This window comes from Schistocerca gregaria, chromosome 3 (genome assembly GCF_023897955.1).
Source record: "Schistocerca gregaria isolate iqSchGreg1 chromosome 3, iqSchGreg1.2, whole genome shotgun sequence".
NCBI lineage: Eukaryota > Metazoa > Arthropoda > Insecta > Orthoptera > Acrididae > Schistocerca > Schistocerca gregaria.
This window is the reverse complement of record NC_064922.1, coordinates 716886906-716958994: the sequence shown is the minus strand read 5'-3', so window position 1 is coordinate 716958994 and position 72089 is coordinate 716886906. Positions and strand designations below refer to the sequence as shown.

Genomic DNA, 72089 nt, shown 5'->3' with positions numbered 1-72089 from the left:
CTGGGTTTCCATTGTCACGTATTGGTTGGGTATCTTGTCTGGCTAACCTTGCTGCTTCATTGCACGGTCCAAACTGTCTTGAAACATACATTTGTGGTCCGCATGTGTTTGTGGTGCCGTTTGCTCATCAAGAATTTCGAAACGTGTTTGTTGCAGTGCAGGCTGTCTGATTTCACGTATGTTATTTTCCGCCTGTCACTGGGATCGAAAATGCATCATATATTCGTTAATTGCTTGTTTTTCCGGTGCTGTAACAGATACGGATGTGGTTGCAGACTCTGTGCTTGTTCTATCCTGTTCACTACGCTCTTCAATGGTTTGCAACAACTCTGTTCGCAATTTCTGAAATTGTCGCTTCGTTTGGGCTTCTATTTTGACTATGCGGTTATCTTATCTTTTCAGCGCTGCTTTTGTGATACGTTTGTGTAACACACTGTTTTCAACAATCTCACGGGCTGTACCTGCTGCTTGTCTAGTAATTTCGTTTATCTGTTTCGCTACTTTCTTGACTTCTCCGTGGGTGTTGTTACGTAATGTTTTGATCTCGTCCTGAATGTCATTACACAATGTTTGTACGTCCGTTTGTACCTTGTCAATGTCTGTTCTCAATTGATTGTAACCTGTTATTATGTTTCTTATCACATCTCGAGATTCTTTTACCTCGTCTTCAATATGACTTAGGTGTAACTGAATTTTTTTGTTTTGTTCTTTAATCTCACGCATTTGTCTCGTGGTTTCTGCATTCTGAATTTGGTTCACTATTTCTTTATTTTGCATTTGTCATGGTTTCCGTAATTTGTTGTAATAATTCTGCCACATTGGTGGGTCCTATTGCGTTTTGTTCCGACCTCCTACGGTCTGTTGTTTTCGGCCAAGTGTTGGTTCGCAACCGATTGCATTGAACTGTGGGGTGACACGTTTCTGCTCGCGTTCCTTGTACTCTTTGGCGAGGGAGCTCTGATTACTTGTACTATGGGTCCTACGTATTCAAGACGCAAGTTAGAATCCTCATCGCCTGTCTCTCTACTTTCCTGCTCCTCCGTACTATGCTGACCTAGGTTTTCTGTGCCTTGGCGTACATTATCCTCGTTATGGTGCGTTATATGTCCTGTTTGTCGCGATACTTCATCGTCTGTTGTACTGTCCTCTATTCTCTGTCCATTTGCATGCTGGGTCTCTAGCGCAATTCGGTGAAGGTCTCGATCTGCCATTGTTAATCTTTCCGAATCCCTTATTTTCTGTTTTAAAAGCAATTCACGTGCCCTACTTCGCGTCAACATGCGGTCATACGATCTCACGCGTTTCATAAACTTTTTGTTCACACGACTTGACAAACCATTCACTTACATGTTGGGTCAGAACCAACCTGTCAACGATGTATCCGATACTTGCGCGCTTGCTTTGCAGAGAAGACTTAATTCTAACAATTTTCAAAATTCAAAACATAATTATGCTATTGTTTCTTCTAGACTTTCTATTGAATACTTTCTTACTATCTATCGCTGCAGCTACTCTTTTCCACTATGTATAACTTCAAAAAACAATTTTACTACGAAAATTTTTCAGCAGGTATTTTTCTGACCTAGTTAGGCATGTGGTCGACCTTCAATCATGGTATTTTACCATCCTGGCAGGGTCGCCATTTTCTAAACATTCTTGATGGTGTCTGTTAGTTCTATATCGTGTCTCCCTACCACTTTCGCGCAACGACGCTCTGAGCTTGTTCTTTTTTTAGGGAATTGACTAGTTTGAACCTGGGACCTGTTGCTGGTAAGGAGAAGGCAGACCACACATGACATGTAGAATTCAGAAGAGTTCAGTGAGACTAGCGACGATATAACCAAATACTTAATGATTTCAGCATCAGCTCCACTGCACCCCATGTAAAAGACTCTTAATACTAACTAAATTTAGTGGAAGGGGTTCAATTCTTCCCTATTTTTAGTTATCTGGTAAAGGAACGTCGAAAAAGCAGTTAAGTTTACCACTGGAAATTTTATTCTACTCACAAAACATCGTTCATAAATTACGCTATTGATAAAAGGAAATGTTTTAATACAGGTTAGTAAAAACCAACTGCGTTCAACAAAAATGTGAACGGATATTCCCTGAGTGGGTTTCCAAGTTCTACAATGGATCGAAGGATGACCTATGCCATATCACATCTATAATCTAGGTTTAAATTAAGTTTCACAAGAGAGAAAACTATCAAAATGGTCTACAGTGACCCTCAATTATCTTTAATTACTTATCTAACATGTCGTAAATTACAGTGGCTGATGTGGCTTCTCAATAATTATATAACAGAGAAATCATCGCATTTCAGATTTTTACTTCAAGTGGCAAATATGAACACCATGAGCTTTAATTTACGATTGACACTAGTATTATGAAAAAAGGGGGTGTAACAGATGAGACTTCTGCATTTCTGAGTGAAGCCTTGCGCGCTCAAAAATGCGGCATCGCGTGTGTTCATTACCTTGTCGGTGTTTAGGCGGCGTCAGGGCGGCGGGCAGCACAGCTCCGCTCACCTCGCCATCTCGGAACTAACCCTCCTTCTCCTAACTTCTCCTTACTACCATTTACCGAAGTTGGTTTTAAAAAAAACTATGTGGATGTGTTTTCATCTGACCAATCAGGGTCTCAATGTTAACCGTAAGCTCCGCCTACAAAAATTCTGTCTATCCAATGAGAAACGTTATACTTTTCGTGGTGGGGCAATGTTTTTATAGTTTGCAACATAACAGAGACGCAAAAAGTCTCACGCTAAAACTAGCGGGTGGTGTGGCCCTTTTTGTGTTATCATAAGATCTATACTGTTTTTATGGAGGGCTGTAGCTTTTAACATGGGCTGGGGGGTGGTCCTTGATGTAACAGAGAAGCGAAAAAGTCTCACGGTAAAACGTGCGGGTGGTGTGGTCTTAGCGGTAGGCTGGCGACGTGGGTGTCCAGTCCGTCCCTTATCGTAGGGCATTCTAGCTTAACACGGTTCTGCTCTCGGCTTCTGTTCTCCTTTCTCCCCTCGGAACTGCATCTGTCTTACGGTGGGAAGGTATGACATGCATTTAGGCATTCTTGTGTTAGTCTGTGGTATTGCATTTGCTCACTCGTTATTCGTATTACTTGTTTAATTTAATGTCACGATTTTTTGGAGCTATGTGACATACTTCTGGATATGTTTCTCATGTCTAGGTTTTCATGGAAGGTGTTGGATTTGCCTGACACCTTACAATCTAATCTACCGATTTCCGTCCCATTCCGATTATTCCTTCGTGGTTCATCATTTTTGTTTAAGAGAGTGTAACACTACGAAACCTGTAACTAAATTGCACAGGAAAGACCTACGTTACGTCCATTAGATATTTCACATGTACCAAAATGAGTAGGGAAAGGGGAATCTATAGGGAGTAACAACTTTTAATGTTAATGGAACAGTAACAAAACACTATAGAGTAAATTATCTTGACAATTTTTAAAAATCACTGTACATTATAAAAATATGTATATGTATGAATACTTCTATGTATTTACTAAATCTCCGAAACTACTGACGCGATTTCAACCAAACTTGGCGCACATACGACGTGCTGTTTGGAAAGAAGTACTATGGAGGTAAGAACGACCTAAGTCCCAAAGGTATGGTGGTGGTGGTGGTGGTGGTGGTGGTGGTGGTGGTGGTGATGAAATGGAAGCGTCATGAAGTGCAGGCATATTCTCAGCGCGTCCAACAAAATGACGAAAGGGAAAGGGTCTATCATTTATTATACTTTATTACCAATGCAGCAGAGCAGCCAAATCAGATATGACGAGTTAATTTATTACGTCTTTACTTCTACCTTCACATGGAACACATTTCGCAGGCATTGTGCAACTTAAACACTAAATTAATAAAACACCTCTGTATTTTATACCGCGTCATATACCATAAAACCTGTGATACCGGGGTAGCGTCTTCGAATAGTTATCAAATATCGTCGGTTCCAGGTTGTACGTCACCACTGCTTAAATTTTGAATAAAATTCATCATCGAAGGTGGGTGAAGAATAAGCATAAGCAGTCACCTTTATTCTGCCAATGGCCTTCTCAGAGAGGGCGGAGAGGCGGGTAGAGGTTCAGGGTACTCTTTTGTCAGTGAGGTGGGAAACAGCCCCTGAAAGTTCGAATAATTAGCAATGATCAACGTTATGAGGATTCAGAAGGCAATGGAAACCACTGTACTGAAGACACATAACATATTTCAGCAGGACATGTCGATTTAATAGAAAAAGTGTGTAATGATTTCCACAATGGCAAAAGATTCTGGTGTAGTCTCCCATACAGATCTCCAGGAGGGGACTGTCAAGGGGGAGGCGACAATGAGAAAAAGACTGAATAACAAACAAAAGGATGACGCTCTACTGGTCGGGGCGTGGAATGTAAGAAGTTTGAACGTGGTAGGGGAGCTAGAAAATCTGGAAAGGAAAATGCTAAGGCTCAATCTAGATACAGGGTCAGTGAAGAACAAAAGGATTTCTGCTCACACAAGCACAGGATAATTTCAGTACCATCATAATATTGTATAACTGAAGTGGGGTTCATTACGATTAGAAACATAGGAAGTAGAGTGAGTTAGTGTGAACAGTTCAGTGATAGCGTTGTTCTCCTCAGAATCGACAGGTAACCAATACCGACAACAGTACTTTAAATATAAATGCCGATGTCGTGTGCTGAAGGCGAGAAGAGAGAACATAAACGAGGGTATTGAGCAGGTAGCTCAGTACATTAAGAGAGATGAAGACCCAATACTCATGGGTAACTGAAATGCGGTTGTAGGGGAAAGACTAGAAGAAAGGGTTACGGGAGAATATGTTGGTCTTTGTAGTAGGCATGAGAGAAGAGTGGACTGTAGAAAATTTCAGATGGCAATAGCAAATACTCTGTTCAAGAACTACAAGAGGGAGAGGTATACTTGAAAAACGCCGTGACACACAGTAATATCTGAGTTAGATTACATTACGGTCAGGCAGAGATTCCGAAAAATGGTATTGGATTGTAAGACGTACCCAGGAGCAGGTATTGACTCATAACAATTTAGCAATCATGAAGAGCAGGTTCAAGTTCAACAGACCAGTCTGAAAGAATCAGTGAGGAATGAATATATTCACCTTGAACTCCTTGATACTATAGTTACTACAATAATTATTAGTTTAGTAAGCACTTCATTAGAAGGAAGATGGATATCGTTAAAAATGGCAATCATAGAAGTTGTAGAGGAAACAGTATGTGCAAGGAAGGTAACTGTGGAGAAATCATGGATAATGGAAGATATAGCTTGGCTGATCAGTGAAAGAAGGAAACACAAAAGTGTTATTGGAAATTTAGGAGTACGAATCGCAGGTAAATTAGGAATGAAATAAATACAAAGATCAGGAACCTAAGGCGAAATTGGTACACACAAAATATGAAGAAAAAGAAATCAGTGGCGGAAAAGCTGACTCAGCATGTAGAAAAGCAGGAACAACTTCAGGTGAAATTCAAAGCAAGGAGGTAACATCAAGGGTACAATGGCGAGTCCACTGTTAAATGCAGAGGGGAGGGCGGATACGTTGAAATATTACTTGACGGGTTCTATGGGGGTGAAGACTTATCCGATAACGTGATAAAGAAGAAACAGGAGCCGATAGGGAAGAGATAGGTGGTTCAGTATTAGAGTTTAGAAGAGCTCTGAAAGACTGAAGGGATAGATGACATTTCATCGGAAACCCTAAAATCATTGTGGGACGGGGCTACGAAACAATTATTAACGTTGCTGTGTAAAATGTATGAGACGCGATGTACCACCAGACTTTCGCAAAAACGTGACCCGCACAATTTCCAAGATTTCCGTTAAGTGCGAGAATTAGTGCACAGCCAACTTATCAGCCTAGTTACTGACAAGAATGGCACATATAAGAAAGAAAAAGAGAATTAAAGATGATGATCAGTTAGGGGTTTAGCAACGATAAACGCTCCAGAGAGGCAGTTGTGTCACTGTGCCTGACAATGGAAGCAAAACTCAAGAAAAATCGAGACACGTTAATAGGATTTCTCGATCTGGAAAAAGCGTTCGGTAATGTCATATGGTACAAATCACTGAAAATACGTGTAAGCTCTAGGGAATGTTGGGTAACATACAAGATGTACCGGAGCAGAAAGGGAATAACATGAATGGAAGTCGGAGAATAAAGAGCACCGATAGAAAAGAGTGAGAGACAGGGATGTAGACGTTCTTCCCTAATAATTACGAAGCAATGGCGGAAATAAAAGAGAAATTCAAGAGTATGATAAAAATTTAAAGGGAAAGGACGTCGATTTTAAGATTCGCTGATGGCATTACTATCCACAGTGAGAGTGTTAAAGTTTGACGGGATCTCTTGACCACAATGAGCAGTCCAATGAGTACAGAATATGGACTGAGAATAAACCGAAGAAAAAGGGATATAATAAGAAGCAGCGGAAATGAGAACAGTGCGCAACTTAACATCAGAGTTGGTGATCATAAAGTAGATGAAATTAACGAATTCTTCTACTTAGGCAGCAAAATAACCAATTACAGACGGAATAAAGATGACATTGAAAGTAAAGTAGCGCTGGCAAAAAAGTCATTCCTGGCCAAGACAAGCTGACTAGTATCTATCATAGGCCTTAATTTGAGGAAGAAATTTCTGAAAACGTAAGTTTGGAGCATAGCATTGTATGGCACTGGAACGTGAACTTTGCGAACATCGTAACAGAAGAAAATAGAACAGAGTAGCAGCATTTGAATTATGGTACTACATAAAAATATTTAAAATGAGATGGACTGATAATGCAAGTAGTGAGGACGTTTTCCATAGAACCGACGAGGAAAGGAATACACGGAAAACACTGGCAAGAAGAAGGTAAAAGACATCTGTTAAGACATCAAGGAATAACTTCCGCAGTTGAGAGAGCCACGGAAGAAGACAGAACTTCGGACACTTGCAGAAAATAGTTGAGGACCAAAGTTTCAAGTGTTTATCTCCAGATTTCGCATTTTACAAGGACAGTTGCTAAACGATAATAAATAAAGAAAAGCGACACGATTTCTTCTCTGAAATAAAGGTTTCAGCAATTAATTTAATTTTAATGTGATTAACGAAGAATTGGAGATTTCCGACATTAAATTGAAAAGTAAACACTATACATGGAAGGAACTACGTAACCACTATATTTAGGCAGATGGTTTTAAAATTGATCAAAGAGCATATACCTTTACTTCAATCACATGTGTCGTAGCATCATAATGAAGATAATAATAGCAATAATGACAGTAATCATCGAATTATCTGGTAACCTCACATGCTGCGGTGGTATTTCTCGAAATAAAACATTAGTTGTCATAGGAATAATTTCATATTGGAATCAAATCGGAGCTGTGAAGTCTACAATAATTAGAGTAATACGCTCATTAGAAACTAGCAGCTAATTAACCTGTTAATCGAGAGAGCCGCATTTTTTCACAGCTTCTAGGCGCATCGTCGGACATAACACAATCAGGACGTTGACAACAGCGAGTTGCAGGCGTCTGCTGGGTTAATCGTAGTTTGATAATTGCGGGGTATAGGTTCAATTCTCACTCATGGCGTCTGTACCACAAAGCAATTACAGGACCCGTTAGACAGCTACGTTATGTTGTCTGCGTGCAAATCAGGCGGATAACACTTCAGGTCGTTCGGATACATTTGCGCATGATAGTACATCATTTACTTTTATAAAAATGTGTCCTTAAGATACCTACTATCACTAAGGGGTGGACTCGCATTCGGGAGGACGACGGTTCAATCCCGCGCCCGGCCATCCTGATTTTGGTTGTCCGTGATTTCCCTAAATCACTGCAGGCAAATGCCGGGATGGCTCCTCTAAAAGGTCACGGCCGACTTCTTTCCCCATCCTTCCGTACACCGATGAGACCGATGACCACGCTGTCTGGTCTCCTTCCCCAACCAACCAACTAACCAACCAACTAGGGGGTGGAGGTGTGGATCAGAAAGGGTGCCTTAAAAATGTTCTGAAACTGTCAGGTAGTAACTATTTCCAGTGTTTAGTTGACTTGGAATGCTATTAAGGGCATGAAGCTGAATTTGTCTCTTAATTCTGCTGTTCACTGTGTGTTGCGAGAGAGGATCCTGCAGCAAAGCAAGAACTTGGTCAACATGTTTCGTGAGCTACGATCAAGCCACACAGCTGCACACTAAATAGAAATTTAATGTGTATGTGGGGTCATATGGTGTTAAACTGTAGGGAATCAGAACATATGTTTGCAATCTGTATAACATACTCATATGTTCAACGTCTCCTCCTATGGCCCGAGAGTTTCTAACAACCTCGATATACCGTGATGTTCTAAAAATGTCAAACAGATGTCGCTTCATCTGATCAGAATAGCAATAATAACATAACAAAGTAAGACAAAGCAAAGATGGTGTTATTTACAGGAAATTCTCAATATGTGCACTATCATTCCTCAACAATAGCTGTAGACGAGGAATAATGTTGTGAACAGCAGTGTAAAGCATGTCCGGAGTTAAAGTGAGGCATTGGCGTCGGATGTTGTCTTTCAGCAGCCCTAGAGACGTCGGACGATCAGGTTTAACTTTCGACTTCATTTAACCCCAAAGCCAATAATCGCACTGACTAAGGTATGGGGACCTGGGAGGCCAAGCATGACGAAAGTGGCGGCTGTGTGACGATCATCACCAAACGACGCGCGCAAGAGATGTTTCACGCGTCTAGCAATATGGGGTGGAGCGCCATCCTGCATAAACATCGTACGTTCCAGCAGGTGTTAGCAGCTGGGAACGATGCGATTCTGTAACATGTCGACGTGTCTCTCACTCGTCACGGTAGCAGTTACAAATCCAGAATCACGCATTTCCTCGAAGAAAAAAGGCCTGATAACTCCAACCCATACCGTGACTTTCTCGTCGTGCAATGGAGTTTCCACGACAGTTCTAGGATTTTCGGTAGCCCAAATTCTGCAGTTGTGGGCGTTGACAGACCCTCTGAGCGTGAAATACGCTTCGTCGGTCCACAACACGTTACTCAACCAATCGTCATCTTCCGCCATTACTCAACCAATCGTCATATTCCGCCATTTTTTTGAAACCCCCACACCGCAAATGCCCTCCTCTTCACTAAGTCGCCAAGCAAACAGTAGTGTATGGAATGCCGGTGCGACGTGCGACTGCAATAGCGCTGAATTCCCCGTGCATAGACGAACCCGCTACAGACTCCATTTCTTCCTTAACTGTCTCAGCAGCATTACGCCTTGTGCTCGGTCGGCCACTACGGGGTCTATCGTCTAAACAACCCGTGGCTTCCAACTTCGAAATCATTCTCGCCACAGCTGCATTTGTCAACGGACCTTTAACCATTCGAATCCCCTTCCTATGGCGATAGGATCGTAACGCACATTCACCATTCTGATAACACAGCTTCACTAAAAGCGCCTTTCCAGGTAACGTCAACATGCTGCGACCGCTGGCGCGTCTGATTCTGTGTCTCATTACAGCTCCTTTTATACACGATTGTCATGCGCAGTCACGTTTTGCTGTGCAGCTCCATCTGTCGGACATTTTGTGAACTTTGTTGGATTTTTTTGTTTTGTTCTAATAAAACCCCATGTCATTCCAAGCATGTGTGTCAATTTTTACTTCTCTATTTACATTATTCTGTTAGAAAAAACTACAGATCTGACTGGGTGTGGAAGTGATGGACAGGAGACATACAGATGGAAAGCGCTGGACAGACGGAATGGGGATGAATAGAAACGAGATGAGCTGATCAATAAGTGGAATAAACAAATACCTGGGCATCCCCAATCTTCACACCTAATAGTGCAATAAATTATGGTAATTTGTATTAGAAGAAGCAATAAAGAACAATAATAGCGTGACATTGAAATTCTGTTAGAGTCAGCAAGTGTCCTGGAAGAGCAGTTGAACAGAATGGATAGTGTCTTTTAAGGAAGATGTGAGAGGAACATCAATAAAAGCAAAACAAGTATAATGGAATGTTGCTGAATTATATCTGGTGATACTAAGGGAATTACAGTAGGAAACGAGATACTGAAAGTAGTGTGTGAGCTCAGCTGTTTGGGAAGCAAAGTAACTAATGCTGGCCGAGGTAGAGAGGGTATAAAACGTAGACTGGTAATGGCAAGAACAGCGTTTATGAAGTTGAGAAGTTTGTTAACATCTAATATAGTTTTAAGTCTTGTGAAATTTTTTCAGGAGGTGTTTGTCTTGAATGAAAGCAAATATGAAAGTGACACGTGGATGACAAGTAGTTTAGAGAAAAGGAGATTAGAGGCTTCTAAAAACGTAGTGCCATAGATGAAGACTGGTTGGTTAGTTCCAGTATGGAAAGAGGAGTTTCTGGACAGATTTAGAAAGGCAAATTTTGTGCCACGACTTGATTAAAAGGAAAGATCAGTTGATAGGAATCATTCTGAGACATCCAGGGTTTAACAATTAAGTGCCAGAAGGATGATAGTGTATTGTGTGTGTGTGTGTGGGGGGGGGGGAATTGTAGAGAGGGACAAAGAGATGAATACAGTAAGCAGATTCAGAAGGATGTAGGTAGCAGTTGTTATTCGGAAATTAATAGATCTGCACCTGATGCAGCAGCATGAAAAGCTGCATCGAAACTCTCTTCGGACTTAAGATTACAACCTCAATAACAACAACAACAACAACATTCCACTTGTTAAATCAATATTCACACGCTTCTCGCACATTGTATCAGAATACCCGCGAAAACAAAACAACTGTCACAAAAGCACTATCTGTAGATCACATTAAGAGTAAACCTATGTAAAATTATTGCCATATAAGTTTGCATGCCAGATGAAAGAATTAAATACAGTGTATCTTGTCATATAATTTCAATGCTATCCTTGACGCTCAACTAACTACTTACTGCCGTTAAAAGTACTACTTATTATCACATGCCACCAGTATGTACGGTCATGATGTCGTGATTTTGTAGTAAAAATCGACGGACAGTTATTGACAGGAATAGTGTCAGAAAAAAGAGAAAAAACATAAAACAACCGTTGTAATGTTTCTACGTTGTCTATGATATTCAACGAATGCGGTCTGAGCCCTATTTTCATTCGATGTGACGTGCTTCATATTTATATACTATAAGGGTTCTGGGTACAAACACTGTGATCGTTGGTTGTAGGTTATAGTAGCGTTGCCAGTATCACTCTGAGAAAAGTAACGGAGTGAATCTGGTGGTCGTCGTACTATTAAACAGTCTGCGAATACCTTGCAGAGCCTACAGATAAAAGATACAAAGGTGGTTGAGGTTTTGCAATACGATGTGGTAAGGAATAATTTGATATGTGTGAAGGTTTTCGTTGTAGTGCAGATTCTACTATTTATCATATTCATGATTCCCATGTGTAATTATCTGGGACAATTTCTCTTCTGTAGGTTGTTTGTGCTTGGAAGTTACTTTTGTGGACTTAGAGATCTTTGTGTTGGCAGGAGAGCTTCTGTAAAGTTTGGAACGTAGGAGACGAGATACTGGCAGAAGTAAAGCTGTGAGGACCGGGCGTGAGTCGTGCTTCTGTAGCTCAGATGGTAGAGCACTTGCCCGCGAAAGGCAAAGGTCCCGAGTTCGAGTCTCGGTAGGCACACAGTTTTAATCTGCCAGGAAGTTTCATCCTACTCAACAACTTTACCTTCGAGGACAAGGTATTGGGCAGCCAATGCGTTACCACAAACAACGTTCGAGAATATCGGAAAAAAGAACATCGATAAGTATTTCTTGACAGTTAGAAAAGTCAAAGTGTCTCGAAATTTTGGTACAAAATTCAACCTCAAACTCATTTGGGCAGATTTCATTTCTCATTACCACCCAATGGGCCACTTGCTAACCATCCAGAATTTGTTTGTGGATACCTAGAAAGCGGATCAGTTACAACGATGCGATCCAGAGCGAGACAATATCGAAGTTAAGGAGAATTTAATCATGCATGATTGCCCACATACTGGTAGACTACAGAAGACTGACAAACACGGAATTATTATGTTGAAAAGCTTTCATCAGTTAGAATATTCCAGACACACGCGTTATTCTGAAGACATAGTGCGGAAGAACTAATCTTTGTGAAACCCCTATAGCCTATGCGAGCTCTTACATACGTGTTTGTCAAAACTGCTAACACATTTAAGTCTCCTTATGCAGGCAGGAAGAGGGAAAGATCATTTGGAAGCATTTCAGGATTTACTGCAGCAACTTGATACAGATAACGGCCGCCTAAGAGGAGACAGTTAACTAAGTTACAAACAAAATTACAGTATTAAGTAATTTTGACAACTGTGTGTTTGATCGCTGTCTTCATACCTAAAATCATCCCAACACACTCGATTGGTTGTCAAAAAATAGTTTTCGTAACAGGGTCATCCTCCACAAAAATGACATAGTACAGAACTTGTGGCACAATAGAAATCATGGTAATGAAAATCATTTCGATCAAAACAACCAAGATAGAGAGATGAGGTTGGCTTTATAATGGTAGAGTGCCGAAAGAACGAAAGAGACAAGTTGAAGTGACTGAAGTTCAGTCGCTTAGCCCACGCGACAATGCATATCACGAACGTCCAACAAAACGATTTGCTTTACCAGCATAAAACTATGTACTGTCAGAACACAGTTAAAAACTTTCATCTCTTGCGACATTACAAAGAATACATCACAAGAAAGTTGACATAGTATTGAGGAATACAAGGGAAAATGATGCAAGACAAAAGAAATTAAAACCTACAAGATTTAATTTAAGCAAATTATACGTTAGATATGTAACTGAAATCTCATCGTTTGTCACATAGGTAAAAACCTGAGTGAAAAAATGTTTTCTTGTTTATAACAGACCTTACCACACACAGACATACAATGCGGGCTTCACCATGTCAGTCATGTGAAGCTATTTATTGAGTACAACTTAAGTACGTTTGCTGTGAGTAGTTCAAAATTTCTTTTTTTTTTGTATTTGCACTTTGTCACATTGATGGAAACATCCTATTGTCTGTTTTTTATTGTCGAAAGTTATTTACTGTATGTCATTTTGCTGCTGTATCTCCAGTCACATGTATTTTAGTATACACGCATGATACTTCATAGATAGTAATTCACTCTGTGTTGTCTTTTCTTATGTTTAAAGGATTTGAAAATGCTATGAATGTTAAAGATGTATTTTAAATTATGTTTCAAAGAAGAAATTATTGTTGTGCCCCTAATGTAAACTGATTAAAATTTTTTTCAGTATGCATGAAGAGTAAAACGGAAAAGACAAATGTACTGAAGTCTCTAACACTCTTTTCTCGTATCATGAGCATTACATTAGAATTAGCACATTTACATTTAATTTTTTCAACTGTAGTACAGTTAAACACACAATCTTGTAAGGTGACCTAATGCAGATACAATTGCTTGTAATAACATTCTTTTCTGATTATGTAATTTTTCGTCATAGTACCAACAATATTTAATGAAATAGAAGTTTGGGAACATGATGGTTATAGGTAAGCTATATCACATGGTAACAGGGAGCTGTAAGTCAGGAGAAAGGTCAGATGCGGAGAATTTAACTTACATTCAATTTAGTAAGTAAGAGGAATTTAATATTTCATGTGATATGTATTTGGGTTTCCTAATTATTTCTGATGTTGTTGGCTTTGGAAGGAGCAAGTGAAATACGATACAGGATAATGAATAACGTGTGGTGCTGTGGAACATTAAGTCAATAAATATTCCAATAAAGTAAAGGTATATTATTTTTAAAGAAGACCATGAAAAATACAGAGAATAATTAGTAATTTGTGATACTGTGTGATGTTGATAGTTCAAACGTGCGACTGAAGTACAGATGTTCGTTTGTAGTGGTCGAAGGTTTGTGAAATCGATTGTTTATGAAGCTATGGTAGTAACAGAAATTAGGAGAAAGGTTATAAAGATTGGAAAAGAAGTCAGCACTGATGAATGGTCAATGTGCTGAAGAGAGATGTTGGTAACTTCACGTATATCTTTTTATTATTTCTAACTTTATGTAAATCATCTTTAGTTTGTATTCATGTTTTATTTAAACAACAATTCTGAAGGTGAGGCACAAAAACGGGTTATTTGCTACATTATTTGAATGTTAAGGTAAGTTTAGTTTAGTTTCGAGTACCATGTTTGTACTCGTATTTTTCTTAGTTAGCGTAAGATAATATTTTAAGCCCTTTTTATTGTCACTGATTGGTGACTAATGAGATTATTTTTCTTGCAGAAAATTTTCCGAGAGCATTTAATAGCCTTTTCTTTAGTTAACCCAGGCATGGTTGTTCCTTGTCTTCATATGCTTTTAGTGCATTTGTTTTTTGTCCTCACGTATTTTTGTAGTCAATTTGTTCCCTGTCCTTATATATGTTTGTGGAGGGGTAGTAATGGTCTGCATTCTTTGTATAGTGGGGTAAAGTGTGAAATGTCTTACAAATGTGCTCACAAACAAAACTACTTCATTCTTTCTTGCCATTTATCATTAACACGGTTCACTGAAAATAAATCTCCTTGCTACTCTGTAGCACAACACCTGACGAACTCGATTACACACTGTTTGCACAAGAATGCAAGTTGACATCTGCTTGAAATAAGAGTGATTTACCTCTTGCTCAGCATGGTACTTTTGTGTCAGCAGTACTGACGTTCTCAAAAAGCAGATGCAAATCAGCAGAGCCAGCAGCTAAAAGAAAATAAATAACTCGCTCTAATTTCTTTCATTTTGCTCGTCAGAAAGAATCTGGATATGTGTGGCGTAAGATGCAGTGTAAACACCATACAATATTCAAAACTTTACTGTAAATCGTGGAGGTGCATGGTAGTTTAAGGAAAATGGTTCTGAGAAATCAAACTGATTATTCGCAAAAGCACTACCCAATAAAAGAGGACGAAAAATTACAAAACTCTCCCATTACAAAAGAAACTACCAACATTTTAATCAATTGAGCTATTTGTGACAATGATAAAGGTCAAATTAACACTGATATGAAAGTGATTGGTTACCTGAGGGACAAAGATATCCTTCAGACTGACTAGCAAGTCAACCACAGATGAAACGAAACACAGAGTCAAAGACTTTATCACCACTCATGCAGTAAATAAATCTAAACGTCGTGTGACTAGGGCCTCCCGTCGGGCACACCGTTCGCTGGCTGCAAGTCTTTCGATTTGAAGCCACCTCGGCGACTTGCCCGTCGACGATGATGAAATGATGATTAGGACAACACAACACCAAGTCCCTGAGCGGAGAAAATATCCGAACCAGCCAGGAATCGAACCCGGGCCTTTGGGATTGACATTCTGTCGCACTGACCACGCAACTACCGGGGGCGGACACTCAAGCAGTGAGCTCAATCTTATTAGTCCCAACAGCGTAAAGATGAATAACATACAATAGCAGAAAACATACGGGAACACTAAAACATTACACAGTCAGCAATAGCCCTCGATTACTAAACCCTCGTACAATATGCGATTTCAGATAACTATTTGCGGTTCCCATGGCCTGGTATCGCCATTACGGGATGTAAGACATGGCACTTTGTACATTGTATTTGACATGCAACTGGATACCTTACAAATTTAAATAACTAGTGCATAAACTACCTATTACGAATTCCTTTGAATACGATATGTTGTAATAAAATTTTCGACGGTTCAGTATTCATGTAACATTTTCTTCCCTTTATTGTTCTATGGTTAAGGATAAATAAAAGTACAGTTAAAAGTGCACAAACCAAAGTTGCGGTATATTATTGAAGCTATGTGAACTAATGATGGTGGGAAGAAGAGAAAGGGAAAACGGAGGGGACAAGTCTTCATAAGAACGAGACCCAGTAATGAACAGAACTGACAAATCTGAACTACGTAGTCTAGACGCTCTGTATCTCTATTATGCATCAATGAAAATGTGCCACAGAAGGGACAGGAAACGGCGCTTAAGCCTTGGGGAGAAATATCTTCATTCACCAATCATTTAAATTTTCATCCCGAATCGGTTTCTGGACGTCCGTATCCGGACTTGGCGATGTTGACCTCTATCCTAGCCTGCCACTGATAATGTGTAGAGATTCTCTTCTGTTGAATGGTCTGTGTTAATGAGAGGTCGGAACAGTTCATGAATTATTTGTCGTTGCAATTCAAGGGGATAAAAGGACAAACCTCTATTCAGAACCGTCTGTCAGCCCAGTCACAATTTCAGAGCTAATTCTCGTTCTCCTTGTGCAGTGTGAAATGACAGAAGACCATGGTTATCGTGCTGAAAGTTGAATAGCACGCCCTCATTTCTTATCCCCATTCACGCGGAGGATACAAAGGATTTACTTGAATTGCGACGCTCTTTAAATGTCACAACAATTGCATATTCCGCCGGAATGTTTCTAATGTTATAGTCTAAGAAAGGTAGGGCAGCAGCATTTAATTTTTTGGGTGAAGTTATGAAAAACTTTCAAACAAGCACATTCCTTGAGCAACGGAATTTCCTCTCTGCGCTAAACTGCTGTGGGAAAATGTATTCAAGACAGAGCCCACGAGAATTAATTCTGTTTAACTGCCATTCAACAACAAACAACAGCTTAGATCATTTGGCACGAATCAACGTGCTACTTAAACATAGTATGATAGTGTAGAGGCACACAGGACGTAGACATTAGCTTTTAGTAGGCGTATCTCAACAGCTGTCTTCAGTTGTAGCTGAAATAATATTTCCTGGCTTACGCCACATGCTGACTACAAAGAGCTGTAGAAGAGCCGAGTATCTGTAGTTTCACCTTGAAGTTCACCGAGACTTCGCAAAAGGAATTTTCTGAAATTTCTGCGTAGCAGTTACATTTTGAGAAGTTCATTTCAGGTTGTAATTCAAGCAGTTTCCTCATTCGTTTCATGTTAATTGGTTTTAGCAGTAGTATTTCCACACGCTAATAAAACTTTCCTCATACCGAACGTTTGCTTGAACCCAACGGTGTTTTACCAAACTTAGCGTGATCAATTTTGAGGTAGGTCGTCATTTTGTACTCCACCAGTTATACAAAGATTTACAATTTAACGATGACTACAACCCAACGTGCATATCTGAAGTTTTCACATCAACAAATGTTTATAGGCGTGGAAGAAGTAAGTGACAAACAAAAGTGAGCCGTGGTAAAAATTGCTGTTTTGAAGAACGCGCAGCAGCGCTGGTGTGAAGCAGTCGCCCGTTTCTGGCGGTGGCGCCGCTGTGGCAATCGCAGCTTTGGTGTCTCCCTCTGGTGAGAAAGGGGGAAAGGTTGCTGTTCACGTGCATTTAAGGTGCGCTATGAGCTCGCCAGTCAGAGAGTCTGGGTCAGTCTCTCGTCCGCACTGGTGAGGCAGTTAGTGTCTGTCGTTCGGAGCTGCCTCTGTCATGTTTGCCAGATTCGGCGTGTTAACGAATTTATTGCTTGGAGTGGAACGGCCTAATTCCTGAAATATGTTTTGATCATTCCAATCATCTTGAGAGGCGGTATCTGTGTACTGTAGAGTATCTTAACTTGTTTGGCCAACCCTGTAGAATTTTATATAAGATTGCATTTCATTTCATGGGCTTTTATTTAAATGATCATTTTAGTATATAAAATTGCCACCCTTTCACCGTAAGACTTATTAGAAGTTAAAATTAAGTTGCACCTTCAGTGGCAAAGTTAATGTTTTAATTTTAGTGTTTTGTACCATTTCCATCCTTCCTACGGGGGTGCATTGTTTGTGTGAATTGTTAAAACTCTTAGTTTAAAGTAATCTGGTGTGTTGCAGATTTGCACCAGTGTAGTCTTTCAGAGGTGGTTGTGAGAGGTCGTAACTAGGGCCGTGTCAAAAGGAAGCGGCAAGGTTCTCAGTCCGAAAGCTCATACAGTCAAAAATTTGTTTCTTTCTGTAACTTGATATTTAGAGGGTGCTTTTTGATTCTAATTTTAAATCTTTTTCTTTTAAAAAATGCTTTGGCCACCATTAAAGTGAGTAAATTACCATTTGTTAAAAAGGAATTTGCTTATGATTGCATCACTTACTCCCTGGCAAATACTTCCACGCTCACATAGTGTGACTAAATGTGTTAATCTTCTTGATGAATCGCTAGTAAATAAAATAAAGTCTCAAAAATATTCTTTGAAAACAAATCACGGTTCAAAAATCCCTAGGACTGACTGGGAATCAATCCTGACGTTTTGATCCGTAGCCTGAGCTCCACAACTGAGCCATCAAGATGTGAAGTCCGAAAGCACACTAATTCCTCAAATGCGCAGGTCGCATTAAGGGAGGCGTTAGTTCACTTGGTCAGTGGCAGTTCCACAGCATGCATTCTTTGAGGTATGTGATTTCGAGTACTTTGTAGTTAACGACATTTGTGGACTACTTAACATTCAGTGACCCGAAATTAAAAGGAAACCGAAGGAAATTCTTTCAAAACAACGTATTTCAGTGGTTGTAGGTAGTCACTGTTGTAGGATATAAGTATGAAATGAATCTTAACACATTGATTAATATTTGAATGTATTTATTAATAGAGAATGTTGAACATGCGGCTTTCTTTTATATTACGAAACGACAGTGCTGGTGAGCTCTAAAAGGAAATTGCTTGACAGTCAGACTCTGTGGATGTTGCAGTCCCATTTCTGCCTCCTCGTAGGCGGTTCAACCATTCTACTATAATGTCGCTCCGCTCTACTGCTGCATTCACTGGTGTTTCCCACGGCAACATACTGAACGACAGAGTCGCGGCTGCCACAAGGGCAGCAGTAGAAGTAGCGACCCCATTGACGGCAGTCAGGTGCAGAGGGGTGAGGCCCCCGCCATCTGCTACGTCCACGTCAGACCGCTGAAGAGAGAGAATATAATCCGTCACTTCGTCGTGCTTCTCTGCAATGGCCACGTGCAGAGGGGTGGACCCTTCAGCGTTGCTAGCGTTCACGTCCGCGCCAGCACCGATCAGAATCTCTACTGTTTTTCTGTCGCCGGCTCGAGCTGCCATGTGGAGTGCCGTGTCCAAATCTACACTGGCGCTATCAACGTCTGCTCCCCGCTGCAACAGAAATATCACCGCCCCCACTTGTCGGTAGCTGGCTGCCAGGTGCAAAGGAGTGCAGCCGAGGTCATCGCGGCATTCGGCGTGTATTCCGGCGTCCAGAAGCAGTTCCGCACACCTCACGTGGCCGCCGGACGCCGCTTCGTGCAGGGCCGTTCGATGCACGGCGTTGCGAGCGTCCACGTCGACGCCCGCTTGCAACAGCACGCGAACTGCTCTCGTGTTACCTTTCGCTGCTGCAGTGTGGAGGAGAGAGACACCGTCTGGCGTAGAGACGAAGGGGTTCGCCCCGAGATCCATAAGCGCGTCAAAACCTTCGTGGAATCCGGAGGCCAGCGCCGTGTGCAGTGGTGTGTGGCCCTTCCAATCAGCGATATTAATGTCCGCACCCAGGTCTTTCAGCAGTGGCAAGGCGGCGGTGTTCCGGCTGCGAACTGCCCAGTGGAACACGGAATGCCCCTTGCTGTTTTGGGCCGTCAGGGACGCTCCTGCTTCAACGAGTTTCTTGATTGACTCTACACAACCGGCGAACGCAGCGATGTGGAGGGCTGTGTTTCCATTGTCGTCAACTGCGTTTACGTCAAAGTCAAATTCCAAGAGCAATGAGACTGCCTCCAAGATGTCAGCAGCTGCTGCGAGGCGAATAGCTTGGAACTCACTATTAGGCAGACGGCTTATTTCCGACAAATACGGCAAAACCGCAGTCTTTAGCATTAGATGTCCATCGAGAATTTCGCTGGAGGCGGTTTCCTCGATTTTACCACTAGCAGCTACAAATTTTACTCTGAACGTTGAATACTCGTCAGTACCATATTGCTCGTATGCATCAGGAATCATTAGTACCTCAGGGGCTGAGAGAGTATCCGAATCAGCATCATCCCACTCTTCATACCTGAAATAAAATAAAAAAAACTTATATTATTCTGAACTTGCAGTGACCATTCTCAGACTGCAGGTGGCATCACAAGCAGTGGACGTTAGACTCTAAAAACTTAACAGTCGTCGTATAATGCGGAAACTGAACGATTTATCTGACGTCCAAGACGGCATGATCTTTGGCCTCCAGGGCAAGCGTGGAAACATTTCCAAAACGCCTAAGTTCTTAAGCAGCTACCGGTTTGCCGTAGTTGAAGTATACCGTGCCTAGCAAATGTTATTATCCAAAAATGGCGCCTAGGCAACGGCGGTCTATCATGAGCTATAGATGATAGCTATAAATGACGGCAGCGGAGGTGTGTGCGGACGAAGTAACGTGCAACAGTTGAACAACCGACTACCCAGATGAAGGAAATGTCCACCAACAGTTACCTCAACGACCCTTCCAGTGAACGTTGCTGCGTATCGGTCACAGTAACAGGCGCCTGGTTCGTGCACCCATACTGACTGCTGATCATGGGAGACAAGAGCTTGTATTTGTATGTCAGTAGCCCAACTGCGCTCCCACTGAGTGGCGACAGATGGTCGTTTCAGATGAATCACGTTTTATCCTCCACCAGACAGATGGCCGTAGGAGTGTAAGCCCTGCAACAATCCTAGGAAGGGTTCCGGCCGGAGGAGGGAGCGTTATAGTTTGGGGAATGTTGTCACACCATTTCTGGATGATCTCGTCGTTATGGAAGCCACAATGGATAAACAGATATGCAGCTGTCATTGGGGACCACATCCACGTCCACATGCCAGTTCGATTTTCCTCGGCAAGAAGGCGTCTACCAGCAGCACATTGCAACCAGATACACAGCTCACACTGTACCGGCGTTGTCCCTAGAACATTAGGATGGGTTTACCGTACTTCCCTGATCACCAGACTCATCGGATTACAGCCCAGTAGTGATTCTGTAGTACCATCTAGATAGGGTTCATCGCGTGATTTATCTTGAACCGAGAATACATTCCTGGCTTCGTCAGTCGGGGATGATCTGCAGTGCATAGTAACGGGAGAAAATTTCGCAAGCCAAGATCGCTGAAAAACCATATTATTGTATGACCGGTTTCGACAGAGCTATACTGTAATCATCGGATATGAAGAGGATGAACAGCAGGTATTACGAAAGTACTTTGCAATCATTATAAAACTACTTGATACACTGCCTTGTTACAGAACCTAAGAAATTTTAACGTACCATATGCTTTTCAATTTTTACAACTATTGTCCATGAGGGTTACAAGTCGCTTTACATTGCGTATGTACACTGTGACCATAAAGATCGCTACATATCACCATGACAAACGTAAACCTCAACCGCCACAATGTCAGTTGGGGGGGGGGGGGGGCGTAGGTGGAGGACTTATGTCAGTAGACAGCTGGTATTGAACATGAACACTTGCAATCTGCTTAATGAAGTAGTATGTATGTACATAATACTATCACATTCGACATGCAGCTGTGTAGTTATCCTCATTGTAGCGGTTTCTTGTGGCTTTAGGGTGCACAACTACAATGGTCATTAGCGCCCAGACTAAATTAGGAATGCACCGCGAGGCACAAGGTTAAAACAGCAACTAAAATGGACCATACTATAAAAGACAGACAGGCAGAGAATTTAAAAAACTGCATAATCAAATTTCCTTAAACAGGTTTGTCAAGTTGATTAAACCAAGAACGCGAGCAGCTGCTCCTGGGCCATCCACTAAATTGGAATCCAGAGTACATGGCAGACCAAGATCAATGCGCAGTGTATTAAAATTCGGAGAGGACGTTAAAATGCGGAGTACCCTCAGCAAATGCCCACATGGGCAGAACGGCGCCGGCGCAGCCGTCAGCAGATGGCGATGGCTGAACCGGCAGTGTTCAATTTGTAACCGGGCCAAAACGACCTCCTCCCGCCGAGTAGGGCGTGAAGAGGTCGTCCAAGCCGCGGGAAGAGGTTTCAAGAACCGAAGCTTATTGTCCGTAAGTGCAGCCAAATCCGCATGCCACAGCGATAAAATGCGCTGAGGAACGACCCTTCTACAACATGATGAAAGGACACAACAACAAGCTGTCCGAGGCTGGAGGTCCGCAGCCTTGGCCGCGGCATCTACAGCTTCGTTCCCTGGGATACCGACATGGCCAAGAACTCACATAAAGGTAACCGGAGAACCGTCGTCCACTAGCTGCTGAAGCGAGCGATAGGGTGAACCGGATACGGATCACTAAGGCTCTGGATGGCGCTCATGGAATCGGAGCAGATGACAGCAGCAGAATGTCGGTGGCGGCAGATGTAAAGAACATCCTGGTAGAGGGCAAATAGCTCAGCTGTGAAGTTCGAACAATGGCCATGGAGCCGGTATTTGAAACTGTGTGCCCCGACAATAAAAGAACACCCGACACCGTCATTTGTCTTAGAGCCAACTGTATAAATGAACGTCATATTAATGAACTTCGAACGAAGTTCGACAAAACGGGAGCGGTATACCGAATCGGGGGTAACCTCCTTTGGGAGCGAGCTGAGGTGAAGGTGAACGCAAACCTGAGCCTGGAGCCAAGGTGGCGTTCGGCTCTCGCCCACTCGAAAGGTTGCATGGAGTGAAAAGTAAAGGAGCTGAAGCAGGCGTCGAAAGCGAACTCCAGGTGGTAGCAGGGCAGAGACATACAACCTGTATTGACGGTCGAGAGAGTCGTCAAAAAAGGAACGGTAAGACGGGTGGTCGGGCATCGACAATATCCGACAGGCATACCGGCAAAGCAGTATATCGCGCCGGTAGGTGAGCGGCAATTCACCAGCTTTAGCATGAAGACTCTCGACGGGACTAGTATAGAACGCTCCGATCGCAAGACGTAAACCCTGATGTTGTATGGGGTTGAGGCGGCGTAAGATGGACGGCCGTGCAGATGAGTATACGAAGCTCCCATAACCCAGCTTGGAGCGTACGATCGACCGATATAGGCCAAGTAGGACGGTTCGATCCGCTCCCCACGACATACCACTGAGAACACGGAGGACATTTAGAGAACGGGTATCACAGGCAGCCAAATATGACACATGTGGAGACCAGCTAAGTTTTCTTTCAAATGTAAGACCTAAAAAATTTTTTGTCACCACGAATGGGAGAGCAACGGGACCAAGTCGTAAGGACGGTGGGAGAAATTCTTTGTAGCGCCAGAAGTTAATACAAGCCGTCTTCTCGGCAGGAAAACGGCAGCCATTGGCGACACTTCAGGAGTCAAGACGGTCAAGACGACGCTGGAGACATCGTTCCAGGAAACATGTACGCTGCTCGCTGCAATAGATGGTAAAATCTTCCACGAAAAGGGAGCCTGAGACATCAGCTGGGAGGCAATTCATTATTGGATTGATCGCTATGGCAAAGAGAGCGACGCTGAAAACTGAGCCCTGTGCCACCCGATTCTCCTGGCGAAAGGCGTCGGACAGGACAGAAGCCACACGCACCCTGAACTGAGGATCTATTAAAAAGGCACAAATAAAAAGAGGGAGGCGACCGCGAAGGCCCCATGTATGCATGGTGCGGAGAATGCCCGCCCTCCAACAGGTTCGTAAGCCTTCTCCAAATCAAAGAACACAGCCGCGGTCGGGCGCTTCCGCAAGATGTTATTCATAATGAAGGTCGACAAGGTAACTAGATGGTCGACAGCAGAGCGGCGCCTACGAAATCCACATTGTACATTGGTAAGTAGGCGTCGAGATTCGAGCAGCCAAACAGAACTAAAGTTAACCATTCGTTCCATCACCTTAGAGACACAGCTGGTAAGGGAGATCAGTCGATAACTGGAAGGCAAGTTCAGCTTTTCCTTCCCCGGCTTAGGAATCGGGACGACAATAGACTCGCGCCAGCATGTAGGAACATGACCCTCAATCCAGATGCGATTATAAGTACGAAGAAGAAAAAAACCTTTACCCGCAGGAGAAACGTTCTTCAGCATCTGAATATGAATAGAATCAGGCTCTGGAGCGGAGTACCTTGACCGGGCAAGTGCATTTTCGAGGTCCCGAATGGTGAATGGGGCAATATAACTCACGATTCGAGAAGCGGAAGTTAGGTGGCCTAGCCTCCTCTGCCTGTTTTCGGGGGAGGAAGGAAGGGTGGTAATGAGCGGAGCTCGAAACCTCTGCAAGAAAGCGGCCGAAGGCACTGGAGACATCCTCAGTGGCCACAAGGACGTCATTCGCGACCGTCAAGCCAGAAACTGGTGAGTGGACCTTAGTGCCAGATAGCCGGCGCAGGCTACTCCAGACAACAGAAGGAGTAAAACTGTTGAAGGTACTGGTGACAGCAGCCCAGCTGGCTTTCTTGCTTTCCTTAATAACACGACGACACTGCGCACGTAATCGTTTATAATTGATACAATTCGCCACTGTAGGGTGGCGTTTAAAGGTGCGTAAAGCACGTCGACGAGCATGTAAGGCGTCTCTACATGCTGCGGTCCACCAGGGGACCGGCACGCGGCGTGGAGAAGTAGTGTGAGGGATGGAATATTCAGCAGCAGTGAGAATGACGTCCGTGAGGTGTGCGACCTCACTATCGCTGCTTGCGAAGGTTTAATACTGAAAGTTCGCCCTTGAAGATAAGAGCTCCCACCCAGTCTGCTTTGGAGATAACTAGTTCAGCACGGAGAGGGGGTATGATGCAGGAGATGGATAACACAAGGGAAGTGGTCGCTCGAATACGTATCAGAAAGTGCATACCACTCAAACCGGCGTTCAAGTTGGATAGTTCATATAGAGAGGCCTAAATGGGAATAGGTGTGAGATACGTCCGAAACAAAAGTAGGGGCGCCAGTATTGAGGCAGACAAGATTGAGGTGGTTGCAAAGGTCTGCTAACACGGAGCCCCTCGGGCAGGATGCTGGAGAGCCCCAAACGGGAAGGTGGGGATTGAAGTCTCCAGTTAGCAAAAATGGTGCAGGTAGCTGAGCAATAATTTGCATCTTGTCTGTCCTGGTAACGGCAGACGACGATGGAGTGTAAACGGCAGGCCGGTGTGCAATGTGATGGGATTGTAGTAAATATCATCCCGGACCAGCAACATAACCCGTACATGACCCTGAATACCTGCGACAGGGGGTAGGTCGAAAAGCACAGAGGTATAGTGTGCCAAGTCAATTTGATCGCATGGGCGTAGCATCGTTTCCTGGAGAGCTACGACGGGCGGACAGTGCAAAAGGATCAGCAACTTTAAGTCCTCTCGGTTGGAGCGAATGCCGTGAATATTCCGATGAAGAAGTGCCATCGTGAGAAGAAAAAGAAAAAGGAGAAGCAAGAAAGGGTCACCTCGATGGCCGCTGAGGACCTGGCTTCGAGCGAGCACTGCCGCCGTTGTCAATAGGCGGAGAGTCATCGGCCGCTTGTTCAATAGGTTCGTCGGCCATCTTGTTAAGATGGCCGGGACGGGGAGCTTCCTCCGCCGGTGAACGGCCAGCTGTTCGGCTGCCAGTGGTGCGACCAGGCGAAACGGATGACGGCCTGGGGCGACAACCGCTGCGTGGCGCAGGTGAAGAAACGCGCCGTGGCGGAGAAAGAGAACTTTGCTTCCTATGAGCCTTCTTGGAAGGTCGTTTAGTGGAAATACTGGTCGATGGCTGGGAGTTCGAAGTACGTAGGAAGTCTCCACGGGACGGTTACTTCTATAAGGCCCGTGCATATGACTTCTGGGTCTTCGTCTTGGCAGAAGCTGACGAAGGTGCTTGTGTCTTACGGATGACGGGAGGAAGAAGAGACGTCGACCGGGCGATCTTAGCACTTCCTCTTTGACCCGAATTTCCTGTATACAGCGTTCTTCCTTGTAGATGGGACAGTCGCGAGAGGACGCTGCGTGGTCACCCTGACAGTTCACACAACGAGGAGACGGAGGTGGACAGTCACCCTCATGGACATCCCTGGCACAAGTGACACATTAGCCGCATTAGAACAAGACAGGAGAGAGTGATTAAAACGCTGACACTGGTAGCAGCGCGTAGTTTTCGGGACATAGGAGCGAACAGAAATAATTTGGTAGCCCGCTTTGATGCGTGACGGCAGCTGAACACCATCAAAGGTCAATGAAAATGTCCGGGTTGGTACAAGGTCATTGTTGACCTTTTTCATGACATATGGACGGCCGTCACGCCCTGCTCAGAGAGGAAAGACAATCCCCTCGTCAGTCAATCGACCTAGTATATACCACACCACGCAACGAATTCAAAGTGCGGTGAGCCTCCACCCGGACAGGGAACGTGTACAGAAGTGTGGCCCGAAGCAGTTTTTGTGCCTGAAAGGCTCAAGGTACCGTTACGCATCCTGTTACAAGACTAGACAGATCCGGCTATGGCATCTACGCTCTTCTGGATAACGAAAGGGTTGACAGATGAAAAATCATTTCCGTCCTCAGGTCGAGAAACTATGAGGAACTTTGGGGCAGGTGGTAGTACTTTTGTCACTGGTGGTTGGTCAAGTTTCCGTTTTTGGACAGAAGTCGAGAGAGAAGGAGAGAGATTCATTGCGGAGGAATCCTCCATGATTGCCAGCGTCTCCGATGGCGCGCTCCTTCCTTGTGGGGACCCTCTCAGAGGGCACTCCCGCCTTAGGTGATTGTTAACACCTCCCAAGAAACGACGGAGGGACCAATCGGCATGGTCGGAAGGTGTCAGCTCAGGCAATAACCCATCCCTGGGTCTAGCCTTTAGCAGGGGGTACATACGTGCCTTAGTTATCTACCCAGGGTGGGGAATTACACGTTACCCTGTCACCGGCTACACGTGCGAACATGTGGGTCGGCCGTCAGGAACGCACAGAGAGGAAAGAAGAAGAGGAAAAAATAAGGGAGAGAATAGACAGACTGCCTCTAACGCCGAGGCGGGGAAGAAGGGGGCGGGGAAGAAGGGGGCGGGGAAGAAGGGGGCGGGGAAGAAGGGGGCAAGGAAGAAGGGGGCAAGGAAGAAGGGGGCAAGGAAGAAGGGGGCAAGGAAGAAGGGGGCAAGGAAGAAGGGGGCAAGGAAGAAGGGGGCAAGGAAGAAGGGGGCAAGGAAGAAGGGGGCAAGGAAGAAGGGGGCAAGGAAGAAGGGGGCAAGGAAGAAGGGGGCAAGGAAGAAGAGGGCAAGGAAGAAGAGGGCAAGGAAGAAGAGGGCAAGGAAGAAGAGGGCAAGGAAGAAGAGGGCAAGGAAGAAGAGGGCAAGGAAGAAGAGGGAGAAGGACAAAGAAAGGGACCAAACAAAGGAAGGAAGAAACCAGAATAAGTGAAAAACCTAAATGACCACAAATATAAGTCGTGGAACTGTCCGACTCCTAATACAGGCGCAAACTGTCCCCTTGAGGAGGAGGAACTCCTTTTAGTCGCCTCTTATGACAGGCAGGAATACCTCGGGCCTATTCTAACCCCCAGACCCGCAGGTCGGATTGTAGCGGGGTGTACACATGCAGTGTGAAGCTACCTTCAACACTGATGGACAGTTTATCGTAAAAATTCAAAAGCTTAAGATATGTATCAAGAGGTATTATCATTATCGGTAAATATTTTCTTATCAGCTGCCGTACATCCTTTTGCAGATCGAATCATGGATCCGTCGAAACCGGTCATACAATAAAAAGCTTTTTTAGTGATCTTTGTTTGTGAAGCTTTCTTTCGTTATCAACCGAGTAACATAGCGCAAATAGCCACGGTATTGGAGACATCATGTCTCCACATCTCTGTCATTACTTTTCAAAACATCTCTGACATTCTTCCCTGCACATCCGCGCTGCAAAACGTTGTTAGTCCGGTTTTGGCAGGGGGTCACAATGTGATTGGACCCTGCAAATACTATTCCTGTAGTTTTTAGCACCAAACTCAAGGCACAGCGAATACATAGTTTTATATTATAAAATAATGCTAGCCATTTTAAGAAGTCGAGTTTATGTATGATACTGAAGTTTTGAAGCTTTCGCCAAAATATGTAACAGTAAATTTTCATTAAATATTAACACAGATGTTCCCATTGGAATGAATCACCAAAGGCTAGAAAATATTTGTTAGGTCATCTAAGTTTGCCACATTGCTTGTGTCGAAATGGGAGATTTGATATTGAGAACTAAGACATGGGAGAACTGATATAGAGAACAACGACATGGATATTATGAGAGAAAATGTTTCGAATACATGTAAAGGTTTGTTAAGGTGCCTTGCTGTAAACTTATCTGCCGGTGGTTCTAGGCGCTGCAGTCCGAAACCGCGAGACCGCGAGACCGCTACGGTCGCAGGTTCGAATCCTGCCTCGGGCATGGATGTGTGTGACGTCCTTAGGTTGGTTAGGTTTAACTAGTTCTCTAAGTTCTAGGGGACTAATGACCTCAGAAGTTGAGTCCCATAGCATTCAGAGCCATTTGAACCATTTGTAAACCTATCTACCAGTACTTACCAAAACTTAGCGCTCTAGCAAACTATGATTCGGTAGTTTTGGAACGGTACTTAAATGTTGAAGTAAATAGCAGCCTTACCCATTGTGTTGGTGGCATTGGTAGGGAAGAAATAGCAATGAATATGTGAGGGGACCAGAGAGCCCGACATCCCTTTATCGTGTTTGTTACTTCGTTATTTTCTCACGTAACTAGAACCGCACATCCTTCAGTGTTAGTCGATTGTGTAATTTATATGCTTACAAAAATGAATTTCGTTTTTTAATTAAAAAACTTCTGCGCTTTTATAAAACCAAAACAATTTCTTTTCATGCAAGTACACTTTATGTGCACAGAAACAAAAACAACTGTTGTTACTTTGAACTCAACGTAATGTTCTCCTTCATGATCAAACGCAGGAGTTCCCTGTTGTTCAAGAATAATAGACATGTTTTATATGAGCTCGACGAATTATTGAGGCGCTGTTTGATACGTCTGCATTCTTAGCGTCTTTTTATTTATTTCTTGGTTTTAAGGAAATTGCGTGTGTAACATTACATCATATTTTTTTTAATTTTTACTACTATATCACTATTTCAGGCTAAAGGTCAACATTTTTCGAATAAAACTGAATAAACAAAACTAAATTTTAATTTTTCTATTAACCTTTTAGTTTTAAGTGATAGATAGGAGGAGAACCATGTAAAAGAAACATTTTACATTGGTTTTTCGCATGGAGCTTTTTACATTGTTACTGTTTCTATGAAGTTCACCGCTTCCTATTCATAGGGATTTCTGTCAAGACACTAATCGCATATGCAGGTAAAGCGATCGTTATGAGTTAACCCCCCGATAGGCATGCAATACATCTAACGTACACGTAACGTGGTTACGAACCTAAGTGAGCAAAGCATAGACTACGCTTACCTAAGGCAATCTACAATACTTTATGGTAGTTTTACAGCTGTAGTTACTAATAAGGATTGTTTTGGAATTACATAGTGAACATTGTACGCACAAGAAATTGCTGCTTTTCTAATACCTATACCTTCTTTGATACCTACAGTTTCGATGATCAAGCGCTTAGCTCTTGGCAAGTGGAGCTTTGCGAAGACACTCAGTTGGCCTGTTAATTCCTTTGAAAACAACGTTGGAACGTCACTTAGATAAGGATGTCATTGGTCCTGTTCGGCTTGCACGGCTACATTGCGCCTCATCTGATCAGCGGCTGCACCAGCCACGTGGTAGGAAATCACGTCAGCTGCGATGTCATGCGTTCAGTACTATCTCTCTTTAACTCATTTTCTCGTACGAAAGCATATGGTTGAGCCAGATAGTAAGTGATTATATCTTTATTTTATTTCAAAAGTTTTTTTTCATTCTGTAGTTATGGTCAAGCATTAGCTAGTAGCTTCAGTTGCCTGTAATTTTCTCGTCCAATGGTCTGGCAGCAGCAAGTCAGCACAAAGGTTGGCAATCTCCATCATACGCCTCCCTCGTGTGCTGACTAGACAACGCCACTTAGGAGAAGCTGACCAAGCCACGCTTCGGAACATTCCATGCCGCCCCCGCGGTTTTATCCCCTCCTGGCCGCCGTGCTGTAGATACTCTACCGCCGTCGGCCGAAAACGCTCTCTCTCTGCCACACGGCTTGTAGCTGTGAACATCATAATCTCTTCCTGGTGCTGCAGCGCCGAAGAGTGTTTCTGTAGCTGCCATGTAATTCAGACTTGTACGAATGCTAGCCACTACTTTTCTTTAACTTCGCCTAAGTTTGCTGCGAACTATGTTTCGCCCACCACTACGTCTTGGCTTACTCTCGCCTCCCCAGGCCTGAATCATGTTGCCCATTTGAGTTCGCATATGTTGGCCATTCCACCAATTCATGACCTCATTTTCCTCCACAACCTGATGTCAGAAGTAGTGAAGGTATCTTGCCAATAGCCCCATGCTATAAAGTCATTAGCACTTCTTTATGGGCAATGAGCGATAACCGTGACAGGACGCTTCCACTTCATTACGATGCTATCACGTTCGCACCACAACCTCAGATACCATGGCGACTTTTTTCGTTGCCACGTTTTCATGAAAGTCCCATGAAAATCTGCGTACAGAATATTCGTGACGTGGATTGTACTTGTGCCTGGCCAGCTGATCGAATGGTCAGATTACAGTTGACAGGTGAAGCAAGAATGTCCATAGAGACAGTGGACGAATTGATTGATATGCATGATTTTGAGATTTTGGCCTGCAGATTAATTGTGCGTTATTCTGACACCAGAGGTACCGGTTATTACTGAGATCAACTGTCAGTTCTTAGGCAGAAGCCTAACGAGGAATTTGATGCTTTTGCAGATCGCATACGAGCCGTAACCTGCCGTACCTGAAAGCTCGGCGAAAACGCCAGTGAGAATATGATTTTGCACTCTGAAGCAGAAGCCCGCGCAACTGATGTGTATGTGTAGTATCGACCCCTGAATTGGTGGAGAAGTTAAAGCAGTATCTCCCGCCTCCCGTTTTGATACTGTCCGTTTGGCAGTAGAATGCGAAGATGTATTACACTTCTGCACTGCCGCACAGTGTCCGCCGGCCGGAGCCGTTGCCAGTACTAGCAACGGAAGTAAGCTGTCAGCATTGTGGGAGACCTAACCACATGGCAATGCGCTGTTGCACACCTTTCTGCATTATTGGCCATACTGCTGGCCATCTCAATAATGTTTGTCCAACAAAGTCACTATTTTCTAATCAGATGAGCGGTCACCACTGCAATGTGGGGTCAAATCAGGTAAACGAGACGGGGGCAGGCTCCGCCACACACCCTCGCCCCGACTAGAATAATACACCCCGTGAGGACCGGAGAGAGTAAAGAGGTGGAGCATACTAGCGTAAGTGGCATACTCCGGAACAAATTAATTAAGATTCTAATTGATACTGGTGCACAAGTGAGTGTGTTATTTGTAGTTAAAAATTACTGAAGGGTACTGAACCACCCCAATTTCATTTTAGTTGTCTTGGAGAAGAAACAGTTGTCCCTGCAGGTAAGTGGTGGTGGTTAGTGTTTAACGTCCCGTCGACAACGAGGTCATTAGAGACGGAGCGCAAGCTCGGGTTAGGGAAGGATTGGGAAGGAAATCGGCCGTGCCCTTTCAAAGGAACCATCCCGGCATTTGCCTGAAGCGATTTGGGGAAATCACGGAAAACCTAAATCAGGATGGCCGGAGACGGGATTGAACCGTCGTCCTTCCGAATGCGAGCGAGTCCAGTGTGCTAACCACTGCGTGCAGGTGTGTGTGTGGTGAACCTGCAAATAGATGAGAATAGTTACACTCATGAGAAAGAAGTAGTGAGGCTAAAGAAACTCTATTTTGACATATTATGGAATGACTTCCTCCACCGTTATCAGGTGATATTGAATTATCGAACACGAACTGTGCAGTTACGTGAAGCATTTCAGAGTTTTGGCAGTGCTCCAACATATCAGACACAAGGAAGCTGTGAAATGCGCCGTTCATAGTCTCCCATGGAATTGCGGATGTCGGTGATAAAAACCACCGGCTCTGGAAGGATAAGAGGCAGAAGAGTAAAAATTCTTTGGACAGATGTCAAGAATCGGAGGCAGCTGAAGACAGACATTCTGGTGGACCGACTCACTCAGAATGATATGTGAGATCGTCAGCAAGTTCATATTAAGGTGGGAAAAAAAGGTTTTGCAATACCTGTGAGTATAGACAATTTTGGCGTAAAAGATGTTTTAATACCGAAAGGTACTACTGTCGCTAGTGGACAGGAGATTTTGGAAGAAGTAGGACGAGCCGAAATTCAACAGACTAAAGACGAGAAGGGACGGAAGGAAAAGAAATTTGCAGTTAGAGAACTGCATTATGTAGCATCGCCATTACAGAATCAGTTGTCAGAGAAGTAAATTCATTTATGTATCGAGGAGAAAAAGATGTTACAGCCAGTGTTACAGGACTTTTCTTGGTTGTTTGAAGAGAGGCAGATTCTACCAGGTAGGGATTTGGTTCAACACGAAATTCCAACCGGTGAAGCTCAGCCGATTGCGCAAAAGCCATATCGTTTACCGTATCATCTTCAATCAGTAGTCGAAGATACGATTCAGCCTTCCTCAAGCTCATGGGTATCTCCCATGGTGGTCGTGCCAAAGAAGTCAGCAAATGGTGAGAAACCGTACCGTCCGTGTGTCGATATGCGGGCCGTGAACCGAGTAACTACTCCGGATATGTATTCCCTACCACGTATCGATGAAACCCTGGACTGATTAGGCAACTAAGTTTTTCACCACACTTTATTTGCGCTCTGGATCCCTATTACACCTCAGGATCGCCATAGAACTGCTTTCGTTGTACCTATGGGACCATACAAATTTGTAAGAATGTCATTTGGTCTGAGGAATGTACCAAGCACTTTCCAGAGATTGGCAGACTTCTTATTACACGGACTTAAACCTATAACATGTTTAATATATTCAGACGACATTTTTTCTAAGACCATAAAGGAACATGCAGAGAGATTGAGGGATGTGTCGGAAAGGTTGAAAGGAGCCCACCTGAGTGTGAAACTGCAGAAGTGTGTCTTTGCTCAACCAAGGTACAATATTTAGGACATATAATATGCAAGGAAGGTGTCAAACCTGATCCCCGATTAACCACAGCAGTAAAAGACTTTCCAACACCAACAACTACCAGAGAATTGAAGTCATTCTTAGAGCTTGCAAATTATTATAGGAGTTTTGTGAACAGTTATGCTACCATTGCTAAGCCCCTGGCGAAACTATTGAAGAAAGGAGTTAGTTTCAAAAAAAATGGTTCAAATGGCTCTGAGCACTATGGGACTCAACTGCTGTGGTCATTAGTCCCCTAGAACTTAGAACTACTTAAACCTAACTAACCTACGGACATCACACACATCCATGCCAGAGGCAGGATTCGAACCTGCGACCGTAGCAGTCGCACGGTTTCGGACTGTGCGCCTAGAACCGCGAGACCACCGCGGCCGGCAGTTAGTTTCACCTGGACCAAAGGATATGATGAAGTGATGCACCAAATTCTACATTATTTTGACTCGAGCCCCTGTGCTAGCATAAGCAGATGAAAAATAATTTATGCTGTTGGCAGATGCCTCATATTATGCAGTAGGAGCCATTTTGTCACAAGAAATCGATTGAGAAGAGCGACCAATTGGTTATGCGTCTCGACAGCTTAACAAAGCGGAATTGAATTACAGTACAGCTGAGAAGGAACTTTTAGTGCTCATGTTTGGTGTAACCTACTTCCGATGCTATTTGTACAGGAGGAAATTCACTGTCATCACAGATCATGGTGCATTACAGTGGATGCTGAGTTTGATAGATCCCAGCAGCAGGTTAACTTGTTCGAAATTGAGCGAATTTGAATATGAGGTGAAACATAAACCAGGCAAGTTGCATCAAAACGCCGATGCGTTAAGCCGGAAGGTTAAAGTAATTGTTGTCAGTCATATTTCTATTGAAGAATTAAGGGAAGCGCAGCAAAGAGATGTTGAATGCCGAAGATATGAAATTTTGGCCAAATTTTCGGTGGAAGATAGAATTTTGAATCGAAAAACCCCTCTGGATAGACAAGTAGTAATCCCGAAAGAATTACATCCTAATATAATATCATAATGTCATGATATCTTGCAAGCATGTCATAATGGTCTTAGCGCCACTAATTATCTCTGGGAAGGCAGACGGCGAGACGTGCAATAGTGTATACAAAATTGTTTGCCGTGCATTTGGAGGTCTTGTCGCCTCGTACAAAGGTACCTTTATAACAAGTACCAGACGCCACTTGCCCCTGGGCCTTAGTAGCAGCCGGTCGGAGTGGCCGAGCGCTTCTAGGCGCTACAGTCTGGAACCGCGCGACCGCTATGCCCGCAGGTTCGAACCCCGCCTCGGGCATGGATGTGTGTGATGTCCTTAGGTTAGTTACGTTTAAGTAGTTCCAAGTTATAGGAGACTGATGACCACAGCAGTTAAGCCCCATAGTGCTCAGAGCCATTTGAACCTTAGTATCAGCAGATATTGTTGGTCCTTTCCCTTTGAGCCCACAGAATAACCGATACATATTGTCAATGAGACATAATTTTTCCAGATTCTTAATTCTTGTGCCCATATCGGACATATCAGCAGGAACTGTAGCTCGAGGATTTGTCACCCACTTGGTGTTACCATATAGAAGTCCTGAAGCTGTACTTACAGATCAGGGCATGAACTTTATGACAACATTATTAGCAGGAGTTTGTAGACTATTGTAATCAAAAGTGGAGAACGACACCATTTCATCCTAAGGCTAATGGACGCTTAGAGCAAGTCCACCACACAGTTACTCATATGCTTTCTTGTTACGTCAATAAAAATTATTCTGATTGGAGAGGTATGTCCTATACGTCATATCAGCATATAATATCCATGTCCATGAGGCCATTGGATACTGCCCCTATAAGGCCACATATGGCCGACACATGAATTCACCTTTCGAAACTGACCAACTGCCCCAGGGATTAGATCCACGGACGTGAAAGGTTTGCCATGATGTTTAAAACCTATTGGAAGAAGGTAAGAGGAAACAATGTAAACCTACGGCTCAGGATTTAAAAAGGAATAATGAGAGAGCAATAATGCGCGAGTACTAGGTTGGGGATTTATTGGTGTTGCGCAATCCATTTGTTAAGAAGGGATGGACAAAGTAGTTTACTACTATGTATGAAGGTTCATAACTCATGTGGCTTACTTCGTAGGTAAATGCAGAAATTCAGTTAGCACACCAGACAGCGATTGTTCTAGCACACCAGACAGCGATTGTTCATTTTGACAAGTTAAAATTGTGTAAGGGTTCCTAGCCACCTCCGCTTGACAGTAAAGCACAGCCTACTACAAAAGTAACCCCAGCCAAGACGACAAGGAAGGAAGTAGTGAAGCCGCCTATAGCGCAACCTAGATATTCTCTACGGTCAAAACACCACTACGGATTACGATCCAGAGTCTAGGTCCAGGGTGCCATGTATTTAACTTTAAAAGTCTTTAGTGAAGCAAGAGAATTAAGTGACAGGAAACTGCAGTTACTGCAGTGTATTTATTTAAGTTGTGGTTCAAATGGCTCTGAGCACTATGGGACTCAACATCTTAGGTCATAAGTCCCCTAGAACTTAGAACTACTTAAACCTAACTAACCTAAGGACATCACACACACCCATGCCCGAGGCAGGATTCGAACCTGCGACCGTAGCAGCCCCGCGGTTCCGGACTGCAGCGCCAGAACCGCACGGCCACCGCGGCCGGCTTTAAGTTGTGCATGTTGTTTCTAGCCATTAGTCCGGATCGCCGAAAATGTACTACGATGTCCCAAAATCAGTTGAATGATTGCATACATGTTCATAATTTCATGTGCTGTGAAATCGCCTTTCGAAACCATGCCACAGAATGTGAGATTAGCCTTTTCGTAGGAAAGCGTCAATCGCCACCCTGTTCATGAACCGTCGTTTGCCTACCGGAACCCTGGTTTAGGACCATTAGCACAAACCACCTACATGCATTAGACCAACGTACAATACTAACATCGTTGCTATGAACATCATTTCCAGTCGCAAACGTACGAGATAGAAACTTGAAACAGCTTATTTTTAGCAAATAGGTCCTTTTGTGATGTTATTACGCCACTTTTAACCTTTCATGCCAGTATGGCTTACTCTGCAAGCATTCGCACCCATTTACCTATGTTTTTCTATCTGGAAGTTCATTCATGGTTCCTTTGTCAACTGAATTACCTGTTTTATTCAATATATTAAATTACCACCTTTTAACGTTAATCGATGACCTTTTAAAACAAAAAAGGGGACAAATTTCTTATGATCGCCTATTAGCACATTTAAGTGAATGGCAGACAGCCACTAATCTACATACAACTATTATACCCAGTGTCACAGTAACCCCCGTCATGGCTATTTTTATTATTGTACTGATCTTGATATTTTAAGATATTTCGCAGACGGTTTCGACCGTCCCCTTCAATAGCTTCAGAACCCCAGCCTCACAGCGATTATCGTCCATGATTCAAAAGAAGAGCCTATCAAGGCATGTGCCTTACTTTAGTTTTAAGAGTTGAACTGTGTTATTAACTAATGTGAAAACTGGTGCAGCATAGTTAAGTGCCCCCCTAGTGTTAATCCCCTGTTAAATGTGTGTGAAGCGTGTGAACCTCCCCTCATACCCCACTGCGCTGAGTTCCAGTGGACAGGCCTGGCTACTGCCATGCATCCATCCAGCTGGCAGCTTATGCGCTGCCTGCCGAGGACAACAAAACGTGCCACATCGCGCCACTCAGCCTTGCATGTAACTTCAGTGGCGATACGTATATGCTTTTAAATACATTTAAGAAACAAAGGCGCTTGGCGGGTACTCCCGATTCAAACTATTACCTTCTGAAGTGTTTTATTCTGTTAACTGCTGTAATTTTGTTTTGTTTCTATATAATATTTTTATTCCTTGTTCTTGTGTAAACATAATATTGATGATTTGTGTAAGCCTCTTTGTGACCCCTAGGAGGTCTTCAAAGTCTCTATGCCCACCCGTATTTTAAGGCCCCTCCTGTCTTCCGTGAGAACCTTTATCAATCAAATAATGTATATTTTGTCTTTGCAAACTAAAATTTGTCAACATTTATGTAACAATCTCGTTGAGTGAAATCACATACGGTTTTTGCTCTCACGGAAGGGGGAGAAGTATAAGGTTTAGCCAGATAAGGAAGTCTACCTTTATTTTACTGCAAAAGGTTTAATCCTTCCCTTGTTACGTTAAAGCATTAGCCGGTGGCTTCAGCTGCCTGTAATTTTCTCGTCCCATGGTCTGGCAGCAGCAAGTCAGCACCGAAGTTGGAAATCTCGATCACGCGCCTCCCTCATGTGCTGACGAGGTAACGCCGCTTAGGCGAAGCTGACCAAGCCACATTTAGGAACTTTCCATTTCGCCCTCGCGGTTTCCTCTGCTCCTGCTGTGAACAACATTATCTCTTGCCGGTGCTGTGGCGCCAAGGACTTTGTTTCTGTAGCTGCCACGCCATTCGGACTTGTCCTAATGGCAGCCACCACTTTTCTTAAAATTTTCGTAAGTTTGCTGCGAAGTATGTTTTGCCCAATACTACGTCTTGGCTCACCCTCGCCTCTCCAGGCCTGACTCATGTTGCCCATTTGAATTCGCAAACTCTTGCTTTTCCTGCCAATAAATGGCCTTATTCAAAACAATGTGACGTTCGCCCACAGCCTTAGCAACTCCTGACGAATAAGGATTCATTCCTGCATCTCTCCCAAGCATAGTACCAGTGTTGGACTGGTTAAAGAACTGAATGTTTTGTAGCTTCTATTAGTCTCTGTTAAGCTCTCTATCAATGAATCCTTTGTTTCTCTCTACTGCTGAAAACAACCATGGCTGCTGTTCTCCGCCCAAGTCAGTGACTTTCTACTATTGTAATATATAAGGTTTCCATAATGTAAGTTTTAATTTCTGAAGGCTGTACAACGAGCACCCCTGTGAAGTCACTCTTTCATAGTATAATAACTGACATTTATTTTTATTTAATTCGATTTATTTAGATGAATGTCAATTTTTGTTTGAAATTTGTAAGTTTATTAAAATAATAAAATAATTTAGATTTTACAAGAATGCGATGCAAAATGCTTCAGAAATACAAGAAATATTACATAGTTCTAAGTTCTGTTTTCAGTAGTGTAAGTAGATATTTTAGACTGTAGCGGTATCTTCTCTCAGAATCTTGGTTACACTTGTGTTTGTTGTTGAAAACTTATTTGTAAAAGTTAAGTTTCGTACAAGATAAGAATGAAACAGAATCAAAAGTAATCAAAATGTCCACGGGTGTACTGCGGGTCTACAGTGTCCAACGGGCACTATATTTCGGCGATCATACATGTCGCCATCATCAGGTGAACTGACGGACTCAGCTCCTGTGAGCGTGCCGGCACGGAGATCCGTACGCTATGGCTGCTCAAAGGGAACTCTAAGCCTTGCTAAGATTATAGCCACACTCACGGCTTATGAGGTCGTCATTGGTGCGAATTTCGATGGCCTCTCTAACAACGCTGTCCCAGTATCTCTACGTCTGTACCAAAATCCTCATGGGTTCGTACTCCATAGCGTGATTTTCTGACACACAATTTTCAGCGACCGCCGAGTTGCTCGGATACATCAACCGGGTGTGCCTCTGGTGTTCACGACATCGATCCTCGAAGGTACGCAACGTCTGACCAATATTTGTCATGATCGATGTCGTGAACACCAGATGCATACTCGACTGATGTATCCGAGTAAGGCGGCGGTCACTGAATATTGTTTGTCGGAAAATCACGTTATGGAGTATGAACGCACGAGGATTCTAGTACAGACGTCGAGATACTGGGACAGCGTCGTTAGAGAACCCATCGAAATTAGCACCAATGACGACCTCATAAACCGTGAGTGTGGCTATAGTCTTAGCAAGGCTTGGGAACCAGCGATTGGGTTAATCAAGAGCATCCATAGCGTACGGATCTCCGTGCCGGCACGTTCACAGGAGCTGAGTCCGTCAGTTCACCTGACGATGGCGACATGTATGATCGCCGAAATACTTGTGCCCGTTGGACACTGTAGACCGGCAGTGCACCCGTGGATATTTTGATGATCAAATACGCTGGGGAAACTCATGAATCAGAATGAAAAGTATTCTCTGGTTCAGCTTCGTTATTATGGATCATTATATGTGCAATTATTGAAGTGTTGCAATTTTACACTTGAGGCTGATTGGCTTAAAAATACTGAACTGCCTATACTATAATGGTGAAGTCAGTCTCAATTCCAAAGCAGTTATACCACTTTCATGAAACTGTTAACGTCCGATTGGATCACAGAGAGATCGGATGAGTCATTTGAAGAATTTCACCGACTACTTTGCAGCAACATCTTACTTTCGGCGTTTAATCTTCTGTGAAAACTTATTTACCACGAATATAAGATTTCATGACATTTATTTTCAATTTCTTGAAATTAATTTTAGTTACAAATAAATAGTATTTGTTCACCGAATTACTCTGAGCTTGCTTAATAACAGGGCTTATGAATAAAAATTCACGACGATGTGAAGTTACGTAATGTCCACTATTACTGTGTCAAGAGACTCGAATAAAGTTTGTGATTCGTCCTGCCAGCTTTAAATAAAAATAAACTGAACACAACCTTTAAGATCAAAGACATCGTAACCCACCAACTTAATAAACTAAATTTAGCACCCAAGAAAGACTACGAAAACGGAGAGGGAGCCACAACTGGTCTAAATGACGTCAAATTTGAACAGTGTACTATTGGAGACACGCGGAAGAAAAAAAAATAGCGAGAAATTTACCAACCGACGGCGCTTTAAGCATCATCAGAATATGCACACCAACAAACGCGTGGCACACGGCTGTTCCTAAGACTGCATCTGAGAGGCCCAAAATGACTGTCCCCAAGAAGGATCACGCCCTCCTGTTTCAGCTCTTTTACGACAACGGTGATCGTGCGCCAGTTGCCCTGAAGAAGTTGTGGACAGCAAGGATACGAAAAAGAACTGGCCCGATGTCCAGAAAGGGTTTAGATAAAATGACTGCCAATTCGAAGAGAGAAGTTCTTTTGAAGTGAAATGTGAAAGAGGGCACAAAGCAGTTGATCCGTCTTTGGTGAACGCAGTAAGAGTCTTATCAACTAACGTTGATCCTACCCTTCAAGAGTGTGGATGTTTGGGTAGGATCATTTATACGGAAGATGCCACAGCTTCGCACATTAAATGTCCAGTGAATCAGCTGCAGTAGAGTAATTTGGTAACTGCTAGAATTATCAACAGTCATTCAACTACAGCCTGGTCCTCCAGAACATCTTAATCCGTGTGACCGGGGAGATTGTCTGAAATGTATGTACAATGCTCCAAATAAGAACGTAGTTGAATACAAGGCGCAAATGGGGTAACAGATAGTGAACGTGACTCTGGAGACACTCCAGTCAGCTGTGAAAGCTGCTGTTTCTGGTTCCAACTCGTGGCGAGAAACGGTGGACAGCATACCGGTCATGTGTTGCGCCAGTCACTGGACCATTAGAAACAGATGTTGCTTTACTTTTTACGCAGTTTTCTTCCATCCGATGTGCCGTGGTGGATAGGGTAACCTAACAGTACCACAAATCTTGACTACCCAACTTTTGCAGTCATGCAGATTGAATAGTACGGACGGGGTAACGAGCAACTCAAATCATAGCCGTCATAATGCGATTCGCTTGTCATTTGTAGCTAAACTTACGTTAAGACGCTTACAACACTACCTGTTGCTAAGATTTTAGTTAATTTTTTTCTGTTTCAGTAGTTTCTCCTGCGTCAATAATATGCTGATCAAATGTGGCGTTATTCTGGGCAGTAGTTCTCTTTCTACAGCGTTTCGAAATTGGAATTTCAATTATGGGCACCTTGTATGCCATTCTCCATCTTTAATTTCTTAAATGTTACTTGCATCGGTTATCCACTTGCCTCAAGACTCCTAAGTAATCAAGAATCTCCAGCAAATAGGTATCACCCTACGCGGTTCACGGTTGGAAGTGAGCCGGTTGTTAATTTGAATACCAGTTTCGTGTTAATTTTGCCTCCCCTGTAGAACGGGATAAGCTCTATATCAAATTTCCGTTTGTGATGGTCGCTAACTGCGGGACAGTGACAGAGATTTGAATTTTTTTTCATGTGTTCTATGCTTTCTAATTTAATGGCTATGATTAGATTTGAGTCACTGCTGGTATTCTAACAAAAATGTTACATTGACTTCATTCTGCAAGGAAGTTTCAAAACGGGCGAACAGTAATAGAAGTTCAATATGTTCATGTTTTCGTAGTTGGAAAAACTTTCCATGCCTTGAGAAGTAGCTATGGTCTGTGGCATGAAACAGAAAGCACTGTAATATTCTGAATTCGAGGCAAGAAGTGTATCCAAAAACATATCTTTCAAAAGTATAGCCACGAACTCTTCCTTGGGAAAAAAAGTACGCTATGAGTCATATTCCCTATCCTCCTACCTTCAATTTATCTTTAGTACTGTCTGGTTACGGGTCACGTTTCAGGGATGTATCAGATACGCCGAAAACATTATGAAATTGGGTATGGACTACTGTCCGTCTTAATATTACGGAGATGATGCTATTCCGTAGCGTAGTTGAAGATATTTAAAAAGTAAATAAATCAACTTTGTTCAACCACAAAAATATAGAGTACTTACAGCTTTAGCGAATTACGTAGCAAATGTCTCTCTCATAATTGACAAACTTAGCCAGCCAGTCAAGGACCATCTCGTGTTTGGCAGTTCGATGAAACATTTTGTAACGAACTAAAATGGGGAACAGTTCAATAACAAATATCGTGAAAAATTTTAATTATAATACGTGTAATTCCTGAAAAATGGGAGGGCGTGATATGCAGACTGTCACGTGATAAACTGCAGTTGAAGGTAAATAAAAGCTTTTCTCTAAATCTAAACATAAAGGAATTGGAGTACTTTGAACGTTAACAATGCATCGTTGTTAGTCCAACCTTTAGAAAGATGCACCAGTGTAATATGTACTCAAGCGTTAATATACTTTATCACAATTTAATAGTAAATCTAAGGAATGAATAAACAGTACTTACGACAACAGATAATGAAGTTTTCGAAATTTACGTATTGATAGTGCTTTAATTAATCTTTTCGGCTAGGTGGTGGCGGGGGGGGGGGGGGAGTGTTAATTTCGTACAAGCTGAATGATTTAGCGTCAAAGTCTCGTAACAGAGCCAATTAAGGCAGTGGATTGGTGGAGGGGGCAGGCGGTGGAAAAATCCATAGACAACTTATACTTTGATCAAATTTAACGTTGTAATAAATTGCTGTGTGAGATACTGCAATGAGGGGCCATAAATATGAGTCGCTTAGAATGTAATTGTCTCCGTTATCGGAAAGGCTTACCAAGTTCTACAGTCTGGCGCTTCGTTAGCCCTTCCCAGATTACGTTCGATATTCTGTGATTTAGATTTGTAAAAACTCATCGGTCTTTCTAATTGGACGGCTATTCAGTTTGCCTTTACCTTTTGTAGTGGTGGTTACTGTGAGAAGCTTCGCGGTTCTATTGTTTGCACATCACATATTTAATGCTCGATACGTTTCTCAAAATTATTTAAAAAGTATTTTAAGTAGTTTTACTACGTCGCCAAGTGCACGAACTACCAGCTTATCTGATATACTCGTATAATTGTCTGTTCGTTGGATTAAAAATTTCGGAGCAGACCAATATCTGCAAGACGTTTTTACTAAGGCTAAACACATGAGAAAACTATGGGTTTCGGACGAGGGCGTGTCGCTGGGAAACTACTCACCTAGGAAACTAGGGGTTCACCCGACTGTGCAGGGATTGATACCTGATTCAACATTTAATAAATATCTAGTTCTGCATACATAAATGCAGAAATTATCTACGATTAAATTGCACGACTGTCCAACTGGGATTAGCTCATCGTCCGATTCTATCGAAAAATGGTTCAAATGGCTCTGAGCACTATGGGACTTAATTTCTGAGGTCATCAGTCCCCTCGAACTTAGAACTATTTTAACCTAAGTAACCTAAGGGCATCACACACATCCATGCCCAGGCAGAATTCGAACCTGCGACCGTAGCGGTCGCGCGGTTCCGGACTGTAGCGCCTACAACCGCTCGGCCATCCCGGCCGGACCGATTCTACCAGTCTGCATTGATCCATGACGTCATATTTCGGATAAACTGCACATTTATATCAATTTCAAAGAGTATTTTACGATCATCGTAGATTGCACTCGTTACTAGAACAACCACAGGCAACATTTAATAACATGACACTCACGTCCTTCGCAATTTAAACGCATGACGTCACATATGACATGATGCGTCAAAGCAGACTGGTGGAAACTGAACATGCGCATGACCCGTACATTTTCACAACCGAGAAATGGAGTTGGCCTTCATCTAATTCGAAACTGATGGATGAGGTCCACATGCGGTAAAAAAGACGCAGCCAGCCCGATTATCACAAGTCGTTCCAATTACCTGTTACTGCTCATCAGTGGTCACTAAAAAAGTGACAAGGAGGCTACGTGCTACAGCAGCTCGCTAAGTTGTGGTTGGGGGAGGGGGGGGGGGGGGGGGTTGTGTAGGGGAAGAGACCAAACAGCGAGGTCATCGATCTCGGTAAGTATGGCGAAAGAAGTCAGCCGTGCCCTTTCAAAGGAACCATCCCGGTATTTGCCTGGAGAGATTTAGGGAAATGACGGAAAAATAATCAGGATGGACGGACGCGGGATTGAACCGTCGTCCTCCCGAATGCGAGTCCAGTGTGCTAACCACTGCGCCACCTCGCTCGGTCGCTAAGTTGGTGGTAACTGATAACGTTATCGTTTACAGATGCAATGCGTGCCTTAGGTGTCTGTCCGGATTTCACTGGAGATGTAGCATACTTCGTTAGGTTCTTATCTCTCCTCTGACCGAGCAGCAACCAGCCTTTGTAAATGTATTAAGGAAATCTAAATAAAGCTCCTTGAAAATAAGTCTTCACACAAACTACGTTTACTAAAGAGCATACTGAATGGTGTGAAACTAAATGTACGTTACTCAAATGTGGAAGACTTTCTGAACTAGAAAATCAGTTGTGACAAAGTAATTCTCCCGGAAACGACAAAACCATTAACCGACGTTGTTTCTTTCAGGGCATTCGCCCTATCGACGACACAGGTGATTCGAGCTGCCTCCGTTGCCAACACTTTGATACCCAAAGTAAACTTAAGTCAAAAATTTTGTCCTTTCCGAAGACACTCCATTCTCTAACGCTTTGAGGATATTCACACCCTTCAAATTTGTTAATCCGCTAGTTAACTGTAGGAATAATTCCAGAGCAAATATGAAAAACTGATAAATACATACCTACAGACTGCCGTGCGATAAGCCACAAAGCGCTATCTATGCACTGACGCACCAACCTATTTTTTCAAGGAATTTTTCCACAGTGGTAGAGTGGTAGATTACACACACACTTATGGCAATGAATGTGTGAGAGGGAATGGGTGGGGGGGGGGGGGGGGGGGATGTCGGCGATACCGCCAGCCCATGTTTCTTCCACTGCCCCGATTGCTATTGGACTTGGTACAAACAAACATAACTTGCAGGCAACAGTCGTTGTTCGAGTAAGAACCACCTACCTCTCAAAGCAGTAGGAGGTGGGCTTGAAAAAGTTGCGTAACACGTGTCGTGTGAGCTCCCACACTATACTCACCCATTATTTGAGAATGATAGCACTTTTCTACTTGCAGCATACTTCACGCATTATTTCGAACACATACGAATTTTCTCCTGCTGACAACCATTACAAAATGATGAAAGGAAGAGTATCGGATACTACTTTCCCACTATTCATGCAGTTAAAGTACCGCATGACGCATGGCGTTTTAATTTGATACTTCTTTACTACTAACAATACTCACGACATTTTGCAGACGCTATGCCCATACACCATTGAACGTATCTGTAAAATTTTGTTATTGTATAACACATATTTGAGGATGACGTCATAAACTATGAGATGACTGAAAAACTGCCACATCATACAAGAGTTTTAAACATATTCTATTGTATTGTATGTTAACCAGGGACCTAGAAACGACGAAGAGGCTCCGTCCACACCGCAGTCCACTTCACCCCTCCGCGGCCCCACACCAAACCCAGGGTTACTGTGCGGTTCCGTAGAGTAATGGTGGTGTACGCGTACGTGGAGAACTTGTTTACGCAGCAATCGCCGACATATTGTAACTGAGGCGGAATAAGGGAAACCAGCCCGCATTCGCCGAGGCAGATGGAAAACCGCCTAAAAACCACCCACAGACTGGCCGCTTCACCGGACCTCGGCACAAATTCGCCGGGCGGGTTCGTGCCAGGGACCACGCGCTCCTTCCCTCCCGGAAAGCCGAGCGTTAGTCCGCACGGCCAGCCGGGCGGGCATTTTTAAATATGTTATTTCTGTGCTACTAATCCTGTTCTCAATAAATTTCGCAGACAGTACCCACATACGCCGCTGAATGTACCTGCAAAAGTAAAATCATTCCACTACGCATAGTTTAGGAGACATTACGTCATCAACAGTAAACAAGACTAGACGCTGTGTGGACGCACAGTTGTAAATAAATTTTTGGCAACGCGGGGTTTCTCTGCTAGTACTTAAATATTCCTGAAGTCATATTCCGCATGATCAATGACTACGTCACTTTTCTGCGTAGTGATCGCTCGGGTTATGCAAGAGATTTCGCGATGAATCTCACATTATAATCATAGATAATCTCATCCTTATTAAAGACCTGGCAGCACCATGCGCTGCAGATAGTAGTCGCAAGGTGTGATACGTCGCGATCAGTGATAGGGGCGCCCAGTAATGTGACGCTGCAGTCGGTCGCCTGCATGCGCTATATGGGGGCGGGGGGGGGGGGGCGCAATCAGTGGCGTAGAAAGTGTAACGAGCTGGACGAACAGCCACGAGTTGTTGGAGGCCTTACTGCTCTGTCGACGTACAGAAGTACATTATTTGTTATTCCATCACAAATACTTTCATGTCACACGCGGAACGGAGTTTAAAAACTTAAATGTGTATTGGAGCTGGAGACAGTTTACACTGTGCAAGGTTTACCACTCGTCCGCCAGCAGGTACACCCCAGAACAGCTCGAGCTGGAGACAGTGCTGCCTCCCGGAGCTTGTGTGTTCTGCAGTGTTTGCAGTTCATACAGGTTACATTTTCCATTCTGAGAGGCAGCCAGTGTCCCAATCGTAAGTGAGCGACTGACAATTTCTGCAGCAGTTGAATGGCTGCCAAGTTCAGTTGTTTGATTTATTTGGGTGAGAGGACCAACCAGCGAGGTCATCAGTCCCATCAGATTAGGGAAGGATAGAGAAGGAAGTCTGCCCTGCCCTTTCAAACGAACCATCTCGAAATTTCCCTGAAGCGATTTACGGAAATCACGGAAAGCTAAATGACGATGTCTGGACGGGTGACTGAACCGTCGTCCTCCCGGATGCGACATCAGTGTGGTGGCCACTGCGCCACTTCGCTCGCTAAGTTCCGTGTTAAACACACTGCATAACAGACGATAGTAGCCCAAAGTGTTTCAGTTAATGTCTCATCACACACTGAAAGTATCAAGTGAAACCTCGTACGAGGTATGAACCTCTACTCAAGGTTATAAAATACTTTGTGACGAATCTGCGGACCACATGCTGGAAAAATCTGCTCGTCATATGGCGGAAAATGAAATTTCCCAACTACAGTTGCATTTCTGAGAAACTCTTTTCAATGAGGGTCGAGGTACATTACCCACTACAATGCCGGTAACCTAACGTATTTCACAAATATCTCATTGACAACGCGTTACAGAATTCATCAAATCGTATGGGAATCCATTTGTGTGGATCGTGATTAAAGAAAACTGTATAAATAAAAACTGTAATACAATAAGTTGGAAACAAAATTTCCTATGCCTGGGAACTTATTAACCTAACGTACATACACCCTCAATCCAGGAAAGTCTTCCCTGCCCAGTTGCTAGCAAAAAAAAAAAACATCGACGTCGTGGAGACCTCGGCAGCAGGACATGTTCGAAGTATGTGAGAAACTGACTTGACACACTGTGACTCAATGCTATATTTCATCAGAAAACGGACTAGAAGATGTCGATTCAATATTACTGAATAATTTATAATATTTTTATTTCTCTGAGTAACTTGTAATACAAAATTTTTTGTAAGGTGCATATGATAAAAACACATCAGAGTTTTCATTGTGCTAGTAAAATTAGTTCTACTAAGTATAATGAATTAATTTTGCACTAAGACAATCAAACAGAAAACTGTCATTTATAAAATATGAATCTATAGTGTTTGAAAATCTGGAAGAAGGGGAATAAATTACAATATCTTTGTGATGTTACCTCTAACTTCCCTGTCTTTCTTCTGTCACTTCGTCACCTTTCCTGCTCTTGGCCTTGTACTAGTAAGACGCAAATACTCATTTAAGTTTCTCTAAGCGAATGAAATCTTTTTTTGACCAAACACTTATGGTCGTTCACTTATATTAATTTCATCATTTAGTAACTAAATGCGTGTGGGTCTTGCTGTATGAACGGTACAAACCGGTTTGGGTGAAGTTTACAGAGCCACTATTAGGGCCATCCTCATCGAAATAACTACATTGCAAGTAGTAACTGCTTACATCCTGCGTATCATTTGATTTAAGCAAAGTCCGGATGCCCGGAGTGAATGAAATAAGCATACTTCAGGTATTCTAAATATTCACGGTCACGAAAATCTTAAACCAAGCCAGTTTCTTTGAAAGAATTGTGATTTGTCTTACCAACTGTAAATCCGTAGACTTTTCGTCCATTTAACTCGCTCGGTTATAATTAAGGTGAGTTAAAATGTCGTTAATGTAACCGACAGTGTATGGTTAACGAAATACTTGGGTTTATGGTATCTATGAAATACAATAGATTACTGGGGTGTACAGTAGTTTGTTATACAGCTCTTCTTTTGTCACTATAGTCGAGCATTTTGGAGTTTTTAATAAGTTTGGAAACATTTGTAAGAGCGTCCCCACCTAAACCCCTTATAAATTGTAGTTGTAGTTGGAAAGTTAAAATTCATTTGGTTTGATGTCATAATTGACAATATGGTTGAAACTTCCTGGCAGATTAAAACTGTGTGCCCGACCGAGACTCGAACTCGGGAGGTTTGCCTTTGGCGGGCAAGTGCTCTACCATTTTTTATTTTTTAAATTTCATTTTGTTCGCTGTTGTTCGTTGCTTCTGCTCGGGGCGGACGTCGTAGCATATCCGTTGAAGGTCGTTGTTGAGCGATTAACTCAGTTTTTTTTTATTACAGAAGGCAGCTATCCCTCTGACCGAACACGCTAAGCTACCGTGCCGGCTAGCCATTGAGCTACCGAAGCACGACTCACGCCCGGTCCTGCGAGCAGGAGAGCTTCTGTAAAGTTTGTAAGGTAGGAGACGAGGTACTGGCAAAAGTAAAGCTGTGAGGACCTGGCGTGAGTTGTTTCGGTAGCTCAGATGGTAGAGCACTTGCCCGCGTAAGGCAAAGGTCCCGAGTTCGAGTCTCGGTCGGGTACACAGTTTTAATCTGCCAGGATGTTTCACATCAGCGCACACTCCGCTGCACAATGAAAATCTTGTTCTGACAATGTGGTTGTTGATTACATGTTTTACTCTGTCACTAAAGTTAATAGCAAAAATAAACTTTATAAGAGAGGTGGTGGCGTAAAGTTTCTGATCACTAGTCGTGTCGCCAATGTCCTGGATAAAAGTCCAAACCTCTCCGTATTGCCTCACGAAGAAAGGGCTTCTTACATTGATGATGGTGATCCGTCTAGCGGATGGGGATGTTTAAGCTTGGCAGCCCCCTTGGCTATGTGCCGGCATGGGTTTTTACACTCTGAATTTCCGTCAGCCACAGAAACGCAAACTTTGTGAGCGACTGTGCAAGATTCATGCGCCTCTCCCTACTCTCATTCCCTGGGTAAGAGTATTACTATTGCTGCTATATGTGAAGATAAAACAATCGGACTTCTTGTAACGTAAGCGCTCTTTGTTTTAATAGTTAACCGTACCATCACTACACCTTGCAGTGCCTTACACTGGAATCCGATAAATATCTCGATAAACCTTGAACATTTCTTAAGCTATCTCGTGACGCACTTATTTTCTTTGAGATGTTCATCGGTAACTACTTCTACCTGGTCAGGCTCCTAGACTACCTTGCAGAGTAAAATATAGTAGTAGCGCCGAACTGGGTTATTAATCAGAATTGCAAAGAAAATAAAACGCTGAAATAAGAAAAATGACAACTTTAAAATGTTAAAACGAAAGACGTAATTAGTTCTAGGTTCAACTTGGAACTAGCCTTACATGCACGGAAAATACTAGGACAACATGATACATTTGTCTCTCGCGACTCAGTCAACATGAAAAGTTACGCAGAGTAGTAAGTATTGGAGCATCAAAAAGATTATAATTTATGAATTAGCTCGCTACCACCAGTAAAGATTGCTCTGCCAAAATCTGTCGATGCAAAAAGTGCTTGATAGACCCGAAAAATTTTCCGTGAACGAGTATACAACACGGTTTAACATAAAGACGCAAACCACTATGAGTGACAATCCGTTAAATAATTTCTTGTGTGTTCGTTTATTCTGTTGTGCCCGTAATGTCCTCATATTTAAACCTTCGTAACAACGGTCATATGTTTTCGCGGTTTAAGCAATAGTCCCGTTCCACGCTGTACACTCGTGAAAGAAAATTATTTTATTTCGGCCGACCGTTACGGATGCAAATGATTCCGGCTGTTAAGCCCCGTACTGGTCGTTACGGTACTATGTGCTGCATTAATTGCATCGTTTTCGTGACAGACAAATTTCACTAACTCAGTTCAGCTAACTACAACTTCATCAGCAGAAAATAGTTGCCATTTGAGATATCAGCTTTCACTCCCATTTAAATCGTTCTAGTATTTTACAACATCTTCCATTTACTTCTGATTATTAATTCTACTATTCGCAGGTGTTTGAATCTCCTTATATTCGGCTACGTAATTATAAAACATGTTGACATGAGTCAGTCTCTGCCATAATCAGTGGACAATTAGTCTATGAAAAACATACTGAATGTATGACATCAGGAGATATAGATGGCTCTGTTGTTCTGCAGTCTCTCACCTGGTTGCCGCCATTATGCAAGGGTCTCGATCCTCCACCGATAGCCGGTCACAGTTCATTGCCACGTGTTTACAACTAACACCAGCCTCGAAATGGAAGCGCCACTTGGCGGAAACTGCACGGATTACATCATCGTAGGAAACACCAGAGAGTCTGGAAAAGTGTAGCGGATGGTTCCAAGTACGTGGTTATCAAATTGGACTTGCAAATTGGGAAATAATCTGTTATGAAGTTATACATGACACTTTTGATAAGAGAAGAAAACTCTTAGTTGCGTTGTTGAAATTACTGTGTAGTTATTCATCAATGACGCGAGTTTCGCTTAATTCTAGGTACCTTGAGATGGGGTTACATTAAAATATAGTCGAATTAGAAAGGCTTGACCCTACTTCGGGATTAGACGAAATTAGGTAAATTAAAATCAGACATACAGATAAAGGCTGATAAGCAAGTTACTGATAATAAAACAACTAGAAAAATAAATAGTCCTCGTCGTGTGCAAGGTAAGTATATGCTCTGGTAATGTATTAGAAGCACAGCATCCGACAACCTGGCCCAGTCACTTAATGTGGTCCAGTGAATAGAAGGCAGAATGACGCTTGCACAATCTGTCATGTGGTAGACCTGCTAGAGGCGTCGTTCTACATCCTGCAACAATACGCACAGTAGTTCCCTAATTCCTTCTAATTCGATAGTATTTCAGTGTAGATCAGTCTCAGTGTGCCTTGAATTAGGAGAGACCTGCAACATTGATGAATAAATAAACAGTAATTCCAACACCTAACCAAGACTGTTTTCTTCTCCTCACTCACTATACTGGTTAAAGTGTCACCACGCCGTGGAATAGCAAACTTTTCTGCTACTTTCGTGTGCAGTGGTAGCTTGACTAACTCCTGGGTTGAATAACGGGTGCGGAATTAAATGCTGTTGTAATACACGTAGTTGACCGAGTGCTTGGCGGACGAAACTTTAATTACCATTTCCGAGGATGAAATTTAAACACTACAGATGTGGAACACACTGGTTGAAGACTGAGGCAAAAGTTATGCAAGAAATTAAGCACTTGCTTAATTGTTTAACGAATCCATAATGTTTCAATTAAAATCATTTTAACTCCATTGACTAGCTGGTGCAGCTCCCATTACGAATTATTTCAAAAACAAAATAGCCCTGGTTGCAAAATAACGATCATGTAACAACGAGTTACAGCCCAGTCAGGTATTATCAGATTACCTACAAAGAAAGAGAAATAGAAAATTTGTAGAAAAGGGCATTGGCCTATCATGTGCAATTACGATGCATTAATGATTTAAACACGTAGTAATGGAAAACTTGCGTTGTACCCAGCAAATAAGCATTCGTCAATAAACATTCGTGGTAGGGCGTGGACTTACAAGGCAAATAAAGCTGTAAAAAGCTTTGAAAGTAACAGATAAAACGGACAGAAACTGAAAACTTTAAGTTAAAAACACCGGTATCCACAGACGTAGGAGCATAGAGGTAGGACCACGTTTACCGATTTGCACAAATGTGGCTTCGTATGTATACACAGCAGTGGTTTCCTGGAAACGTGTAAACATTCATGTCGAACCAGAGAAAAACTGTAGGCCGCGGGAAGCTTAGTAAGGGAAACTTCACATAGTTGGCGTGGAAAGGCGTAACGTAGAAATTACAGAACATAAATACGACGAGCACCTCTAACTACAACAAAAACTAAACAAGTTTAAAAGGAATTACAAATAAAGGCGGAAATTATGAGTAATTGCTTAACATACTAATGTGCTATTTGAATACACTGTAAGAGTGCTGTCGCAGAATCAGTAGCGGACAGCGTATGCAGCAATAGCTAATATACAATTATGTGCTTAGACACTAGCTGTAAGTTGAAATGTAAGTAAACAAACAAGTAGGTATAATTGAGAGTGAAAATACAAAGTCCCACATTGGTTTCACGTGGCAAGCACAGAGAGTAAAACATATATAATTGATGAATAAAAGTTTTATTTCTGATACTTGACGCAAATGAAATCTAAGCACCAAGGCCCAGACAGATTAGATTGTAGATTTCGTTTGCGATACGTATCGCAAATAAAAACTGAAAAGAGAAATATAGACAATCAATGGTCCTTTATTCATAAAATATAATTTCTTCATTCTTAAGATTATTAAAAAGTCCAGGCTGTATCCAAGCATTCTTCTATGTAGGGCAAAGGTGGAAACTTTTTTTTTACTGTTCTTTGCTGCTCAGTTGTTTAAATTTACATTTCTTACGTGTATTTATGGTATATGTTAGATGATTTGCGCTGCCGTCATTTATATTCTGAAGTGAGTTTCTTAAACTTACACGGGCATCTTTTAAACTACACACATAAATAAATTAATAATAAACTCAGACGTCTATGATCTATATTCTCAGACTGAAGCGACAAGTAAAAATTCATACTTAAGCCAAGATTTTAACTCCGGTCACCTGTTCGATAGGCAGATATGCTAACCACTACGCTACTCTCTCAGAGCGGTGTAGCACAACTACATGGACTACCTTAGCAAACCTCCCTCTTGAATCCAAATTCAATTTGGTACTTATTTTTCATTCGTCGATTCAGTCAGCATATATACTTTACAGATGATCGAGACTTGGAAAGGTCTCTGACAGCATACAGTTTCGTATGATCATAGCATGTATGCTTCAGTTTCAGACCGGATCCCCCGTTTCGTGAGTGCTAGTCCAATACAGTTGGAGAGCCTCTGCAATACTGTTAGAGCATGAGGGGTGGGGGAGGAGAGAGATGTCAAATGGGCTCAGGCTTGCATGGGAGTTTCGAATAAGGAGCGATCTGTGCGAGTGTAGTCCTTGATGCAGCAAGCAGCCTCTCCTCACAGCTTAAAACCTCTCTCGTGGCTATATTGTTTTTCGTTAAGAATGGTTTGATAATGTTCAGCTGCTCCGAAATAAATGTTTTATCCATTCTCAGTTAATTACGAAACTTATTGGCTCCCAGCTCTTTAATTAACAGAGTGTGGATGAATTTCCTACTTTCCATTAACCACAATTTTCTGTTGGCTTCTTTGTCTTTTTTACCTCTAAAACAGTTAGCGAAACACATAGTTTATCTTTCTGTGTAAGACCAAGTGGGATCACGTAGACGATAACCTCCATGAACGTAAGATTAACAAACAAGACAGCAAAAGGGCGGCGCTGTAATCGCTGAGAGAAGTCGGTACGGACGTGTGTAGACTGCCACGAAGTTGATCTGTCGTTCAGCGGGCCATCCCACTAATTGGTGCGGCTGTATGGCTTTCTTAAGACCTTCAGTCACTGTAAGCTGTAGAATGTTTTATTCCCAGCCCGCTTCATAGCTAAAGTGAATGTCTTCTGTTTATTAGACGGTTGAGACATATTGAATAGGGAGAATTCTGCGACCTCCATGTAAACAAAATTCTGTGAGTGTAATTTCATGGCTTCTGGTCACACGAACGCATCATAAATGATTTTACTTCCTAGTCATCGCGAAATGACATACTCAGTAAAAACTAAAGACAAATGTGTGCGTTCAGATTGGTGAATCGAAGGCTGAAGGTAACAGTACTCTTCAGTTCCAGCCATGAATGCAGAGATAGGTTTATATCGTGAGCTGCTGGGCTGTGCTTTATCAAATTACAAAGTAATCAATTTCGGTAGATGTTTGATTATGAAATTTTGTTTGCAAAAGAAGAAGTAATCTCCTGTTTCTTTCTAAGGTATTCGTATCAGTTCTGACATCAATTCTTTCACTACAGTACAAGAATTTTAGCTGCTCAAATGTGTGTGAAATCCTATGGGACTTAACTGCTAAGTCATCAGTCCCTAAGGTTACTCACTACTTAACCTACATTATCCTAAGGACAAACACACACACCCATGCCCGAGGGAGGACTCTAACCTCCGCCGGGACCAGCCGCACGGTTCATGACTGCAGCAATATTAGCTGTAGTTCAGACTTTCAATTGTAGCTTAGATTTGCTTTCCACCTCGCGTTAACCGACGCAAAATAGTTGTAGATTGACGCTAATTGTTTAACAGATTAAACTCTACGTAAGTAATATTTACCCTTGTTTAAGCTTCGCATAGTTCTCGCCTACAGCAGATTTTTCGCATATATAATTATCTGACATATTCACAAGAATAAGCAAGATAAATTTGGCGGAATACTTAGACTTTGATTTTATATATAAATGGTATGAGGTCGTGATTATAAAAATCAATGTTAAAATGTCGGCTCAACCGCAAGTTCACTGCAGTAAAGCATTGAAATTTAAGTTTTTCGAAGGTCAGGTCTTGATCTTCAGAATCATCGTTCAAGAATCTCTGAAAGTAATCAATATAAAATTTAACAAGAACAGCAACAGTAATGATTGAAATGACGGGACCACTTCCCTCGTGGCCTCTTGGTGGTTCGATGAACCCTCTGCCACGCACTTAAATGTGGTTTGCATAGTATCTGTAGAGGTTAGAGGGTCTCGGGACAACACAAGAAGGGCTTCAGTCACAAAGGGTGCAGGGTGAACACAGGAAGAACGGTGATACAGGAACCATTGGTATAACAGTTGTAAATTGCCGTAGCTGTGTTGGGAAAGTACCAGAACTCCAAGCGGCAATGGAAAGCACTGATGCTCAAATCGTTATAGACTCTGAATGCTGGCTAAAGCCTGATATGAGCTCAGCCGAAATTTTTGCGAAGAACCTAACGGTGTTCCGAAAGGATAGACTAAGCACGGGTGGCGGTTGCGTGTTTCCCGCTGTCAGAAGTAGGTTAACTTGTCGTGAAATAGAAGAAGATACTTACTGTGAGTTAGTAGGGGCAGAGGTCATTGTTGGTAACCGAAATAAAATAATAAGTGTCTTTAATTTACCCTCAGTATGTTGGGGAAAGTACATGTTTAATTCCGGAGGTACGTATAGAACATCATCCGAAATTGTGCTAAACGCATTCTCTGAAAACTATTTCGGGCTGTTACTTCATGAGCCCACACGAATAGCAAACGGTTGTAGAAACACGCTTGACCTCTTAGCAACAAATAATCCTAAGTTAATAACGAGCATCAAAACCGATTCAGGGTTGTCGTAGCGAGACTGAATATTGTAATTCTTAAATCCTCGAAAAATATACCTATTCAAAAAAGCAGATAAAAATTCACTTGACGCCTTCCTGAGGGACAATCTTCACTCATTCCAAACTAATAATATAGGTGTAGATCAGATGTGGCTTAAATTCAACGAAATTGTATCGGCAGCAACTGAGAGATTTATACCAAATAAATTAACAAACGACGGAGCTCATCCTCCTTGGTACACAAAACGTGTTAGAACACTGTTGCAGAAACAACGAAACAAACGTGTCAAATTTAAACAGAAGCAAAATCATCAAGATTGGCGATCTTTTACAGAAGCTCGAAATTTTGGGCGGACTTCAATGCGAGATGTCTACAATAGTTTCCACAACGAAACTTCGTCTCGAAACCTGACAGAAAATCTAAAGAGATTCTGGTCGTATGTGAAGTATGTTAGCCCCAAGAAGAAATCAGTGCCTTCTCTGTGCTATAGCAATAGGGACACTATCAAAGACAGTGCTTCCAAAGCAGAGTTATTTAACACAGCCTTCCTAAATGCCTTCGCTAAAGAAGACGAAGTAAATATTCCAGAACTCGAATCGAGAACAGCTGTCAACATGAGTAATGTAGAGATAAATATCCTTGGAGTAGTGAAGCAACTTAAATCACTTAATAAAAGCAAGTCTTCTGGTCCAGACTGTATACAAATTAGGTTCCTTTCGGAGTATGCTGATGCATTAGCTCCATACTTAACAACCATATACAACCGTTCGCTCGACGAAAGATCTGTACCCAAAGACTGAAAAGGCATGCCAATATTCAAGAAAGGTAGAAGGAGTAATCTAATAAATTACAGGCCCATATCGTTAACGTCGATATGCAGCAGCATGTTAGAACACATATTATGTTAGAACGTTATGAATTACCTTAAAGAAAACGGTCTATTGACACACAATAAACATGGGTTTGGAAAACATCGTTCCTGTGAAACACAACTAGCTCTTTATTCAAACGAATTGTTGATTGGTGTTGAAGAGGGATTTCAGATCGTTTCCGTATTAATGGATTTCCGAAAGGCTTTTGACATTGTACCATACAAGCGGCGTTTAGTGAAATTGCGTGCTTATAGAATATCGTGCCAGTTATGTGACTGGATTTGATTTCCTGTCAGAGAGGTCACAGTTAGTAGTAACTGACGGAAAGTCATTGAGTAAAATAGAAGTGATTTCTGGCGTTCCCCTAAGTAGTGTTGTAGGCCCTTTGCTGTTCCTTATCTATATAATCGATTTGAGAGACAATCTGAGCATCCGTCTTCGGTTGTTTGCAGATGACGCTATCGTTTATTGACTATTAAAGTCATCAGAAGATCAAATCAAACTGCAAAACTATTTAGAAACAATATCTGAATGGTGCGAAAAGTGGCAGTTGACCCTAAATAACGAAAAGTGTGAGGTCATCCACATGAGTGCTAAAAGGAACTCGTTAAACTTCGGTTACACGATAAATCAGTCTAATCTAAAAGCCATAAATTCAACTAAATACCTTTGTATTAGAATTACAAACAACTTAAATTGGAAGGAATACATAGAAAACGTTGTGGGAAAGGCTAACCAAAGACTGCGATTTATTGGAAGAACAGGTGGAAAATGTAACAGACCTACTAAGGAGACTGCCGACACTACGCTTGTCCATCCTCTTTCAGAATACTGCTGCATGGTGTGGGATCCTTACCAGATAGAACTGACGGAGTACATCGAAAAAGTTCAAAGAAAGACAGCACTTTTTAAGTATCATCGCGAAATATTGGAGAGAGTGCCACAGAAAGGATACAGGACTTGGCCTGGAAATCATTAAAAGAAAGGCGTTTTTCGTTGCGACGGAATCTTCTCACGAAATGCCATTCACCAACTTTCTCCTCCGAATGCGAAAATATTTTGTTGACACCGACATTCATAGGGAGGAACGATCACTACGATAAAATAAGGGAAATAAGTGCTCGTACGGAAAGATATAGATGTTCATTCTTTCCACGCGCTATACGAGATTCCAATAAGAGAGAATTTTGAAGGTGATTCGATGAACCCTCCGCACTTAAACATGATTTGCAGAGTATCCATGCAGATGTCCTCTTAAGATGTACATCCACATTTTATAGATTGACAGTGATGTGTATTTGTATCTTATGACGGCTTAACCAAGTTATTTTATTATTACTTTTATTCTTCTTATTTATGTTTCATGTTAATCAATTTAGAGATTCTTGTACGATTTTTCTGATGAGTGTTTGACCTTCGAGACACGTAAATTCTTGTGTTTCTTACCTTGTAAATAGGTGGTTGAGCAGCAATTTCAAAATTAATATTTATAAATTTTCCCCATATGAGTAATAACGGTATTCTGATTAAGTAGAACTCGAAGTATTTTCAGATTTTTACACGGATCGGAAAAATTTAATGGAAATTAAGAGAGTAATATGTGTGTGTGTGTGTGTGTGTGTGTGTGTGTGTGTGTGTGTGTGTGTGTGTGTGTGTGTGTGGACCAGCTCTGCAACAACGCGCATTCTTCCCCTGAAATAAATAAACCAGTCACTTGCGCCAACCTAATTTAATGGCCTTTATGCAAGCTAACTGTTTACTTAGGTGCATATTCTGTTTATTTAGGTCATAATTACTTGTCTTTTTTTTGTTTCCTTGTGTAAGCAACTGTTCAGTTGGGTGTATGTGTTGTTTATTTAGGTCATAATTACTGTTTTTTTTTTCCTGAGTGCTTTGATGTGGGCCAGTACGAACCCCTTTATCTGAGAGCAGCACTTGCAACTTATGTTCTCAGTCATTTGCTGAATGTATGCCTATCTCTGTCTTCCTCTACAGTTTTTACACCCTAGAGTTCCCTCTAGCATCAGGGTAAGATATTCCTTGAAGTCTTAACATATCTCCTCTCATGTTGTCATCATCATAATTACCGTAATTTACGGGCAAGATGGTGGGGCAGTGAATTCATGTTTACCCAGTTTTTCAATCCTTTTAGCATAAAATGTTAACTGTCATTTCTAATTATTTTAAAGTATTAACCAAGTAAGCGACTCCCCCGCGGGCCCCGTTCTGCTGTTATTAGTCGCTGCTCCACCACTGCCCCGACTGCTCCTTAGCGTCATCCCGAGACCTGATTCTGGCACTAGCAGCAGTAATAGCAAAATCAAGTAATGTTGCAAATCTCCAGGATATCTTAACGACAGCAGTTTTGACCTGGTGTTGGTGAGTGTTTCGCAGCCACCACTGTTTACAGCAAAAAACGATGCCGTTTAAGGTTTCCTGGCTAATTCTTAAGAATACACACATTTCATTGCTATTTTATTGACTTTCCAGAACTTTTAAGGAAATAGTCGTTAATACGGGTTTCGCTGGTATTCCCTCAAACTTTTTAGTAAGATACACGTGAATACTGGTTTCGTGACTAATTTCACTGTTTCTGTAAGACAACACATTTAAATATGTGTTTCGCTACTACTTTACCGATTTTCAGGAAACACACATAAATACACGTACCTTTAAATGTTGACTAATTTTTTCCCTACTGTGTTACGAATGTCTAACGTCTCTCAGAAAGACAGACTTAAAAATATCGGTCACTCAATCACAACCTCGCAATAATCTAACAAATTACACGTTTATTCGCCGTCAGACGGTTTTTTAACAATAGCGAACAAGGCCTAAGCTTCGCTTAAAAATGTTCTTATCAACTGCAGTTTTTTTGCGTATGGTGTAAGTATCAGCCACCCTGACACTATGTTATTATAAACGACCTTGTTAAAAAATTGGGACAGGAACCTTCCTACCAATAAAAGATTACACATCGTTAATATGCTACACACTTACGCCGCCACCGTAAAGGCAAGTGTGGTGTCACCGCCAGACACCACACTTGCTAGGTGGTAGCCTTTAAATCGGCCGCGGTCCGTTAGTGTACGTCGGACCCGCGTGTCGCCAATATCAGTGATTGCAAACCGAGCGCCGTCACACGGCAGGTCTAGAGAGACTTCCTAGCACTCGCCACAGTTGTACAGCCGACTTTGCTAGCGGTGGTTCACTGACTTCTACGCTCTCATTTGCCGAGACGATAGTTAGCATAGCCTTCAACTACGTTATTTGCCACGACCTAGCAAGGCGCCAGTATCCGCACTATTGATATTGTGAATCATGTACCATAAAGAGCGACGTTCTCCATTAATGGATTAAAGTTAAGTATTCCTCCAACTACGTCCGTTTTCCTCAATTCTAATTCCCTTGCCATGTTCCTGACCTCACGCCAGCCTGCGTGAGCTAAAACACGTGCATTTCGGCCTCCTTTAGTTATACGGGTTGGCTCTCCTGCCAACCACAACAGTAAGAACCGGTGAGCTATGCACTGTATTAAAAACCATTAATTTTCCGTACTTCACCCCGTGTTTCTTATCGCACCACACCTCATGCTGCAGAGTGCTTGTCTTGATATCACGGAGGCCGTGGAAAGAGGGCTACCCAATATTTAATTATTTAAAACAAGAGAAAACATGCGACGGAACTTCTAACGTTCCACTCTGTGCTTATGCTGTCGTTAGCTGTCGACTGGAACACCACCGCTGTAGCACGTGCCGTATGCTGCTTACCCTATCTCATGGGTAAACAAAATATTACGGCTGCACAGCTCGAGTTGTCTTGGTCAGCAACTGCGCCTCCATGACCACCACCCTCTCCCCCACGTCCAGCGCCCATGGGAAGATAAGCCAATACGACAGTGCGTCGCTGCAGCCAGCCACTATAAGCGACATCCGCCCATACATATGTCGTTTAAGGGAAAACTAGTAACTGTGGTCGTCCTTTGTACTGGAGCAGACCGCATACTCGAATTTTCATCCTTCCTAGTCGTTTGAAAACATATCTGGACGTTTCCCCGGTGCAGTTTCCAGTCCAGCCCATGTACTTGTCGTGTGCCATTCCAAGACACGTGCACACTTCAGCACCCATAGCTCACTCCAGAACGGCTCAGCTAATCAGCTACACACAGCCGCGCAACTGAAATACGCACACACTGACAAAGAAAATTTTTTCAATACTACGTGCCTCCTATATCCAGTACGTCTTTATGACTGCCTCGACATGCCGGCACTTATTGTTTGCGTGGCAAGACATGTACACTAAGCTTTCCTACGTCGTTTGTACTGCCAACAGAAATGCGGTAGTGCACAGCATGCACTTTAACAGTGCGTTGGTATACCATTTACGTCGAATACAACATCAGTTCTATGTAACAAAATGCCTGTCTTAAGTTTCCAGAAGGATACAGCTGCGTATTTGTTACGAAATTGATCGCAATTTGACAATCCCGGTATTTATTTTCCCTCATTCCAGCAGAATGTGTTCCAATTGCAGGAGATACCTCTTCCTTTGCTTCAGATCCAGTGTCGTAGCAATCATATATGGACTGTAAATTTCCTTTACTTTACGTCTGTGGTCACTTTTTGTTTGCATCAAACTACCGGATTCTGTCTATTGTAACCATATTCACATCTGTTCTATAAAAACATAAAATTAGCACCAGCATCGTCAGATTTTGTGTTTAACATTTAAGGATGCCACTATGGCTGCAGTACATTGGGACACGATTTTATAGAATAGATCTGAAGATGATCATTATAAAGCGAAACCGGTAGTCTGATGACAAAAAAATTGTGACAACAGACTTAAAGTAATCGAAATTTAATCTATATTCAGATCACTATTTTATTCGCGACTGTGTCGCAGCATGTGATACATACACTGTGTCATTCAAAGGAATCGTCAAATATGTTAGTTTGTCGTCAGCAGTTAGAAGCATTCGTGATTTGTGCACGGAGAGGATGTCCGCCTGTCAGAACGTTTGAGCTACAGAGCGATTCCGTAACTTCATTAACCCTATTTGATTTAAGAGTCAACATCGTAAATTTTAGTCCCCTAATTGTTGTCAGTCCACTTACAACCAAAAAAGTTTTGTATGAGCCCCGCTCCCAGAACTCCTCAAGATACACGTTGACTGTGGATATTGTACCACATACACAGTCCATTTGACTGTTGAGAGATGTCACTAAACTTACCCAAAGAAGTAAAAAACCATGCATTAGCAGAGCCTCTTAGACGGTCCGACAGCCGATCAGTTTTATTCATTCCACCAGGAAGAAGGTACACGGCTCGTGTTGTCTGTAGTTCAACAATGCCTAGACGGTCAATGCCACTGTTTGATCGCTGCCGCAATGTTGCTTTGTGCCAGGATCGTCTCTCAACAAGGGAAGTGTCCAGGCGTCTCGGAGTGAATCAAAGCGATGTCGTTCGGACATGGAAGAGATAAGAGATACAGGAACTGTCGATGACATAACTAGCTCAGACCGCCCAAGGACTACTACTGTAGTGAATGACCGCTAGCTTACTGATTATGGCTCAGAGGGACCCTGACAGAAATGCCACCATGTTGAATAATGCTTTTCGTGCAGCAACACGACGTCGTGTTACGACTTAAACTGTGCGCAGTAGGCTGCATCTTCACTCCCGACGCCCACGGCGAGGTCGACCTTTGCGACCACGACACCATGCAGCGAGGTTCAGATGGGCCCAACAACATGACGAACGGACCGCTAAGGACTGGCATCACGTTCTCTTCACCGATGAGTGTCACATATGCCTTCAATCAGACAATCGTCGGTGACGTGTTTGGAGGCAACCTAGTCAATCTGAATGCCTTAGACACACTGTCCAGCGAGTGTAGCAAGGTGGAGTTTCCCTGCTGTTTTGAGGAGGCGTTGTGTGGGACCGACGTAAGCCGCTGGTGGAACGCGCCGTAACAGCTGTACGATACGTGAATGACAACCTCCGACCGATAGTGCAACCATATCGACATCATATTGGAGAGACATTCGTCTCCATCGACGACAATTCGCGCCCCCATCGTGCACGTCTTGTGAATGACTCCCTTCAGGATAACGACATTGCTTGACTAGAGTGGCCAACCATGAACCCTATTGAACATTTCTGCGATAGATAGAAAAGGGCTGTTTAATGGCGACTTGACCCACCAAAACCTCTGAGGGATCTACGGCGAATTTCGGTTGAGGAATGGGACAATCTGGACCGACAATGCCATGACGAACTTGTGGATAGTATTCCACGACGAATACAGGCATGCATCAATGCAAGAGGACGTGCTACTGGGTATTAGAGGCACCGATGAGCACAGTAATGTGGACCACCACCTCTGAATGTCACGCTGTATGGTGGTACAACATGCAGTGTGTGGATTTCCTGAGTAATGAAGAGGGCCGAAATGATGTTAGGGTTGATCTCTATTCCAATTTTCTGTACAGGTTCCGGAACTCTCGGAACCGAGGTGAAGCAAAACTTTTTTTTCGACGTGTGTATTTACAGACAGATAAAACTCCTCCTATCCTGTACCACAAGTTAACAGTGAATTAATAATATTTGTCGAAGTAACGTAATTACATTTCATAAGTGATCACTTGAAAGAAAATGCAAAGGTACAAGGGAAGTCTGTGTTGGGGCTGTTTCACATTTTAGTCCAAGAAAAAAAATTTCGAGCTCATCTATTTAGCTTGACGCTTCAGGCTACTTGACCAGCATTATTTATTTAATGTTATTTAAATGTAATATATACCAGCATTATTTATTTAATGTTATTTAAATGTAATATAAATGTGTTAGAATGTGATTTCGTTGTTATTACATTCATTTATGTGCTTCTTGTAGAACGAAAGACTGTCTATTTGACGTTGATTATTATCGAGGTGCAGAGTAATGCTTTAACTTTATTCATATGACGTTATCTATGGCTTAATGTGAATTTAGTCCTTCATTTATAGGCTCACAAAACTCACGGAAGATTGTGGTCTCTTATTTATAGAGAAAACAAAAGACTGAAATTGTGATACCGATTTTCGCTCGGTACAAAGCTTCCTATTAGCCCCTAACACTCTCATTGCAGTCAGTTAGCGAGTCTTTTGTTTTCAGGGAGTCATACGTTTGCTTACAACACAAGAAGCGTTTTAGAGATGTTTTGTCAGAGTATCGCCTACCCCCCAATACTCTCACTATTTTGCCAGCCTTCGATATATGGCGTTTGTAGCTAACCTATTTTGACAAGTATGGATCGTTGTTGCTGTCCTCCATCCAAGACGCAAAGCCATAATAATTCTGTCTAAATCCCATAATGTTGAGGCAGCACTGTTCCATTCGTTAGAAGGTTGTAAGACGCCTCCTATTGCTGCCCAGTGACACTTCCACGATCAGCGAAGGTGTAATGTCGATTTTCTGTGCGTAGCCAGTATTCTTGACCTCTTCCAGATACCTGACAGTGAGGCGACAAAACACTATCTGTCGTTGCTCGCATTATTTGTTGATCAATAAGTTTAAATTCAAATACATACATAAAAAAATTAGATCACCCCAATTCCCAGAAGTCCTGAAGATAAACGTTAACTATGGAAATGCGCCAAAGATGTAAACAACTATGCGTGATCAGCGCCTATTAGACGGAAGGTGTCCGACAGCCGATCAGTTCCAGTCATTCCACCAGGAAGGACGTACACGGTTCGTGTTGCCTGTACTTCAACCATGCCTAGACGGTCAATACTTCGGTTCGATAGCGACCGCACTCTTACTTTGTGCCAGGAAGGACTCTCAACAAGGAGAGTGTCCAGTCGTCTCGGAGTGAACCAAACCGATGTTGATCGGACATGGAGAAGATACAGTGAGACTGGAACTGTGGATGACATGACTCGCTCAGGCCACCCAAGGGCTACTATTGTAGTGGATAACCGCTACCTACGGATTATGGCTCGCAGGAACCGTGTCAGCAACGCCACCATGTTAAATTATGTTTTTCGGCAGCCACAGGGCGTCATGTTACGACTCAGACTGTGCGAAATGGGCTACATGATGCGCAACTTCACTCCCGACGTCCATGGCGAGGTCCGTCTTTGCAACCGCGACACCGTACCCAGCGGTACAGATGGACCCAACAACGTGGAGAAAGGACCCCTCAGGATTGGCATCAAGTTCTCTTCATCGATGAGTGTCTCATATGCCTTCAACCAGACAATCGACGGAGACGTGTTTGCAGGAAACAGGTCAGGCTGAACGCCTTAGACATACTGTCCAGCGAGTGCAGCAAGATGGAGGTTACCTTCAGGTTTGGGGTGGCATTATGTGGGTCAAACGTACGCCGCTGGTGGTCATGGAACGCGCCGTAACAGCTGTACGATACGTGTAAGCCATCCTCCGGCCGACAATGCAGTCACATCGGCAGTACATTGGCGAGGCATTCGTCTTCATCGAAGACAATTCGTGCCCCCATCGTGCACATCTTGCGAATTACTGCCTTCAGGATAACGACATTGCTTGACTAGAGTGGCCAGCCATGACCCTATGGAACATGTCGGCGATAGATAGAAAGGGAATGTTTAAGGGTGACATGACCCACCAAAAACTCTGAGGGATCTACGGCGAATTTCCGTTGAGGAATGGGACAATCTGGACCAACAGTGCCATGATGAATTTGTGGATAGTATTCCACGTCCTCTTGCACCAATGCAAGAGGACGTGCTACTGCGTATTAGAGGTACCGGTGTGTACAGCAAACAGGACCACCACCTCTGAAGGTCTCGCTGTATGGTGGTACAACATGCAACATGTGGTTTTCATGAGCAATAAGAAGTGCTGGATTTGCACCGGTGGTCTAGGTAAAAAAAAAAGGTGTAACTTCTTTGATTCATAATCAAAACGTCGTCGGTCCCGTGTTCGAATCCACCCGTTGCTTAAATTTAGGTTAATAACCAGCATTGGCAATCAAAGACTTCAGGCATAAGAAGTCACCCTCACTCTGCCAACAGTCTTGTCAAAGAGGATGGAAGAGCCGACAGAGGTTCAGGACACTTTCTTGTTCTTGTGGTGGGAAACTGCCTGTAAAGGCGGAAGAATCAACATTGATCAAGGGCATGAGGACGCAGAAGGCAATGGAAACCACTGCATTAAAGACACGTAACGTGTATCCACAGGAAATGTGGCCTATAACTAAAGAAGTGTCATGATGATCTCTCCATTGGCAAAAGATTCCTGAATAGCCCCCATTCGGATCTCCGCGAGTGGACTGACAAAGGGAAGGTTGCCATTAAGAAAAAGATTGAATAATTAACCGAAGGATATCGTTCTGCGACCCAGGGCGTGGAATGTCGGAAGATTGAGTGTGGTAGGGAAAATAGAAAATCTTAACAGGGAAATGCACAGGCTCAATCTAGATATAGCAAGGATCCTTGATGTGAAGTTGAAAGAAGACAAGAATTTCTGGTCAGATGGTTATAGGGTAATATCAACAGCAGCAGAAAATCGTATAAGAGGAGTAGGATTAGTTATGAATACTAAAGTAGGGCAGAGAGTGTGTTACTGTGAACAGTTCTGCGATAGGGTTGCTCGTATCAGAATTGACAGCAAACCAACACCAACAACGATGGTTCAGGTATACATGCCGACGTCGTAAGCTGAAGATGAAGAGACAGAGGAAGTGAATGAGGCTATAGAAAGGGTAATATAGTATGTGAAGGGATATGAAAATCTAATCGTCATGGGAGACTGGAATGCAGTTGTAAGGGAAGGAGTAGAAGAAAAGGTTGCTGGAGAATATGGGCTTGGGTAAAGGAATGAGAAAGGAGAAAGATTAATTGAATTCTGTATCAAGTTTCAGCTAGTAAAAACGAATATTCTTTTCAAGAATCACAAGAGTTATACTTATACAAGACGAGGTGATACGGGAAGATTTTAGTTAGATTACATCATGGTCAGACAGAGATACGGAAATCAGATACTGGATGGTAAGGAGTACCCAGGTGCAGACATAGACACAGATCACAATATATCAGCGATGAAGAGTAGGCTTCAGTTTCAGACACTAGTCACGAAGAATCAAGAAGAGAAGAAGTGGAATACGGAAGTACTAAGGAATGACAAGATACTGTTGAAGTTCTCTAAGGCTACAGATACAGCAATAAGGAATAGCTCAGTATGCAGTACAGTTGAAGAGGAAAAGACATCTCTAAAAAGGGCCATCACAGATGTTGGGAAGGAAAACATAGCTACAAAGAAGGTAACTGCGAAGAGACCATGGGTAACAGAAGAAATACTTCAATTGATCGATCAAAGGAGGAAGTACAAAAATGTTCTGGGAAACTTAGGAATAGAGACACAGAAGTCGCTGAGGAATGAAATAAATAGGCAGTGTAGGGAAGCTAAGACGAAATGGCTGCAGTAAAATTGTGAAGACATCGAAAAAGAAATGATTGTCAGAAGGACAGACTCAGCATACAGGAAATTCCAAACAACCTTCAGTTACATTAAAGGCAAGGGTGATAACATTAAGAGTGCATTGGGTATTCCACTGTTAAATACAGAGGAGAGAGTGGATAGGTTGCAAGAATACATTGAAAACCTCTATGAGGGGAAAGATTTGTCTGATGTTATAGAAGAAGAAACAGGAGTCGATTTAGAAGAGATAGGGGATCCAATACTAGAATCAGAATTTAACATAGCCTTGGAGAACGTAAAGATAGAGAGTACTCAAAAATTTTGGAAAATTGTAAATTTTTTGACTTTATTAAATTCTGTAGTCTTTCCTGAGTACATTGATATATACATTACAGGTTTTCAAATAAAAAATTTCCTATATACACAAAATCTTAAAGTTACAGTCATGTATGCCACCACGCCCCCTTTATTCCTGTTACAGAAACCAGTGTTATGTCGAAATGAACTGTGAACTTTCTGTTTCCAGTAATTATATGTATTATACATTGCACATGTTGGTAACAGTCCAGGTTACTAGTGTGTGTAAAGGATAATCTTTACAAGTATTTACTTTTGTTTCGCTGAAGCAGTCTGTTCATGTTTTACTGAATATTTGTTGCCCAAGTGCTACATATATTTGTGGGGGCACATATCGTTTACTGTGCAATAAATACGAACTATGCCACGCATCAAGAAATTCGGTAAAAGAAAATTCTGTGGTCACCAGTTCACAAACAAAGCAAGCCACAGTGTTGAAAGTAACCTATGTATCAGTTCTTCAGGGAAGAAACTCCTATATGGCACACACCTCCCAGTGATTCAGATTTTAATGTTAACAATGACACTGTTTGTAGTTTATTTGTTGTTGTTAATGTGGGCAGCTTACCTTCTTTGATAAAGAAATTTGCGAAATGTAAACCGTGTGAAATATCTGAACAACAACGTAGCAGGAAGCGTTTAGTGTCAGAATAAGTTAATCTGTATAGATCCTGCAAGAAATCTACCTTGAAAATGTCTTCGAACATTGACCATAACTCATATGATGTGAATTTGAAGTTAGTGTATGCAATGCGTGCAATAGGAAAAGGAAAAAAGGCTGTTCAAACGTTTAGTGGTTTAATGGACCTTTCTCCTCCTCCCAGTAGGTTCGGCAAGTACATAATAATACTTTTAGGAGTCTTGATAGTTGCGTCTAAAGCATCTATGACACGTGCAGAAGAAGAAACTGTTAATATTAGTGGAACTATGGACATTGCTGTTGCACTTGATGGGACATGGAAACTTCGAGGACATTGTTCCTTGAGTGGTGTTGTAAGTGCTACTTCTCTGGAGAATGGAAAAGTTGTTGGTGTTGAGTGCTTCTCTAAGTAAATGTCACACCTGCCATGGTAATACAGAAAGACAAATTCAACATCAGTGTTCTAAGAATTATGATGGTTACAGTGGAGGTATGGAGTGTAAGGGAGCTGTAAAAATATTTCAGGTGTCGGTACCCGTTTATAACGTCAGATATTCGAAGTACCTAGGCGATGGGGATCTAAAGTTTCCAATAAAATTACTGAATTCAATGTTTATGGTGATACCTTGGTATCAACACTGGAGTGTTATTGACATGTGCAAAAGAGGATGGGTGTTAGATTGAGGAAGCTACGAAGAGAAATTAATGTTGCTATCTGACGGAAAATCCCTGTCTGTCCGTGACAAATTGATAGAAACTGAAATAGACCTTCTGCAAGGATATTATGGACTGGCCGTTAGACGCACTTCACCTATGAAAGATGTTACAGCAATGGGAAAAGCTGTATGGGATACGTACTTTCATAAGTTGTCCGCAGATGACCACCCTGTTCACTGACTTTGTCCTAAAGGAACACATTCTTGGTTTGATTACCAGAAAGCAAAATAAAATGGCCAGATATACCATCATAAGCATTCTCTTCCTATACTTGTTATGAAGGAAATGAAACCAATTTTTAGAGACCGGAGTGAATGTTTTTTTCTCAGTAAATGTCTTCATGGGAGCACCCAGAATACAAATAAAAGTTTCGATCATAGTATATGGGAAAGATTACCCAGTAATGTTTTTGTATGACTAAATATATTAAAGCTTGGTGTACTAGATGCAGTGACATGTTTCAGTGATGGAGTGATAGCAAGGTTGGAAGTCCTTAGAAATTTAGGCATAAAATTAGGCTCTAATATGGAAGTTTCGCTCTTCAAGTTACCAAAGAAGCAAGAAGTGCTAAAAGGAATGCCAAGAGGAAGCTTTAACATGAAGAAATGCTGAAGGATGAAGACTGTATTTCAGGAATGTTCTGAGGCACTGTTTAATTTTACTCATATGTTCATTTGCAATTTCACACAATCTGTGTTTTTCACTTTTCATGTAAAATTATTTCCTGAAGTTTATAAAGCATTGCTCTAATTTTTTTCTGTTACTTGCAATAGTCCATACTTATGTACTAGACCTAAGATTTATTGCAGAATCAACTAAATTGTAGAAAAAATAAAATTTTATTGGAAAAAAAGTTATAAAAATTAAATGTAAGATGTGATATTTTTTATCCTTGTAATATAAATAATAGGTGGAATAAAATAGGTCTAGTACCTCAGCCATCATGTCATGCAAATCTGGTAAACATTTTGTCTCAAATGTATAACATTGGATTAAATGGTACCTCAATTTGGAGAAGCATTTTGGAAGGGGCTGCATTACTTGAAATAAACAATAAATCTGTAAAACATATACATTGTAAACAGTGCCTGAAAGAAATAGGTATAGATTTTTTACATAATACTGAGCCGGAAAAGTACCCTCTATAAAAGTACCCTGTATCAGATAAAGCAGTAGTGTGGGTGTGTTTGATGTCCTTAGGTTTCTTAGGTTTAAGTAGTTCTAAATCTAGGTGACTGATGATATTAGATGTTAAGTCACATAGTGCTTAGAGCGATGCGAACCATTTGTTGAGTTTGGCTGTCCGCTGCATCCGTATATAAATTTTTCCAGAGAGGCATTTGGAAGAGAAACTTCACACGGACACATCAATCTGTCCGAGTCAAGCATTCCATCAGAATTTCTAAAATCATTGGGGAAGTGGCAACAAAACGACTATTCACGGTGGTGTGTAGAATGTATGACTCTGGCGATATACTATATGACTTTCGAAAAAGCATCATCAAACACAATTCCAAAGACGGGAAAAGCTGACAAATGAGAGAATTACCGCAGATTCATCTTAACAGATCATGCATCCAAGTTGCTGACAAGAATAATATACCGAAGAATGAAAAAGAAAATTGAGGATGCACTAGATGACGATAAGTTTGGCTTTACGAAAGGTAAAAGCACGCGAGAGGCAATTGTGACGTTGCGGAAGTAAGACTACAGAAAAATCAAGACACGTTCATAGGATTTGTCGACCTGAAAAAAGCGTTCGACAATGTAAAATGGTGCAAGATATTAGAATTCAGTTCCAAGTCCCACCAATATTCAAGCCTCTGCAAATTGCTATAGAATACCGGTACTGCATCCCTGCTATAGTCAGGAACCTACGTCTAACAACATAATCCGCAAACCACCGCACGAGAATAGTAGCATAAGTTTTTTCATTCCTATTCTATTACGCACGCTATGATCAAGTAAAAATGATTGTCTGTATGTCCATTTACGTGTCGTAACTCCCCCTATAACTGAAAGACAGCTGTAGGTGTTTTAATGACCAAGGAACCTTACCGCTGTATCTTTAATATACGAGGGCTGCACAAAGAAAATCTGTTTCACAAGACCTGTACTCCACCTACATCGAATAACTGTCTGTAAATATATCCCTGTACATGTCCTAAACATCTTTATCCTATTCCTACGATCACTACACTAGAAATACTACATCATAAAGGGGGCTGAGTTTACGTTAACTGCATATACTGGGAAATACGTTACCTTCTTTCACATGGAATGTACCTCCATAATAAGAATGTAACAGTATGACAGAGCTTCCAGTACTCTACCCGTTGAATCATTTACGCTGGGCTTGTGTAACAGCCACACACCAGCCACACACCTCCATGCAAAATTTAGAGCTACTGAAAGAGTAGGGGATGATTCGGGATTTAATTACAGCATTGTTCATTTTTCCCCCAAGCACTTTGCCATGGTAGACCGTCCTTGATGTAATATTCCGTGTAGAATAGGGTATATTAACATTGTAGGCACTCAGTTGCGTAGTGATAGTTATTTGTTTAGAAGCGAATGCAGTACATACAAGTTTATCCGGCTACCGTACATCTAAAGCCAAAACCACCAAGTACAAGCCAGAGCAAATCAAAGTCGATTTTACCTGCACCAAAGCAGTCATCTTAGTTATTCTTACACCTCCATTAGGTCTGTACTGCCACATTTTCTAAGTGACAAGTGAACATGATTTGAGGCTGCTGACCTATCGCACATAGCTCGACATGTCAGTTCTTAGTGTTTGGGTTATTTCCCTTAAGATTCCCTCTTAAGATTCCCTCTTCAGCTCGCTCCAGGCGCTCAGTGCTAGGCATTTTACTGCAATTAGCTCTTCCGGTAACAGTGTAAGGGATTTCTAGTTCTACCAGTGTGAAATACATTTAGTAACGTTCAGTAAACTACCGACTCCACCACAGGTCTTCCAGTCTGCCCCTTGACGACCCAGTCACCTGCGAACATCCTACATGAAAAGCAAATACGCAACAAGCCGCTGAACAGTTCATGGTGGAGGGTGAATCGCACTTGTGTTATTCCCATTCCATCTCAATTTCACGTGCTGATCGAGTAAAAATGATTGTCTATATACTTCCATACGTACCCCAACCCACCCTTATGTTACCATCAGAAACACATCGACTTCCTTAAAGATTTTTTTCGTTACGTATTCGAGTATCCTATACGATCGTAGTGGCATCCACACGATGCCTTTGCTTCGTAGATCAGCCACCTAACACAAAAAGATGTGGACTTTTTCGTAGTTCCCAAATGTCTGTCAGCCATGTACAACTACAGTGTTACTGTGTATGGAACTCACCGAACCCTCCCCCCCCCCCCCCCCCCCCCCCCCGTGCCGCGCCCGCCCGGCCAGTAACAAACGTTTGTATAAAACTACAATCTTCCACGCCACGTATGTCCATGTACTTTTCCTTCAGATTTCAAAATACAATTTGCGTACTAATAAAATACCCAATCATCTAGCAGAGCAAAGGAATTAAATGTGTTTAACACCGTTCTCCAGCTACTGTGAGGGCTATTTATTTGCAGTGATGTTGTGTGTGGTATTCCCTCCTAGATTAACAAATGTCCCATTAAAATTTCAATCTTTCTTGCCATGTATGCGTATAAGACTCTCTCCTAATTTCGAAATGTAGCTTGCTT

The 72089-nt window shown here is 42.4% G+C and overlaps 1 protein-coding gene across 1 annotated transcript; it reads right to left on the bottom strand.

The window, feature by feature from the left end:
• Positions 1 to 18213: 18213 nt before the first annotated feature.
• LOC126354838 (serine/threonine-protein phosphatase 6 regulatory ankyrin repeat subunit B-like) lies at positions 18214 to 50420 on the bottom strand. The gene is made up of 2 exons (XM_050004813.1): positions 50256 to 50420; positions 18214 to 20015 (listed from the first exon to the last, which is right to left on the bottom strand). The coding sequence occupies exons 1-2, from the start codon at positions 50312 to 50314 to the stop codon at positions 18662 to 18664; spliced, it is 1413 nt and encodes a 470-aa protein (XP_049860770.1). The 5' UTR covers positions 50315 to 50420; the 3' UTR covers positions 18214 to 18661.
• Between the last annotated feature and the right edge of the window lie 21669 nt (positions 50421 to 72089).

Excerpts from the sequence above, each read along its gene's own strand:
- LOC126354838 (XM_050004813.1), bottom strand. The coding sequence starts at position 50,314 with ATGAACTGTGACCGGCTATCGGTGGAGGATCGAGACCCTTGCATAATG. Across the intron at positions 20,016-50,255 it reads TGCATAATGGCGGCAACCAG|GTATGAAGAGTGGGATGATG; the intron begins GTGAGAGACTGC and ends ATTTTATTTCAG.